Source organism: Macaca fascicularis, chromosome 9, assembly GCF_037993035.2.
Source record: "Macaca fascicularis isolate 582-1 chromosome 9, T2T-MFA8v1.1".
NCBI classification, from domain to species: Eukaryota; Metazoa; Chordata; class Mammalia; order Primates; family Cercopithecidae; genus Macaca; species Macaca fascicularis.
In genome coordinates this window covers 76,763,816-76,835,366 of record NC_088383.1, presented here as the reverse complement: position 1 = coordinate 76,835,366, position 71,551 = coordinate 76,763,816, and the positions used below count along the sequence as shown (strand labels likewise).

Below are 71,551 nucleotides of genomic sequence, written 5' to 3'. Positions count from 1 at the left end.
GCTAGTTTAGCATGGTGCCTGTCTTACCCTGTTTTGTGCTTCTATAACAGAGTACCTGAGATGGATAATTTGTAAAAAGCAGAAATTTATTCTTTCACAGTTCTGAAGGCTGAGAAGTCTAAGATCAAGGCACCAGCAGTTTAGGGCCCAGTCTCTCTGCTTCTAAGATGGCACCTTGAGTGCTGTTTCGTCCAGAGGAGAAGAATGGCATTCCCTCACATGGCAGAAGAGCAGAAGAGAGAACCCACGCTCACAAGCTCTTTTTATAGCAGCATTAATTCATTCCTGAGGGTAGAGCCCTCATGACCTAAGCACTTCCCAAAGGCCATACCTCCCAATACCATTGCGTTGGAGATCAAGTTTCAACATGACATTTGGAGGGGACAAAAGCATTCAAACCATAGCAGTGGCTTCTCCAGCTCTGTAGTCCTGCAGTATGTGACAGCCAGCTGGGTATAGCAGACTGGGTACCTTCTCAGGTGGCTTCACAGTAAAATGCTGCAGATGAGGCACCTCCCATGAATGGCCACCCCATCAACCCATTTAGCAACTCTGCAGCAAGATCTGAGGCACAGCACCTCACTGTGGACTTAGCATCCTAAAGGGCATATTTCCATTAAGTCACACCAGCATGGCATCTCAGGCACCCCAGTGACCCATACCATGCCCTCTTCAATGAGTTCTGAATCTCAGTCCAGGAAGGAGGAATCTTTTTTGGTTACTCTTAGCTCAGCCCTAGGGATAGTGGCTGCTACTTATATTTGCTACCCCTATCTTCTTTAGGGACCTCTTTAACTCTTACTCTAAAATTCCCTGTTATTCCAATCTCCAGTTAGTATTTCTTTATATTGGGCCAGAGGCAGTGGCTCTCGCCTGTAATCCCAGCATTTTGGGAGGCTGAGGTGGGAGGATTGCTTGAACCCAGGAGTTCAAGACCAACCTGGGCAACAAAGAGGGACCCCATCTTTATAGAAAATTTAAAAAATTAGCCAGGCATGGTGGCTCACACCTGTAGCCCCAGCTACTTGGCAGGCTGAGGTCGGAGGATTGCTTGTACCCAGGAGGTCGGGGCTGCAGTGAGAAATAATCATGCCATTGCACTCCAGCCTGGGTGACAGAGCAAAACCTGACCTTTTTTGGTTTGATATGAATTTTTTAAAAAGTTTTTTTCTAGTTCTGCGAAGAAGGTCATTGGTAGTTTTATAGGAATAACATTGAATCTGTAAATTGCTTTGGCAGTATGACCATTTTAATGATATTGATTCTTCCAATACATAAGCATGAAACGTTTTACCATTTGTTTGTGTCATCTCTGATTTCTTTGAGCAATGTTTTGTAATTCTGATTGTAGAGATCTTTCACTTCCCTGGTTAGCTGTATTCCTAGGTATTTTAGCCTTTTTGTGGCAATTGTGAATGGTATTGCATTCTTGATTCGGCTTTTGGCTTGGTTGTTGTTGGTGTATAGGAATACTAGTGATTTTTGTACATTGACTTTGTATACTGAAACTTTGCTAAAGTTGTTTATCAGCTGAAGAAGCTTTTGGGCTGAGACCATGTGGTTTTCTAGATATGGAATCACGTCATCTGCAAACAGGGATAGTTTGACTTCCTCTCTTCCTTTTTGGATACCTTTACTTTTCTCTCTTGCCTGATTGCTCTGGCCAGAACTTCCAATCCTATGTTGAACAAGAGTGGTGAGAGGGGGCATCTTTGTCTTGTGCTGGTTTTCAAAAGGAATGCTTCCAGCTTTTGACCATGCAGTATGATATTGGCTGTGGGTTTGTTATAGCTGGCTCTGGTTATTTTGAGGTATGTCCCTTCAAAACCTAGTTTATTGGGAGTTTTTAACATGAAGAAATGTTGAATTTTGTCAAAAGCCTTTTCTATGTCAATTAATATAATAATGTGATTTTTTGTTTTTTCTTTTTTGAGACAGAGTTTCACTCTTGTCACCCATACTGGAGTGCAGTGGCGCAGTCTTGGCTCACTGCAACCTCTACTTCCCGGGTTCAAGTGATTCTCCTGCCTCAGCCTCCCTAGTAGCTGGAATTACAGGTGCCTGCCACAAAGCTCAGCTAATTTTTGTATTTTTTAGTAGAGACGGGGTTGCACCATGTTGACCAGGCTGGTCTCGAACTCCTGACCTCAGGTGATCCGCCCACCTTAGCCTCCCAAAGTGCTGGGATTACAGGTGTGAGCCACCACTTCTGGCCTAATCATGTGATTTTTGTCTTTGGTTCTGTTTATGTGATGAATCACATTTATTGATTTGCATGTGTTGAACCAACCTTGCATCCCAGGGATAAAGCCTACTTGAACATGGTGAATTAGCTTTTTGATGTGCTGCTGGATTCTGTTTGCAAGTTTTTTTTTTTTTTTTTTTTTTTGAGTATTTTTGCAGCAATGTTCATCAAGGATATTAGCCTGAAGTTTTCTTTTTTTTGTTGTGTCTCCACCAGATTTTGGTATCAGGATAATGCTGGCCTCACAGAATGAGTTGGAGAGGAGTTCCTCCTCGTCAACTTTTTTGAATAATTTCTGTAGGAATGATGCCAGCTTTTCTTTATACATCCCGTAGAATTTGGCTGTGAATGTATCTGATCCTGAGCTTTTTTTGGTTGGTAGGCTATTTAGTACTGATTCAATTTTGGTGCTCATTATTGGTCTGTTCAGGGAATTAATTTCTTCCTGATTCAGTCTTGGGAGGGTGTATATGTCCAAGAATTTATCAATTTCTTCTAGGTTTTCTAGTTTGTGTGCATAGTGGTGTTCACAGTAATCTCTGATGGATATTTGTATTTCTGCGGGATCAGTGGAAATATCCCCTTTGTCGTTTATGATTGTTTATTTGGAACATCTCTCTTCTTTATTAGTCTAGCTAGCAGCCTATCTATCTTATTAATTGTTTCAAAAAGCCAACTCCTGGATTTATTGATGTTTTTGAATGATTTTTCGTGTCTCAATCTCCTTCAGTTCACCTCTGATTTTGGTTATTTCCTGTCTTCTGCTAGTTTTGGGGTTGGTTTGCTCTTGCTTCTCTAGTTCTTTTAGTTGTGATACTAGGTTGTTAATTTGAGGTCTTTCTAATATTTTATTGTAGGCATTTAATGCTATAAATTTCCATCTTAAAACTGCCTTAGTTGTGTCACAGAGATTCAGGTATGTTGTATCTTTGTTCTCATCAGTTTTAAAGAATTTCATTTCTGCCTCAATTTTATTATTTATCCCAAAGTCATTCAGGAACAGGTTGTTTAATTTTCATGTAATTGCATGGTTTTGAGTGATTTTGTTGTTTTAGTCTTGATTTCTACTTTTATTGAGCTGTGGTGTGAGAGTGTATTTGATATGATTTTGGTTCTTTTGCATTTGCTGAGGATTGTTTTATGTCTGGTTGTGCAGTCAATTTTAGAGTATGTGTCATATAGTAATGAGAAGAATGCATATTCTGTTGTTTTGCAGTGGAGGGTTCTGTAGAGGTCTATCAGATCCGTTTGGTCCAATGTTGAATTCAGGTCCTGAATATTTTTGTTAATTTTCTGCCTCAATAATCTGTCTAATACTGTCAGTGGAGTGTTGAAGTCTGCCACTACTATTGTGTGGGAGTCTAAGTGTTTCGTAAGTCTCTAAGAACTTGCTTTATGAATCTGAGTGTTCCTGTATTGGGCACATATTACTCACATTTTCGATTCTTTCTTGGGATAGTTTAGTTAATTGCGTTTTTAAGTTTCCATTTTATCTAAGTTATCAAGTTTGTTGGTATAAAGTTGTTCACAACATTTTCTTATTATTTCTTTAAAGTGTGTAGGATCTCTAGTGATACCACCCACCTATTTCATTTCAGATATTGGTAAATTGTACTATCTCTCTTCTTGGTAAGTCTAGCTAGGAGTTTACTAATTTTATTAATCTTTTCAAGGAACGAATGTTTGGCCTTATTCATTTTCCCTTCTGTTTGTCTCTTTCCATTTAATCAAATTCTGCTCTTAATTATTACTTTCTCTTCTACTTACTTTGGGTTGTTCTTCTATTTACTTACTTCTCTAGCTTGCTAGGGCAGAAACCTAGATAATTGATTATTTTATGATTTAGGCATCAAATGCGTACATTTCCTTCTAAGCTCTGTTTTATCTGCATACTACAAATTTAGATATGTTGTGTTTCATCATTTATTTCAAATTTTTTTTCTCATTTCTTTGATGATTTTTTTCTGTGACTCATGGGTTATATAAAAGCATGTTATTTAAATCCAAATTACTTGTCTTTCCCCCTAGACATCTTATTGTTACTAGTTTCTAATTCAATTCCTTTGTGACCAGGGAACGTAACTCTGTACATTTGTAACTTTTTGAAAACTTAAAATGTAAAGCCTAAAATATAGTATTTCTTGAATATTTCATATGCACTAGAAATTAATCTATATTTTGTGAAGTGTAGCATTCTGCAAATGTCAGCTGGGTCAAATTGGTTGATACTGTTGTTCAGATCTTCTATATCCTTATTTTTGGGGAGTCTACTTCTATCAATTACTGAGAAAGGGGTGTTAAGATCTCCAGCGATAATTGTGAACTTGTCTATTTCTTTGTTTAGTTCTGTCGGTTTGACTTCATAAATGTTGAAGTTATAGTATTAGATTCATACATCTTAGGAATATTTTTTTTTGAGACAGGGCCTTGCTCTGTAACCCAGGCTGGAGTGCAGCGGCACAGTCACAGCTCACTGCAGCCACAACCTCCCAGGCTCAAGTGATCTTCCCACTTCGGCCTCTCCAGCAGCTGGGACTCAGGTGTGTGCCATCATGCCTGGCTAATTTTTGTATTTTTTGTAGAGATGGTGTTTCACCATGTTGTCCAGGCTGGTCTCCCCAACTCCTGGACTCAAGCAATCCACTTGCCTCAGCCTCCCAAACTGCTGGGATTACAAGTGTGAGCCACTGTGCCTGGCCCATTTTAGGAACTGTTATAATTTATTAATAAATTGTTCCTTTTGGTCTTATAAAATGGCACCCTTTATCTCATCTCTTGAGAGCTCTGTCTTAAAGTTTACATTGTCTCACATTAATATAGTCACACCACATTTCTTACATTTAGTGTTTACATTGTATATCTTTTTCCATCATTTTATTTCCCACCTATTTTGTGTTTTTGTATTTAAATTATCTTTTTTTTTTTTTTTTTAAAGACCGAGTCTTTCTCTGTAACCCAGGCTAGAGTGCAGTGGTGCGATCTCGGTTCATTGCAACCTCTGCCTCCCAGGTTCAAGCGATTCTTCTGCCTCAGCCTCCCTAGTAGGTGGTACTACAGGTGGGTGCCACCATGCTCAGCTAATTTTTTTATTTTTAGTAGAGACAGGGTTGTACCATGTTGGCCAGGATGGTCTCTATCTCCTGACCTTGTGATCTGCCCGCCTCAGCCTCCCAAAGTGCTGGGATTACAGGCGTGAGCCACTGCGCCCGGCCTAAATTATCTTTCTTATAGATAACATAGAGTTGGGCTTTGCTTTTTAAATTTACTGTCTTATGACAATATCTGCCTTTTAATTAGAGTGTATAATATACTTATGTAAACTAATTATTGCATGATGATTAGATGTAAGTTTACCATGTTGCTATTTGTTTTTCATTTATTTCTTCAATTTTTGTTTCTCGGTTGCTCCTATTCTGCCTTCTTTTAGGTAAATGAAATATTTTTTAGTATTCCATCTCATTTTCTCTGTTGGTTTCTTAACTCTATGCCTTTTGCATTATTTTTATTACTTTCTTTAAAAGTATGCCCTTTTCCTGAGCTCTTCACCCATTGTGTTATGTTTGTGGCTATATTTTACTTCTACATGTGTTATAAACCAACTTTAAATTATTATCATTTTTATTAACTTACTTTTTGTTTAAACAGCCTATTTTTTAAGGAAGTTATAAAAATAGTATGATTTTAAATATTTGCCTACTTATTTACCCTTTTTGGGTCTCTTGATTTTTTTCAATAGATCTGAGTTCTCATCTGGCATCATTTTGCTTTAGTCTGAAGAACTTCCTTTAGCATTTCTTATAGTCCAGGTCCATCAGAGACATATGATCTCAGAATTCATTTATTTGACAATTGTTGTTATTTTACACTCAACTTAAAGAATGTGTTTGGTGAGTAGAGTATTTTTGGTTCACATTTTAATTTTTCTCTTTTAGCTCCTTTATGATGTCATTCCATTGTCTTCTGGCATCTATTGTTTCTGATGAAAAGTCACATACCATTCATATAATTGATTCTCTATATGTAATGTATCTTTTCTCTGGTCGCTTTTAGGATTTTTGCTTGATCTTTGATTGTGAGTAGTTTGACCATGATGTGCCCAGGTGTTTTTCTTTATATACCCTATTTGGATTCTTCTGAGCTTCTTTGATCAGCAAGTCAGTGTTATTCATTAAATTTTGGGAAAAATTTTGGTTTTTATTTCTTTAAATATTTTTTTCTGCCTCAACATCACTCTCTTCAGATTCAATAGGAATATGGGAAGAGATACCAGAGACCTCATTCCCTCTGCCATGTGAGAACACAATGAGAAGGCAGCCATCTGTAAGACGGGAAGAGAGCTTTCACCAGGAGGTGAACTGGCCAGAACATTGATTTTGCACTTCCCAGCCTCCAGAACTGTGAGAGAAGATTTATGTTTTCTAATCTACCCAGTTTGTTATATTTTGTTATAAAAGTCTGAGCAGACTAAGATAGGTTATAATCCAATACTGGATTATTTATTTTATTGCCCAAATTGTTTGAATCTGCCTATGACATGGAAGCTCCCAACTTCCAGTTGTCCCACATTTTGGGACTGAACCCATATACATCTTACATGTATTGACTGATATCTTATGCCTTCCCAAAATGTATAAAACCAAGCTGTAGCCCAACCATCTTGGGCACATGTTCTCAAGATCTCCTGGGGCTGTGTCACAGGACATAGGTCCCTCACATTTGACCCAGAATAAATCTCTTCAAATATTTTACAGAGTTTGACTCTTTTTATTGACACCAGTAGTAGCCCACTTCCCATTTTGACAACCAAAGATGTTTTCTTCTTCAAGGAAGCCTTGGCTCTGCTTTTGAGGTCTTTTAACTGACTGAGGCAGGGTCATCTATATTACCTAGGATAATCTCTCTTGCCTAAAGTCAACTGATTAAGAACTTTAATCACATCTACAAGACATCTTCACAATAGTATTTAGTGCTTGAATAATGTCTAGCCAGCTGACATATAAAATTGCCCATCACAAGAAGTGTTCATTTTTCTGACTCAAAGAAATGGTAGTACTAATCCCCTGTCAGTAATTTGTTTGGTCATGGCCATGTCATGAAAGTCTGGTCAATGATGTAGAGGGGGAATTTTGTTGAGGAAATTATGGAGCAGGTTTGCTCTTTTACAAGGAGACTCTAGGAAGAGATTGTTTCTTATTCTTCTGTTTGTTAATCTTCTGTTGGTTACTGTGTCTGGATGTTTAAAACAGGAATGACTGTGGCCAACTATAGCCTGAAACCATAACTGACACATTAAGGATGAAGAGTGGAAAGATACAAAGAATACAAGCCCTTGATGAAATCACTGAAGGCACCACCCCTGGAGCTTTCCTTACCTTTTTAGGTGAACAACACATTTTCGTTGTTGCTTAAGCTACTGTATAGTAGGTTCTCTGTCATTTGTAGCAGCAGAAATGATTTCTCCTGACACACAGGCTCTGCCCACATTGTGGAAAAGACGGCCACCACCAGTAGCACAAGCTTGTTTCTTTTAGTTTGTTTTCTTTTTACGTTAGATTAGCAACCCCAGTGGAAAAGGACACTTTTTCTCTTAAGTGTCAGCAACAGTCCCAGGAAGGCACCCATTGGCCCAGCTTAGGTCACATGTCCATCTCTGAACCAGCACCATAGCTGGAAGAATGGAGTACGCTGTTGGGTCAGACCTGGTCCACATGGCCACCTCTGGGGCTAGGCGTGGGATTAGCTCTACCAGGACTATATGGATCATCAGTGGAGGATGGCTTATTTCCTGAGGGAAAATTGGCATGCTGACATCAGAAAGGACAGGGGGAACGTATGCCTGGCAGGCTAAAGCAACAGGTGACCTCTCAAACATCCTTCACAGGCTGGCCTCAACTTGTCGCTTCATAGGGATTTCTTATTGTCCTCCGTAACTATTGCTCCAGAACAAACTCTTCTACCCACAGGCAGCTCAATTCAACAGATTTGGAAAAAAACTCCTGCCATGTAGTGGATAGATCCGAATATTCAAAGGGGAAGACAACACACCTCTTGATTTTGGTGAGCTCTCTGTCTTTTGACATCACCTCCCTGCATGGATGAGTTTCCCTCCTCCAAACACAGAAGTACTTCCTTGCCAGTGCTTTAAGTCCTACTGTAATCCCAGCTTCTTTCCGGACTCTGTGCTCATGAAGCCCTTCTTACAGCTTGCTTTGAGCCAGTCATTCATCACGTGTTGTGGACTGAATGTTTGTGTTCCTCTAAAATTTGTATCTTGAAGCCCAGCCCCTGGTGCGATGGTATTTGGAGATGGAGTCTTTGGGAGGTAATCAAGATTAGATTAGGCCATGAAGGTAGGGCCCTCATGATGACATTATTATCCTTATAAGAAGACACACTACAAAGCTCACTTTCTCTGCCTCCCACCTTGTGCACAAATAAGAGTTCATGTGAGCACACAGACAAATGGTGGCCACCTTCAAGCCAAGAGACGAAGACTCAGAATGAAGCCTACTTTGCCAGCTCTTGGTCTTGGACTTCCAGGCCTCCAGACTGTGAGGAATAATTTCTGTTGTTAAATCAACCTAGTCTATGGTATTTTGTTATGACAGCCTGAGAAGACTAAGACAGTTGGTCTTATTTTATGGGAGTATGAGACCCCAACGCTTGACTGAAAGCTCCCTTTGTATAATTCCATTAATTCTTCAGTTTCTGGCAGGGGGCCACTAACAGGGGCCAAACAGTTGTGAGAACCCTGGGGCCAGAGCTGAGATTTGAACCCATATTCTTTTTGTCCTAGCAGGCTGGTTATGCAGAATCAGTTCCGAAATCCCTTCCTCCTTATGAAGTCTTGTGTCACATAAGCAATTTGTTTGATACATTTATTGTTATGTAGAGAATGTGTAGATCACTTTATTCACTTGTATTTTGAAATACACACCCATACCTAAGAATGCATGGAATGTGGATGTATAGTTGAATAATAATAAAGCAAACATTTACATAGCTCCATTATGTTAAGACAGAACATCATCAGTACCTGTTGGTCCACTCCAATCACATTCCCTTCTTATGTGTTTTTATTTCTATTTTGATAGAATATATGTATTCTATATATAGATATAATTATATATTATATATTCATAAATAATGTGTCCTTTTCATCTGGAAAACTGAGTAGCAAGCACAAAACTAGCAGCACAAGAAAAGAACAATGCTATCACTCTTAGGTGAGAGCTCTGAGAATAAGATGGGCTGGGTCATGGTCTAATTTCAGCTTCATTGTGAATTTACCAAAGTCCTCCTGGGAGAGGTCAGTGGGCCAGGACATGGCGCATTCTTGGAAGTGCTGTGCTCTTCACAGTTGGGGTGTTTGGCAAGGCCCTAGTATTGGCTGAGTCTGTGCATCCGGCAGGAATGTGATCAAAGGAACTGTTCTGTGTTTTATGCTTCTCAGCTCCACATGCCCACCCCCGGCTCCCAAGAGTCTGTCCAATCAGGACACTTCGGAGGTTACCTCGAGGTCCTCAGCTGAACCAGGCATAGAGTGTGGAGGGGAGAAAGAAACTTCATCATGGTAGAGAAAAGCCATGTTTAAAAAGGAATTTGGGACAGATGCATCAGGGCATGTTCAAGTTAAAAAAAGAGTATGATGGCCGAAGGATCCTGGTAATGACATGTCCAACTTTTGAGACACATGACTTTGATCTGATCAGCTGCCTCCTCCACCTGGTGCACTGCAGTTATCCTAGCACCTCCCTCAACCATTGTCAAAGGGGTTATCTTTGTCTCTTTCCTCCGTTGGATCTCTTGCTTCCCACTTATACAATGTATAATCAATAAGGGGCAGCCAATGACAGTAACGGAGGACTATTGTTTCAGAATAATGTTCCCACTGAGGTAAAATATATGGACAATATATAAAAACAGTATGTAACTTCTAGTTGGAAAAGATGGGATACACTTATCTTTCCATGCTCCTCTTCACTAAGTACAACTGTCAGCCCTAGAAATAATGCAGGAGACAACCAAAGGGGAACTGCAAAAGGGAGAAGGAAGGCAAACTAGTTGGTATATTCGCTTCCTAGGGCTGCCAGAACAAAGCAACACAAACGGGGTGGCTTAAAACAACAGAAGTGTATTAACTCACAGTTTTGGAGACTAGAAGTCCAAAATCAAGGTGTCAGCAAGGTTAGTTCCTTCTGGAGGTTCTGAGGGAGAATCCGTTTCATGCCTCTCTCCTAGCTTCTGCTGGTAGTTGCCAGCAATGCTTGGCATTCCTTGGCTTCTAGATGCATCACTCTAATCTCTGCCTTTATGGTTACATGGTGTTCTCTCTCTCTCTCTCTCTCTCTCTCTCTGTGTGTGTGTGTGTGTGTGTATGTGTCTGTGTCCAGAAATATCCCTCTTATCAGGTCACTACTCACTGGATTAAAGCCCACCCTAATCCAGTACTATCTTATCTGAACTAGTTACATTTGAAAGACCTTTTGCTCCAAATAAACCACAAGCTAGCTGGTGTGGTGGTGCACACCTGTAGTCCCAGCTACCTGGGAGGCTGAGATTGGGAGGAATTTTTGAGCCCAGGAGTTCAAGTGTTCGAGTTCAGCCTGGGCAACATAGTGAGACCCTATATCTAAAAAAATTAAATTGAGTTCAAATAAGATAACATTTTGAGGTTCCAGATGGACATGAATTTTGGGGAGACATTATTCAACAGTCAGGGACCCAGGACTGGAGGAATGACATAACAGCAGTGTGCTTTACAAACCTCTACCTAACAGAAGAAGAAAGGAAAGACTCAGAGTCCTTTCTTTCCTGGTAGGACCTGAGAGTCTGTTCTCCCACCTAGAGATAATGGGTGGCCCAGAGTAATTGCAAGGAGAATCTGGCCCCACACAACAAATGCCAAGCTCAGGAAACTTTTCAGTACTGGGAACTTGAGATTCTCTTCCTTCATTCAGAGTCACCAGGCAATTAGGCAGCACCAGCAAGGGGTATCCTGCCACAACAGAGTCCATTCTGGAAGCAGTAACAGTGCCCCACAGAAAGGAGAAATCCTGACACAACAATGCCAAGCTCAGGAAGTGCTTTTTATAATCACAGGCCAGAGGCCTCCCTCCTTTACCTATAGGCAGTGGGTGGCCCAGCCTGGGGAATTTCCTTCACTCTCTGAATCAGCATCAACAGGGACACGTGGAGCCCTGTAGCACAAGATAAACCAAACAAGCAGACCAAATAGCACCACATAGGCTATTTGAGCCAGTGAAAATTAGATGGTTATTAAAAATACAGCCCACAAAAGTAGACCAGGACCTGCATGCTAAATCTAAACAGGATGACTGCATATTAAAATAAAAATTCAAACAGGAACCAAAGGCTCTTACCTAACAGTCAAAATGTCCAGTATAGAATTGGAAACCATCCACCACATCAAGAACCAGAAAAATTGTAGTTTAAATGAGAAAAGAAAATCAAATGATACTAACACCAAGATCAATCAGATGTTGGAATGATCTGATAAGAATTTTTAAACAACCATCATAAAAATGATTCAACAAGAATTTATAAATTCTCTTGAAATAAATCTCAGGAAAAATGTAGAAGCAAATGAATATTATAGAACTAAAAAATATTACAATTGAAATAAAAAGCTCACTGGATTTAAGAGTGGAGTGAGGAATACAAAGGATAAAATCAGTAATTTTAAGAACAGTTCAATAGAATTTACACAATCTGAGTGATAGAGGTAAAATAGAAGAAAAAAAGGAGGCCGGGTATGGTGGCTCACGCCTGTAATCCCAGCATTTTGGGAGGCCGAGGCGGGTGGATCACGAGGTCAGGAGATCGAGACCATCCTGGGTAACACGATGAAACCTCCTCTCTACTAAAAATACAAAAAATTAGCCGGGCATGGTGGTGGGCACCTGTAGTCCCAGCTACTCAGGAGACTGAGGCAGGACAATGGCATGAACCCAGGAGGCGGAGGTTGCAGTGAGCTGAGATGGTGCCACTGCACTCCAGCCTGGGTGACAGAGCGAGACTCCATCTCAAAAAGAAAAAAAAAAGTAAACATAACATTGTAAAACTTGTAGAAAAAATTATAAAATTTCTTCAGGATGTAAGGATAGAAAAAGAGCTTTTAGACCTGATGCCAAAAGCAAGGCCTATAAGAGAAAAAAATGGATAAATTGGACTTTACCAGAATTCAAAACCTGTTCTCTGTTAAAGACTCTGCTAAAAGGATGAAAAGACAAGATATGGAGTGGGGAAAGTATTTGCAAAGCATACATCCAACAGAGGACTAATATCTAGAATATATACAGAACTCTCAAAACTAAACAGTAAAAATCCAAACAATTCAATTAGAAAATGAAGACTTAGATTCACACAAAAACTTGTACATGAATCTTTTTAATAACTTTATTCCTAATAACCTAAACTGGAAACAGCACAGTTGTCATTTAATGGATAAATGGTTAAATAAACTGTGGTACATCCATACCATGAAATAATACTTAGCAGTGAAAAGGAATAAACTACTGATAGGCACAACAACCTAAATGAATTTGCATAGAATTATACTGGGTACAAAAGCCAATTCCAAATGGTTACATATTATACAATTCCATTTATATCATACTCTTGCAATAATAAAATAATAGAAATGGAAAACAGATTAGTGGTTGACAAGGATTAAAGATGAGCTATGACTGTAAAAAGGCAATATGAGAAGCACTGTGGTGATGAAAGTGTCCTTTATCCTGATGATGTCAATGTCAGTATTCCAGTGTGATATTGTACTGTAGTTCTGCAAAATGTTACCACTGGAAGAAACTGGGTAAAGAGTGTAATGGATTGCTATGTATTATTTCTTACAATAGAATATAAATTTAAAGTTGTCTTAAAAAGTAAAACTTAATTTAAAAACACAACATCTGCTTGAATTTACCAGGGAACCAGCAAGGTAGTTACAGTAAACTGTAAGATGACTACAAATTCATCCCATACATATCCTTCTACAGTGTGACATAGCTGTACCTGCCACTGAGAGATGCATCCCTTGAACTGGGATGAAGAGTTTATTTCTCCATCTCTTGAAATGAATGTGAGCCAGATGCAGTAGCTTGCACCGGTAATCCTAGCACTTTGGGAGGCTCAGGTGGGAGGATTGCTTGAGGCCAGGAGTTTGAGATCAGCCTGGGTGACAGAGAAAGGCCCCATCTCTACAAACATTTTTTTAAAATCGAAAAAAAGAAACTGATGTGTATTGACCAATGGGACATTAACAAATATGATTCAAGCAGAAATTTTAAAAGCACTTCTTCAGAAACAAGGAAAGGATGTCCCCTCTCACCACTGCTTTTCAATATCATACTGGAAGTCCTAGCTAAAGCCATAAAAAAAGGAAAAAAGGTATACAGATTATGAAGGAAGAAAGAAAACTCCTTGTTGCATATGACTTGATCATTTATGTGGAAAATCTGAAAGAACTGATCAAAAAACCCCTCCTGGAAATAATAAACCATTATAGCAAGGTTGTAGGATACAAGGTCAACATACAAAATTCAATCACTCTCCTATATACCAGCAATGAACAAGTAGAATTTAAAATTAAAAACACAACATCATGTACATTAGCATACCCCAAAATAAAATACTCAGGTGAAAATCTAACAAAATGTGTGTAAGATCTGTATGAGGAAAACTACAAAACTCTTGTGAAAGAAATCAAAGAACTAAATACATTGAGAGATATCCCATGTTCATAGATAGGAAGACTCAATATTTCAAGATATCAGCTTTCCCAATGTGATTCAACACAATCTCAATATAAATCCCAGCAAGTTGTTTTGTGGTTATTGACAAACTCATTCTAAAGTTTACATGGGGAGGCAAAAGACTCAGAATAGCCAACACAATATTGAAGGAGAATTAAAAAGTTCAAGGACTAACACCACCTGACTCCAAGACTTATTATAAAACTACAGTAATCAAGACAGTGTGGTATTGGTGAAAGAACAGACAAGTGGATCAATGAAACAGAATAAAGAGTGCAGAAATAGACCCACATAAATATAATCAACTGATCTTTGACAAAAGAGCAAAAGCAGTACAACAGAGAAAAGAGAGTCTTTTCAACAAATGGTGCTAGAACAACCAGACATTCACAGGCAAAAAAACCAAAAAACAAAACAAAACAAAACCTTGACACAAATCTTACAACGTTCGCAAAAATTAACTCAAAGTGGATCACAGACTTAAATGCAAAACACAATTTCATAAAAATACTAGAAGATAACATAGGAGAAAATCTAGATGACCTTGGATTTGAAGATGACTTTTTAGATGCAACACTAAGGCATGATCCATGAAAGAAAGAATTGATAAGCTTGACTTCTTTAAAATTAAAAAATTTTGCTCTGTGAAAGACGCTATCAAGAGAATGAAAAGATATGCCACAAACTGGGACCAAACATTTGCAAAAGATGTATTTGATGAAGGGCTGTTATCCAAAATATACAAAGAACTCTTGAAACTCCACAATAAGAAAACAAACAACTCAATTTAAAAATGGGCCAAACACTTTAACACATACCTCACCAAAGATATACAGATGGCAAAGAAGCACATGAAAACAAGCTCCACATCACATCATCAGTAACGTGCAAATTCAAATAGCAATGAGATACCACTATACATCTATTAGAATGCTCAAAATCCAGAAAACTGACAACTCTAAATACTGGCAAGGAAGATTTGGAACAACAGGGACTCTCATCCATTGCTGGTGAGAATGCAAGCTAGTACAGCCACTTCAGAAAACAGTTTGTCAGTTTCTCGCAAAACTAAATATACACTTAACATACAATCTAGCAAGCACACTCCTTGGTATTTATTTAAAAATGTCAAAAACTTGTGTCCACACAAAAACCTGCATGTGGATGTTTACAGCAGTTGTATTCATACTTGCCAAAATTTGGAAGCAACCAAGATGTACTTCAGTAGGTGAATGGAGTGAATGGATAAATAAACTGTGGTACATTCAGACAATCGATATTATTTAGTGCTAAAAAGAAATGAGTTATCAGCCAGATGTGGTGGCTTATGCCTTTAATTCCAGCAGTTTGGAAGGCTGAGGCAGGAGGATCACTTGAAGCCAGAAGTTCCAGACCAGCCTGGGCAATATAGTGAGACCTCCTCTACGAAAAAAGAAAGAAAGGGAAGGAAGGAAGGAAGGAAGGAAGGAAGGAAGGAAGGAAGGAAGGAAGGAAGGAAGGAAGGAAGGAAGGGCGGGAAGGGAGGGTATTATCAAGCCATGAAAAGACAAGGAGGAAATTTGAATGCATATTTCTAATAAAATATGAAAGAAGCCAAACTGAAAATGCTACATACTGTATGATTCCAATTATATGATATTCTGGAAAAGACAAAACTGTGGAGACATTAAAAAGATTACTGGTGGCCGGGCACAGTGGCTCATGCCTGTAATCCCAGCACTTTGGGAGGCTGAGGTGAGTGGATCACTTGAGGTCAGAAGTTTGAGACCAGCCTGGCCACCATGGTGAAACCCCATTTCTACTAAAAATACAAAAATTAGCCAGGCGTGGTGGTGGGCACCTTTAATCCCAGCTATCCAGGAGGCTGAGGCAGGAGAATTGCTTGAACCCAGGAGGCGGAGGTTGTGGTGAGCTGAGATCATGCCACTGCACTCACTGCACTCACTGCACTCACACTGCACTGCAACAGAGCGAGACTCCATCTCAAAAAAAAAAAAAAAAGTGAGAACAGTGAAACTACACTTGCGTGATACTTCAGTGATATGTACACGTCATTACATGTTTGTCCCTACCCATAGAATGTACTAAGTGAGGAGACCACCCCTCATATTGTCTTATGCCCAATTTCTGCCTCCAAAGAAAGAAAAAGTGAAAACTAAAAGGCAGAAAAGAAATCCACAAGCAGACAGTCCAGCGCCACACCCTGGGCCTGGTAGTTAAAGATCGACCCCTGACCTAATCCTTTATGTTATCTACAGGTTACAGATATTGAATAGAAAAGCATATGAATGTGAAAAGCACATGAATGTAAGTGAAAATCCCTATCCTGTTTTGTTCCAATCTAATTACAGGTGCATACAGCCCCTAGTCACGTACCCCCTGCTTGCTCAATTGATCACGACCCTCTCATGATCACCCCCTTAGAGTTGTGAGCCCTTAAAAGGGACAGGAATTACTCAATCGGGGAGCTTGGCTCTTGAGACAGGAGTCTTGCTGATGCCCCTGGCCGAATAATCCCCTTCCTTCTTTAACTCGGTGTCTGAGGAGTTTTGTCTGTGGCTCGTCCTGCTACATTTCTTGGTTCCCTGATCGGGAAGTGAGGTGAATGGCAGATGGTTGAGGCAGCTCCTTAGGTGGCTTAAGCCTGCCCTGTGGAACATCCCTGCAGGGGACTCCGACCAGCCTGAGTGATGTGGATCCTGAGAGCGCTCCTGGGTAGGCATTTGCCATAGTGGGACACCTCACCAGAGCAGTGTGTGGCAGACCCCCATGGAGGATCAACGCAGTGGCTGAACACCGGGAAGGAACTGGTACTTGGAGTCCAGACATCTGAAACTTGGTAAGACTAGTCTTGAGAACTTGCCAACTCCATTTGAGTGGAAGCGTGACCTGATCACCCACGGCATGCCTTGTTGGCACTTTAGATTGGTTTTGGTTTTGGTTTTGGTTTTGACTTGGTTTGAATTGCTTGACAAGACTGGTCTTGGGAACTTGCCCACTCCATTTGAGTGATCACCCATGGTGTGGCTTTATTGGCACTTTGGTTTTGGTTTTGACTTGGTTTAAAATGCTTGACAGGACTGGTCTTAAGAACTTGCCTACTCTGTTTGAGTGGAAGCGTGGCCTGATCACCCACGGTGTGCCTGTACCAGCACTTTGATTTTTGTTTTTGACTTGACTTGGATTGCTTGATACTTTGGTTTTGGTTTTGACCTGTCTTGGATTTCTGGATACTCTGATTTTGGTTTTGATTTTGGTTTGGTGTAAAATACAAAAGTGTGTGTGTGTATGCCCTTTTTACCCGTTCTTTGTTTTGTGGTGTGCGTGTGGTGTGAGCATGGTGTTTTGTCTCGAGGAAAAATGGGTGAGGCACAAAGTAAGCCCACCCACTAGGAACTATGTTGAAAAATTTCAAAAAAAGGATTTAAGGGAGACTATGGAGTATATGACACCAGGAAAACTTAAAACTTTGTGTAAGATAGACTGGCCAGCATTAGAGGTAGGTTGGCCATTAGAGGCAAGCCTGGACAGGTCCTCTGTTTCAAAGGTATGGCACAAGGTAACCTGTAAGCCAGGGCATCCAGACCAGCTCCTGTACCTAGACACTTGGTTACAGCTGGTTTTAGACTCCCTGGCCCCAACACACAGTGGTTGAGAGAACAGCAGCATAAGTGGCTGGCAGAGGCAAGGAAAGACCAGCAGAGAGAGAGAAAGGAAAGAGACAGAGAGGAAAAGAGGCAAAAAGAGAGAGGAAGAGATAGAGAGGAAGAGACACACAAAGAGGAAGTCAAGGAGAGACAGAGAGAGAGAAAAGAAGAGAGAGGCAGAGAAAGAGATAGAGGCAAAAGGAAAGTCAAAGAGAGAGAGGCAAAGTCAAAAAAGAAAGGAAGGAAGGAAAGAAGGAAAGAAAGAAAGAAAGAAAGAAAGAAAGAAAGAAAGAAAGAAAGAAAGAAAGAAAGAAAGAAAATTTAATATTAACCACTGAAAATTCCCTTAACCCAGCAGGTTTCCTAACAGGGGATCTAAATCTTAATTACCATATGAAGGTCTGACCAGACCTAGGAGAAACTCCCTTCAGGACAGGATGATCGATGTTTCCTCCCAGCTAATTGGAAAAAAAAAAGAAAAAAAAAGCCATCTATACCAATTCTAATTTAGACAAAAGAAGGTCTTAATAGCAAAGGATAATTAAAATCCCAAACTTACAATGTTTTCAAAAAGGTAAAGTTTGCTAAAAGTTAACAGTGTAACATATATTATATTAACTTTTATTCTTGTGGCCTTAGACAGTCTAGTCCACAGTTTGCTTTGGAAAAGAATGGTTATCATCTCGGAAAAAAAAAAGGCGGGGGGGAAACGGGGGGTGAAGGTGGAATTTATTTAAAAAGATTTATATGGTAAATTCTTGTCCAGAAATAAATTAACTGGTTGTTTAAAGAAAGAATGTTTGTAATAAGTCAGGAAGTTAAGGCTTGTCGAAAAATTGCCTGTAAAAGTCATGAAAGAAAAAAAGGTTATAAAAAAAGTGTGTTAAAAAAAGAATGTATGCAAAAAATGTTGTATAATTTAAAAGTAACTAGGCCTCCTGAATGTAAAACTATTGGGAAAAAAACAGTTTACGTGCAAGGTGTATAAGAAAAGTAAAATATACCTTTAGGAAAAGGATTATAAGGAGGCATAAGAATGTACATTTTTACCTACATTAAAAAGTTAAAAAAATTATTGTTTTGAAGGTTTAAGCAAGCTTTAAAACGTTAATTGTAAAGAAAATTCTGTGAGTAAACATATTTAGCTAAAGTTAAAGAAGTATCATCCAGTTTTTCTGTGAACTGGACATTAAAGTAAAAGCATAACAGGTTTTTCTTACAGCACCAACCTGCTCTTTAGCAAAAATTATAAAAGGTTAAAAAGAGTCTATAAAATCTTACCTTATAGCCAAATATTAAAAATCAGATAAACATGTCTACAAGGTTTTATTAAAATTAGGTTTAACATTAATAACACACTAATATAAAGATAAAATTTAGCTTATCTGGTATAAAAATCACACAAAAAGCATTATTAAATATAAAATAGTGCTTAGCTTTCTTTGGTCTAAAAACTAATAAAAATAGGTGCTAAAGGAAATTTCTCAGTAAAAAGTCACTAAGGACTATAAAGTCCACTGCCAAGGTCCTACATTTAAAACAAAAGGTCAATTTCTTAGAAATTATATACTTGGTTTACCTTCCACTTTCCTTTCTCTCAAAAACTAAAAGTCTTTTAGCACATGTACCACACCCCTAGAATTTCCGGTAAACCAGCACCAGCCTGAAGATCACGTTCTCATCAAAGGGTGGAAAGAAGGAAATCTCCAGCCAGCCTGGGAAGGACCCTACCTTGTGCTGCTAACCATCAAGGCTGCTGTTTGTACAGCAAAAAAGGATGGACACATCACACCCGAGTCAAGAAAGCACCACTCCCTCCAGAGTTGTGGGCCATAGTCCCAGAGGAAAACCCTATCAAACTAAAGCTAAGAAAAATCTAACTCTTTTCATCTATTCTCTTACTCTTACTTCTTTCCGTGCTCTGTTACTGACCATCTACTTATTAACATAACCAAGTCAATTTCGCCTCAAGCTATTGCATTTAATGCTTGCCTTGTTATATACCCTGTGGGGACTTGCCAAGTCAAAGACAGCTTTCTACTTCGGAAAAGTACTTCTCTCCCTCCTGACTCTCCTCAGACTGGGCATTAGTAAACTAGGACCATTTAATCCGGGGAGATTTCAATAAAGACCCCAGTGCCAACCAGGAGTCTTGCCCCCCGATGTAGAGCTTTTATACCATAATTGGTCCAGCGTTCTGTGGACCACTAAAGAGCAAGGATGAACTGCCCCAACCGGTTTTTGTAATTTCCTAAAATCGTACATTCATTTTACTAGAGGATCATAGAAGTTAAAGACTTAAAACAAACTTTAGCAATTAAGTCCGGATACCAAGATGCAAATGCCTGGATAAAATGGATCAAATATTCCATCTGCACGTTAAACAAAAGCAATTGTTATGCTTGTGCACATGGCAGACCAGAGGCCCAGATTGTCCCCTTTCCACTAAGGTGGTCCTCCAGTCGACCAGGCCTAGGCTGCTTGGTAGCTGTTTTCCAGGATTCTACAGCCTGGAGTAATAAGTCATGCCAAGCTCTCTCTGCTATATCCCAAAGTCTGGCACCTTGCGGGTCGGCCCCCGAGGGCCATCCAGCTTCCGTCTCCCAAGACTGAGTTCACTTCATGTCTCTCACAACAAGGAGGAAACTTAGCATTCCTTGGAGACCTGAAAGGGTGCAATGAGCTTAAGAATTTTTGAGAGCTTATCAGTCAGCCCTTGTTCATCTCTGAGCGGATGTGTGGTGGTATTGTGGTGGACCTTTACTAGGCACTCTGCTGAATAACTGGAGTGGCACTTGTGCTTTAGTCCATTGGCTGTCCCTTTCACCCCGGCATTTCATCACCCAGAAGGAAAAAAAACAAGACATCATAAAGCGAGAGAAGCCCCTTATAGGTCTTTCGACTCTCATATCTATTTAGACGCAACTGGAGTTCCACAAGGAATACCAGATCAATTTAAAGCTTGAAATAAAATAGGTGCAGAATTTAAGTCAATATTTTGGTAGGTGACAGTTAATAAAAATGTAGATTAGATAAACTACATCTATTACAACCAACAGCAATGAGCTTTTCATGAGTTAAAAGAAAAACTCATGTTGGTCCCAGCCCTGAGGCTACCTGACCTGACAAAACTCTTTACAGTCTATGTGTCAGAAAGAGAAAAAATGTCAGTTGGAGTTTTAACCCAGACTGTGAGGCCCTGGCCAAGGGCAGTGGCCTGTCTCTCAAAACAACTAGACAGGATTTCCAAAGGCTGACCCCCAGGTCTAAGGGCTCTAGCAGAACGGCCCTGTTAGCACAAGAAGCAGATAAACTAACCCTTAGGCAAAACCTGAATATAAAGGCCTCCCATACTGTGGTAATTTTAATGACCACCAAAGGACATCATTGGTTAACAAATGCTAGATTAACCAAGTACCAAAGCTTGCTATGTGCAAATCCCCACATAACCACTGAAGTTTACAACACCCTAAACCCTACCACCTTGCTCCCAGTATCAGAGAGCCCAGTTAAACATAACTGTGTAGAGGTGTTGGACTCAGTTTATTCTAGTAGGCCCGACCTCTGAGACCATCCTTAAACATCAGTAGACTGTGAGTGGTACGTGGACACAAGCAGCTTCGCCAGCCCCTGCAAAGTGACTCTGAAGAAGACGACAAGCCCTGCTCCAGTCACACCCGGAAGCTGACTGGTTCACGCACAGCTGAAGCATGAGAAAACTCATTTTCCTTAAAATTTGGACTTTTGCAGTGAGGACTTCAACTGACCTTCCTCAGACTGAGGACTGCTCCCAGTGTATACATCAAGTCACTGAGGTACGACAAAAGGTTGCTACAGTCCTATTATTTTATGGTTATTATAAGTGTACTGGAACTCTAAAAAGACCTTGTTTGTATAATGTTATTCTATACAAGGTACGTAGCCCAGGAAATGACCAACCTGATGTATGTTATGCCCCATCTGAGCCTCCCATGACCACAGTTTTTAAAATAAGATTAAGGACTGAGGACTGGTAGGGGCTCATAAACGATATGAGTAAAGTGTTAGCCAAAACGGAAGAAAAAGGAGTGCCGAAACAAGTCACCTTAAAATGTGATGCCTGTGCTGTCATTAATAGTAATAAGTTAAGAATAATGTGTGGTTCTCTTAGTTAGAAAAGAGGCTATATGGCAGAAAATAAGTACATCTGTACTTATAAATTAGGACTGTGTGGAAATAAATGTAAATACTGGTCTTGTGTCATTTAGGCCACTTAGATTTAAAAAAAAATGAAAAGGATCCAGTCCACCTTCCGAAAGGAAAAAATGGCCCTTCCTGTACTAAAGGACAATGTAACCCCTTAGAGATAGTAATAACCAATCCCTTTGATCCTCGCTGGAAAAAAGAGGAGTGTGTGACCTTACGAATTGACAGGGCCGGACTGGATCCTCAAGTAAATATCTTGGTTCGAGGAGAAGTTTACAAACATTCTCCTGAGCTAGTGTTTCAAACTTTCTATGATGAACTAAATGTGCCAGTGCCAGAAATTCCGGGAAAAGCAAGAAATTTGTTTTTGCAATTAGCCGAGCATGTAGCCCAGTCTCTCAATGTCACTTCATGTTATGTATGTGGAGGAACTGTAAAAGGAGATCAATGGCCATGGCAAGCCCGAGAATTAGTACCTACAGACCCAGTTTCTGATGAATTCCTGGCTCAAAAGAATCACCCTGATAATTTCTGGGTCCTAAAAGCCTCAATTATTGGACAATATTGCATAGCTAGAGATGGAAAAGAATTTACTCACCCCGTAGGATGACTTAGTTGTCTGAGACAGAAACTGTATAATGGTACCACAAAAACAGTCACTTGGTAGAGTTCAAATCACACAGAGAGGAATCCATTTAGTAAATTCCCAAAGGTGCAAACCATGTGGACCCACCTGGAGTTCCACCGGGACTGGACAGTCCCCACTGGATTATACTGGACATGTAGGCATAGAGTTTATGCCAAATTACCTGACCAGTAGGCAGGTAGTTGTGTTATTGGCACTATTAAACCATCTTTCTTCCTACTGCCCATAAAAACAGGCGAACTCCTGGGCTTCCCTGTGTATGCTTCCCGTGAAAACAGAAGCATAGCTATAGGATATTGAAAAAATGATAAATGCCCCCCTGAGAGAATCATACAATATTATAGGCCTGCTACTTAGGCACAAGACAGCTCGTGGGGATACTGGACCTATTTACATGATCAACTGAATCATACAGTTACAAGCTGTCTTAAAAATAATCACTAATAAAACCAGCAGAGCCTTGACTATTCTGGCCCGGCAGGAAACTCAGATGAGAAAAGCTATCTATCAAAATAGATTAGCTCTTGACTACTTGCTAGCAGCTGAAGGAAAGGGCTGTAGGAAATTTAACCTTACTAATTGCTGCCTACACATAGATAATCAAGGGCAAGTAGTTGAAGACATAGTTCGAGATATGACAAAACTGGCACATGTGCCCGTGCAAGTGTGGCATGGATTTGATCCTGGGGCCATGTTTAGAAAATGTTTTCCAGTGCTAGGAGGATTTAAAACTCTTATAATAAGAGTTATAATAGTAATAGGAACTTACTTACTCTTCCCTTGTTTGCGACCTGTACTTCTTCAAATGATAAAAAGCTTCATTGCTACCTTAGTTCACCAAAATGCTTCAGTACAAGTGTACTATATGAATCACTACCGATCTGTCTTGCAAGAAGACATGGGTAGTAAAAACGAAAGTGAGAACTCCCACTATTGAGTGAGAGTCTCAAAGAGGGGGGAATAAGGGCGGAGACCACTCCTCATACTGTCCTATGCCTAATTTCTGCCTCCAAAGAAAGAAAAAGTAAAAACTAAAAGACAGAAATGAAATCCACAAGCAGACAGCCTGGCGCCACACTCTGGGACTGGTAGTTAAAGATTGACCCCTGACCTAATCGATTATGTTATCTATAGATTACAGACATTGTGTAGAAAAGCACTGTGAAAACCCCTATCTTGTTTTGTTCCAATCTAATTACTGGTGCATGCAGCCCCCAGTCACGTACCCCCTGCTTGCTCAATTGATCACGACCCTCTCACGTTCACCCCCTTAGAGTTGTGAGCCCTTAAAAGGGACAGGAATTGCTCACTTGGGGAGCTCAGCTCTTGAGACAGGAGTCTTGCTGATGCACCCAGCCAAATAAACCCCTTCCTTCTTTAACTTGGTGTCTGAGGAGTTTTGTCTGCGGCTCATCCTGCTACAGTACAACCCTAAGAGTGAACCCTAATGTAACATATGGACTCTGGGTAATAGTGATGTGCCAATTTAGGCTCATCAACTGTAACAAATGCACCACTCTGGTGGGTGATGTTGGTAATGAGGGAGGCTGTGTATGTGTGGGGGAAGGGAGTATATGGGAAATCTCTGGACCTTCTGCTCAATTTTGCTAGGCAATTAAAGCTGCTCTAAAAAATAAAGTCTATTTTGAAAAAAGCATTTATTCTTTAGGAGTTGCTGTTTTGGCTGAACTTAGAAATCTGAGACTATGATGTTCACAGGCCTGAACTAGTCTGCTGGAGTTCATGTGGAGGAGAAACAAAGCACCCTGGCCAACTGCCTGCAAACTTCCAGAGATGTCCGTGAGTTAACTTCAATTGGTGGATTACCCTGAAATAAAGTCTGTGGGAAAGGCAGGTTAAATGCTCAACTTATTTATTTACCAGTGCTCAGAAAAATGAATTATTACCCTAGTATGGGGTATGTGTATTGGGTTAACTTAGCTAAGCTGGAACTATGTTTTCCAGAATTTCCTTCCCTGCAGAGTTCCAGGTTATTGTCCATCATGGTAGATATTTCGCACAAGACTTGGAATGCAGAAGTGAAGCAGCAGCCATATATAATTGTGTATGCTCAGAAGGTCAAGGCCAGGCACTGTGCAGCTTATGCACATTGTTGATATCTGCTGGCTAATTGTCCATGTGGGATAGAAGTCAGGCCTGCAGGTACTTCAGCTTCTCTGACTTCATGGTTAGACTGTGTTTAATTCCACAATGAAGGGTGCATGTCATCAACATCATTGGTGTTGATGGAGGCTTAGAGTTGGTGAGAGATTGATGTAGGCTTCTGCTCCTTTTCACAGGTTCCGATTTGTCTTTGCTCCCCCAACCTCATGTCCGTCTTACATTCCTGCCTGTCTTTGTCTTCAGGCGCCAGCAGCTGACTTAGAAGCAACAGCTTCACACAGATGGCATAACCAGCTCCCACAGTTGAGTAAGGTCAAAACCCTATGACAAATCTTTTATTTCAAATATCTCCTGGTGGTTATGCCTCTCTGATGACTCTAGAAGATACACCTAGCAACTTCCAAAGTAATCAGCGATTTACTTTAAAAAAATAATAACTTATTTACTTATAGATGAGACTTCCGATTTCAGCATTAACGTGCGAAGGACTTGGAAGTCAATGCTGTATACTTAAAACAAGAAAAAAGCTAAACTGAAAAATCAGTGGCTTTTCTTAGATCCATCAGAGAATTGAGGTCACAGGGCAAACCACCACCCTGGAGAGACAGGTACATAGAGAGGAACAAGCAGAATTGGCTTATCTGAGCAGAAACTCCTGGAGCAATGGTAGGTACACTTACATGGTAGTTTTGATGAATTGCTGGAGACTGAATGTGTATTAGTTTGAGAGTGAGACACTCCTGGGGGCCCAGGCCTAGGGGAGTCTCCACACTTTCATGGTTTTACTTTCAGTAACCTCACCAGGTTCTCAAGGTGAAGATCTAAGAGAAATCCCCTTCTGTCCAGTGTTCTTCACAACTAAGGCCTGCTCTTTAGGGGAGAGCCTTATATACCTCAGGGCAACTCCGGCCTCCTCCAGCCTTCCTGTCTCACCTAAGGGGAGAAAAAACAAAAAGCTAAGGAGCACTTCTGGCAGTCACAGGCCAGTGACTTATGCCCAGTAGAAGAGATTTGCATGAGGTTACAGATTGCTTCCTCTCCTCTCACTTTACATCAACAGGACTCTAGTAACAGTGGATTGTAACTGCCAGAGCTATAAGACAGAGACTGTATTTAAGAAGGAGTTCTTAGGGAAACCCAAAGATAACAGGAGAGGGGGAAAAATCCAACAAAGACACTACAGGGAATGGAAGCTTAAGGCGCCTACAGGTAGAGCAAACAGTAAACTTAGTTCAGCTCCTAGCTAAATTAACATAACATAACTCCTCACTCCAAAGGCCTATTTCCCTCCCTTCCTATGACTTGATACATCACATTGGCTTTCAAAAAAAAAAAAATAATAATAATAACAAAGCATACTAAAAGGCAAGAAAAAAAAGCAATTTGAAAAGACAAGGCAATCATCAGAACCAGATTCAGATATGTACTCACAGATGAGTTTCAACCCAATGCAGTCATTATTGTTTCTAATGTCCACATTTTTCCATTTTTGGCCAGTGGAAGTCCTTTCAGGTTGGTTTCTCTGTTCTTTTGGCAGAGTCCTCACGGTAGCTTCCCTGCTACTCAGATTCACTTTGTATATTTCTTGTCCATGTATACAGCTAGATTTTTCTCTACAGAGCCCTCATTCCTCTTAGGAGGCAATGGTAATTAGAGTTCACAATCTGAGGGTTCAGGGTGTTTGTTGCCACTGAGTTGATTGTTACTTGTAGGCCTTTTCAGTTAGTATAAGAACAGAGGCTGCTTTTTATAATTATTTATTTTTATAGTTTTTTAAAGGGAGAATACATCATGAGTCTCTACTGATAATTCCATTTTAATTTAGCATTCCATGCATTTTAGTTAAATTCTTTGAATTTATATTTGTACTTCTTTTCTCTTCTGCAAAAATCTTGACTACTAACTATATTAGCACAGTTACTTATTTGCTTTATCTCACTATGCATAATAATAATAATAATTTCAAACTAACAAATCAATATTATTATTAAATAGACTTACTAAATACAATTTAAGATATTTTTGAAGTTTTAAAAATCCTTATGACAAATTACTGTGTTTTAAAATCACTTGAACTAATTCTCTGTGGTTAAGCCCCAACCTTGATATGCAGTAGTCTCAGTCTGTTTTCTGTAGCTTATAACAGAATATCTAAACTGGGTAATTTATAAAGTAAAGGAATTTATTTCTTACAGCTCTGGAGGCCAAGAAGTCTAAGGTCAAGGAGAGGCATCTGCTGAGGTTCTTCTTGCTGGCAGGGACTCTCTGCAGAGTCACAAGGCAGCATAGGGTGTTACATGGCAATGGGCTGAGTGTGCCATCTCAGGTCTTTCTCTTATAAAGCCACCAGTTCCACTTCCACAATAACCCATTAATTCATTAACCTACTAATCCATTAATCCATGAACTGATTAATTCCATTGATGAAAACAGAACCTTCAAGACCCAATCACTTCTTAAGGGCCCCACTGCTCAATACTGCCACATTGGAGATTAAATTTCAACATGAGTTTTGGAGGACACAAATATTCAAACCATAGCAGTAAAGTTTATAGGATTCATTGGGTCTTTTATTTTTGATGTTACTTTTAATTTGAACATTTAATTTTGTTTTATAATTATGTAGGATGGCTCCAAAGTCAAAACTACAACAAGGTATTTTCAGAGAAGATTAATTTCCAATACTGTTTCCTCTGTCCTGTTATTGGAAACCATTTTCATTAGTTTTTGTTTTATCCTTTCTTTGTTAAAAATATAAGCAAATTTATTCATTTATTTCTTCTTGTTTGTACTTAAATTCTCCCTCCCTTTCTTAGATAAAAGGCACCATGCTATACACTGTTCTGTATTTTGCTTTTTTTCCCTTGTCGACCCTCATTCCATAGTTGTGTATCTATAACTGGATTCTGGGTGAACTGCACTTACCAAGACGCAAATAGGAAGCAGCTATATTGGTTCTCCCCACTTCCCCTCCAAACCAGCTCTTCTTTTATTCTTTGTTGCCCCTGGGTGAAATCTCCAGCTGTTCTCAGGTTATCCCAGTCACCAACAGGTAACAAGTGAATAGCATCTTTCCCCAAACATTAGAATGTTGAGTCCAGTGTGATATTAAAACTCCAACTTTATTTAGAGCTTTCCCTCTCCCTCAGCTCAGACCGACAGCAGATTGAGTACCCCGCCGTGGGACAAGTGTGTGGGTGGGAGGCATTATCAACTGCTCTCTTTTCCTTCCCCTGCCCGCCCTCCCAGCTGCTGGTTTATTCTTCAGAGTGGGAAGACACAGGATAGTTCTTGCTTAGCTGCTCTAGTTGTCACCGGGTGCTGGTGTTCTCTGGGTGTGGCCATTCCAAATGCTGATTGTCTCACTGTAGAGGTAGCTTTCTGGGGTCTTTGGAGACCATCTTATCACTAAGGATCACTTACCTATAGTTCCTTAGGCACAGATATTATCTCACTTGCTATTCCCATATAAGTCATCACTTAGCCCTTGGTATCTGGGGAGACACCTGGTCCCTTCACACTCTCAAGGTGACCCAGCCTCGTTTCCTTCTTCAGCCTCCACATATAAGCTAGGAACTTAGGGATCCTTTGCCCATCCAGATTCTGGAAGCAGTAGCTGTTCCCAGGGTAGCTGCATCTCTTCACTCCGCCAAACTAGGGCAGCTGCAATGCAGACTCTCTTAGACTTTTCAAATGTGAATTGGACACATCCAATTCACACATCTACATCCTTCAAATGCTAAGGAACATGTGTCAAAAACTCTCTATGTGGTTTTCCTGAAACTCCTTAACTTGGCTGGAGGTGCCAGAATGCCCAGCACGCTGCCAAATCTCTCCAAAAATTCTTCTTCACTGGACTCTTCCACATCTTCAAACATTTTTTTTGTCTTTGTTTTTATGGCATGGAGGTGGGTGATGGACCAGTGTTGGCAGACCCAGTTTTGGCATTACAACCACACATATCCTGTAGAGGTTGTCTAGCATCCCACTTTAGAACTGGGGAATATGAGCTTCTGTCACTTTGTTCTGGGCCTTTGGGGCTGCTGCCAAAATTCTGAGGCTTAAGAAAAGCTGTCATTTCATTTTATTTTTTAATTTTTATTTTTCGCGATGAAGCCTCGCTTTGTTGCCCAGGCTGGAGTGCAGTAGCGTGGTCTTGGCTCACTGCAACCTCTGCCTTCTGGGTTCAAGCTATTTTCCTGCCTCAGCCTGCCAAGTAGCTGAGACTATAGGGGTGTGCCACCACGGCTGGCTGATTTTTGTATTTTCAGTAGAGATGGGGGTTTCACCATGTTGGCCAGGCTGGTCTTTAACTCCTGACCTCAAGTAATCCGCCCACCTAGGCCTTCCAAAGGGCTGGGATTTCATATTCTGTTGTCTTTCTAATGAGTTGTGTTCTGAATGTAGCATTTGAGTTATTTTCTCATATTGCTGGTGGGAAAGACAAAGTGGCTCATTCCACAGCCCATAGTAATTGTTAAAACAGAGATTCTTAGCTCTGGTGTGTTTATCAGCCACCAAGACCCGGAACTGTGGGCTGCTCTGTTGCAAAAACTGTTTCTAAGCATTTACTGTGGCCCAACATTTTCCTATTGGAAAGATTCCGGTTCTTCTCTTCCTCCTGACTCCTGGGGCTGACAGGCAGCCTTCCCCTGCTGCAGGCAGCATCCCGTGCTCCCAACTGGACACTCAACTTCTTCAAGCACAATGTGTGGTTAAGGGCATGTGTTTAGAGACAAACACCCTGGCTCTGCCTCTTTCTAGCTGTTACAGTTTCTGGGCAAGTCACTTAATTTTGTACTTTGAACCTTGTCATAAAATGGGTATATTAACACCATCCATTTTGCAGAATATGGTAAGGATTGGAGAGAGGTGTGTGTGTGATGCTTCGTCTGGGGCCTAGCACATAATAAATGCTCAGTGAATGGTAACATATCAGTCCAGCTAGCTAGGCCATGCTGCTGCAGCAAACACAAAAATGCTTAACCTGAGGGATTTGACACACAAGGCTATTTTTCATGCCGTGCTGTCTGATGTGAGCTGGGTGGGCCTTTCTTCTTTGGGCTCTATCATCTAGAACACATGACCTCCATGGTCACTATATAAGGAAAAGAGAGAGCAGGGATCATAGGGGATGTTTTTAAAGACAAAGTCTGGAAGTGGCTTATGCATCTGCCATCCTTTTTCTATTGGACAGAACTCAGTCACATGGCCCTGATCTTATTTTAAGGTAAATATGGTTTTCCTTTGTGCCCAGGAATAAGAAATGGTGTGGTGAACACATAGCATTGCCCACTTGCTATTCAGCAGGGAGACCCTTTTGGCCATTGGTTGTGGCAGACAGAAAGGGTTCTGGAAACACAAGATGATTGATTGACTTAGCTTTGGAGGGAGGGAGAGGCCACCTTCTCCCACCCTGACTCATGGTGGCACTCAGACCACCTGGAAGGCAGAAGTCTGGGCAGGTGGCAGCATTTTGGGGAACGGTCAGGCTCAGAAGGGCAGAGGTTCCCTGGGGGGCACATGGTGCCTACCACCTGGCCTGAGGCCTCATTTGACCCCCAGAGCTGGCTTCACTTCTGTGGCTTCCCAGGCAGGGCCAAGGTGGGACCTTGTGCTGTTGGAGATTCACATACTTGTTTCTGCAGTCAGCCTTGGTGTCACAGGCATCGTGCAGGCATGGGACTTCGCACTGTTGAGGATTCCACACTTGTTTCTGTGATCAGTGCCTTGTCACAGGCCTCCATCCTCCCTGAGGTTCCTCCATCCTAAGCCTCAGAGGCAGATCCTGTGTAGCTTAGGTCACTGGCTGGAGTCCTGCTGTCCCCACAGTGCCTGCAGGCTCCAAAACTTCCATGGCTTCCTATGGCCTACTGTTCAAGTCACAGACTGAGAATGTAAGAGCTGGGGTGATCTTGGAAATCCCTGAGTCCAGGGGTGTCTTTGGGTAGCTGAGGAAAGAAGTGCCCAGAGTCCTGGCTTTATTATGTATTTATGTTTCATATTCTGAAGAATGTTTTAGTCCATTCAGCTGCTATAATACAACACAATAAATTGGGTAGTATATAAACAACAGAAATTTATTTCTCACAGTTCTAGAGGCTGGGAAATCCACGAGGAAAGCACCAGCAGGTTGGGTGTCTAGTGAGAGCCCTCTTCCTGTCTTATACAGGACACCTTCCGGCTGCATCCTCACATGGTGGAAGGGGTAAATGAGCTCCCTTGTGTCTCTCTTATAAAGGCACTTATTCCATTCATAAAAGTTTCACCCTAATGACCTAATCACCTCCCAAAGTCTCCAGCTCCAAATACCATTGTCTTGGGGATTAGGTTTTAATGTACACATTTTCGGGGACACAAACATTGAAACCATAGCACCCAAATAGTTCTCCAAACCTCCTCTTCTAACACTCCCCAAGATGATCTCCATCTTGCCAGGTCAACCTCTGTCATGGAACATGTCGTTTAGAGTCCCAGCCTCACACCTCTGCCAATGCTAATTTCATTGCCTGCAAGGGCACCCTGCCCTTGACTTACTTGGGTTTTGCAAGACTTTCTCATCTCCAGAGCTCACTCTTCATCTTGAGCTCCTGCAGCCTAGATGGGCCTGTGCTGTGGTCCTCTCTGATCGTCTAAATTTTCACTTGACTTTGAATGTCCTTATGGAATTGTGTTTCTGTCCTTGCACCATCAGGGCTCCAGGAGGGGAAGGGTCACTAGTAATAACAATGGGTTGAAGGTAACAGCAAACCACATCAGGCTTCATGTGCTTGATACTGTCGTCCTCATCAATTCCCATTGCAAACACAGAGGATGGGAATCATCACCCCCATGTTATAGATGAGGAAACAGGCTCAGAGGGATTGAGTTACTTGTACGAGGTGACCCAGTTGGTGAGCCGCAGAGCAAGCATCTGTATGGCAGTGTGACTGACCTTGAACTCACGCCCTTAATATTGGGCTGTCTGGTCTTATGGGTGGCTCCTCTTATGGTGGTGGCAGGTACTAGTGACTGTCTACTGTCCCAGACAGCCCCATCTGAATAGCATGCATGGGGAAACTGAGGCCCACTGAAGGTCACACTGCCTAAGCACCGAGCTGGGAGATAGAGGTAGCTCTGTCCTATCCCATGGACTTGCCTCACACTGGGGTGGGGGCTTTGCTACCTTTCCTGGTCATTTTATTTCCTGCTCCAGCAGAAGGTGACCTGGGAGAGGCTGGGCTGGAGACACTATTGGTTCCTGTATGGCTTATGAACTGTCGACCCCCTTCTCCTGCCTTTCCCCTACAGACCATAGGTCCCAGCACCATTGAAATTTCATTCCCAAACCTCAGCCAGGCCCTAAACATATGTTCCACCCTGAAAGGAACAATAAAGCAAGCCTCCAGGCTTAATTAAGACCCCACAAAAAGCCCTTCTGGGCTGGCCTTATTCTCTGCTTTTGGTTGCTTTTTCACCAACACCACCCCCACTCTTCTGTTTCTGCCACTTCCTCTGTGGAAAGGATGAAAGGCGTTCGAGACACCTGGGCTCTTCCACACTCCCTGGTCCTCTTTTCTTCCAGTCTGCCCTCCCTCCACTCTTCTAAGCCCTGAAGTAGGAGAGGAGGCTGCCTGGGTTCTGGTGCCAGGCTGCCCTATACCCTCAGGCCCAGCTGCAGAAACAGGCAGGCAGTGAGAGCCTGCCTGGCTTCCAGTGCTTGCAGGGCTGCCCTCCCTGGGCTGGGACTCTCTGGCTAAGTTGTGGGGTCAGCCTGGCCCAGGTCTGCAATCTGATCTGGATTTTGGAGGAAGATTCTGCAACAGGTGGCTGCACTGACTTTAAGGTGGAGCCCCAGTTTTGAGGGCTCTGTAGCTGCACCCTTGGGTCCAGGTCTATTGGCCTGTGAAGGGTTGTCAAAAGGCCAAGCATGGCACAGGGATGCAAGGAATTTTTATGTTGAATAAATATATGAAGTTTTACTTATTTAACAAAGCTCATGTACTGTGTACTGGATGCCTAAGACCTATTAATCCTCACATTAGGTATTGTCATCCCTGTTTTGCACATGAGACCATCAAGGGACAGAGAGATTAAGCAAACTGCACAAGATCACACAGCAAGTAGAGGATTTGAATACAAGTGAACTGGCCTCAGAGGCCATACACTTAATACCTGCCTAGGCTGCTTCTAATGGAAGAACAGACCCATCTGACCACCACCAGATAAACTGACTCCTTCCTCAATTCTGTTCCACTGAATTCTTTGTGCAATTCAACAAATTATTATAAAGTGAAAGTCTGTGAAACCACTAGCCAGGTCAAGAAATTGAGCACCGCCAGCACTTCATAGTCTCCCTGCCCATCGTGTGCAAGCCCTTTTCTGGGCACAGCTTCTCCTGTCTGCTAGAGTTAACCATTACGTTTTCAGTAATAATTTCATTGCTTTTCTTTGTACTTTTACCACCCCAGTGTGCATCCTTAGACAATATAATTTAATTTTACTTTCTTTTGATCTTTATATAAATGAAACCATGCAATAAAATTTATTTTGCTTTTGGCTTCTTTTGTTGAATATAATATTTTTCTATTCAACTATGGTATTGCATATAGTTGGTGTTCATAGCCTTTATTACTGTGTAGTATTATATTGTATACTATAACTTATCGATTTTACTCTGATAGACATTTGAATTGTTTTCTAGCTTCTATTATGAAAAATGCTTGTATACATGACATGGTGCACATGAGCATTCACTTTTGTGTCCTGGGTCATGAAGAATGCAAATATTCCCCCTTCGTAGGCAATTCCAAATGATTTTTCAAAGTGGTTGTACCAACTTACACATCCACTGGCAGCGTATGGAAACTCTCATTGCTATACCTCAGCACCAATACTTGGTGTTGTCAGACTTGGTAATTAGAGTCTATCTATCTGATGAGTGTGTGAAAGTATCTCATGAAGGTTTTAATTTGTATTTCTCTGATTGTTAATGATGCTGGGCACTTTTTCAAAACTTTATTGGCCATTTGGGTTTCTTCTTTTGTAATGTGTCTGATCAAATCTTTTGCCCACTATTTTACTGATTGTCTATTTTCTTATTCATTTTAGAGGCTCTCTGTATATTCTGGATATGAATCATTTGTGTCTATATGCATTGCAAAAAACCTTTTCTTGGATACGAAGCTTGCCTTTTTACTTAAAAAAGTCTTTTTTTTTTTTTTTTGAGACGGAGTCTCGCTCTGTCACCCAGGCTGGAGTGCAGTGGCGGGATCTCAGCTCACTGCAAGCTCCGCCTCCCGGGTTCACGCCATTCTCCTGCCTCAGCCTCCCGAGTAGCTGAGACTACAGGCGCCTGCCACCTCGCCTGGCTAGCTTTTTGTATTTTTTAGTAGAGATGGGGTTTCACCCTGTTAGCCAGGATGGTCTCGATCTCCTGACCTCGTGATCCGCCCATCTCGGCCTCCCAAAGTGCTGGGATTACAGGCTTGAGCCACCGGGCCCGGCCCAAAAGTCTTGATCAATGAGTTCTTAATGTAAATTTAATGTTATACAATTTATCAATCATTTTCTTTATAGTTGGCATTTCTTACAATGTGTTCAGAAAATGTCTCCTATTCTGAGGTCTAGAATATCTATATATTTATACATATGATTTATATTCTAAATTCTTTATTGTTTTGCCTTCTGTATTTAGGCCAATGATCCAAGAATTTATTTTTGGTATACGTACAAATATACTAGGTAGGGGTCCAATTTCATTTTATTTTCTTATAGGAATACACAATTATCACAGCACCATTTAGTTAAAAGATTCCTTTTTCTATGCTCTGAAATTCCACTTTGCCATAAATCTCAGTTTATGGGTTTGTTTCTAGACTCTACTGATTGGTCATTTTGTTATTCCTGTACCTAGGTCACCATGTCTTATTCTCTTAATTTCTATAACCTTAAAATTGAATGTATGCTTCCAGGAAGATGGAGAAAATATACTTTTTTATATTCCTCCTCAGTACAACTAAAAACCCTGAACATTAGGTGTAAAACAAACATAAGAAGACTTTGAAAGATGGAGAGAAGAAGGCAGGCAGTTTGAGGGCCTTGGAATCTGAAGAATGACACAACATGGGGTGAATTCCGTGAGTTTCCCTTCTGGCTCATATGTTCCAGATTAGCAGCTGAAGAAGCTAGCAACCTGGAAGCAGCCAAGAGTGTAGACAACAAAAGCCCCCTAAAAGCCACCTCTTTCTAGCCAAAGTACTAGGAAAGTACCTAGCAAGACTGAAAGCTTTCAGCCAATAGCTGCTTTACTCTAGCCAAACACCGCAGGAAAAACTCAAACCTGCAAAGACCAAGTGGCAAGCCTAGACTTACCCCCTTTTAAGGCCATTACAAGCCCTCCAGCACCCCTGCTGGAATGGTATCAGAGGCTGAATAGGAAGTCAGTACCTTTGTCTTCCTTATCTGGTAGTGCACCTCTCCCCCACCATGATGTCAGTGGAGACAGTTTGGGGAGTAGGAACCCCATACCACTTAGCAGTAATGAGGAGCACTCCCTCCCCATAACTTGGGTGCCAATGAGGCTGAGTGGGAAACCTGGGCTTCTACCTCCACAGATCATGAATGATGCAGTGTCTCTCCTTCCCCTGATGGAGCACTGACAGAAAAAGCTAGCTAAAACAGAAAGTTTAATAAGAGCCAGAGTCTCATAATATAATGCAAAAATGTCCAGATTTCATTAGAAAATCACTTGTCAAAACTAAGAACTAGGAAGACATCAAATTGAATGAAAAATACATTAATAGATGGCAACACTGAAAGACAAAGGTGTTAAAATTATCTGACAAAGATTTTAAAGCAACCAAAATATAAATGTTTTATTGGGCAATTATCAACATGCTTGAAGTAGTGACAAAATAGAAAGCCTCAACAATAGAGCAGAAGATATAAAAAAGAACTAATGGAAAGGAGAAATGGAAAAGTATAATAATTCAAATAAAAGGCTGAGCAGATGATCTCAACAGCAGAATAGAATCAGTGGGCTGGAAGATATTTAATAGAACAATACAAATTGCCCAATCTGAACAAATAGAAAATAGACTAAAACCAACCAACCAACCAACCAAACAGAAAAACCCAGAGCCTCAGGGACCTGTAGGACTACAACAAAAGATTTAACATTTGTGTCATTGAAGACTCAGAAGGAGAGGAGGAGAGTGAGGCTAAAAAAGTAGTCGAAGAAAGAATGGCTGAAAACTTTCCAAATTTGGCAACAGATATAAATCTACTGATTCAAGAACAGAGTGAGTCCCAAATAGGAAAACTCCAAGGAAATCCATCTGAAACACATCATAATTAAACTTCTGAAAAATCAAAGACAAATAAAATATCTTGAAAGCAGCCAGGGGAAAAAATGACACCTTATCCTTAGGGGAAAACAATTCAAATAACAGCAGATTTTTCATTAGACACCATGGAGGCTAGAGGGAAATGGTACAATATTTTTCAGGGGTTGAAAGAAAGAACTGTCAACACTAGTGAAAATATCTAGTCAACACTAGAACTCTCACTCTAGTGAAAATATTCTTCATGAATGCAGAGTATATCAAGACAATCTCAGATGAAAGAAAATGAAAGTAATTTGTTACCAGACCTACCCTAAAACAAAAAGGCTAGAGGAAGTTCTCCAAATAGAAAGGAAACAATACGAGAAAGAACCTTAGAATAGTAGGAAGAAAAAAATAACATGGTAAGCAAAAATATGAGGAAGTACAATAAGTTTTCCTTTTCCTCTTGAATTTTAAAAATTATATTTGTCAGTTAAAGCAAAAACTATAACACTGATGTGGCTCAAAGCACATGTAGAGAGAATCTTTCAGTCAATTACAGTATAGCGGGGAGAGCAAAGGAACATAAAGGGAAGCAGGTTCTTATATTTTACCCAAATGAATAAAATCTTGACCCCAGTGGACTGTGATAAGTTGTGCATATATTATACCCAGAGCAACTACTAAATAAGCTATACAAAGAGATATACTTAATAAAATACTATCGATAAATCAAGATGGAATTTTAAAAAGTGTTCAAGTAACCCACAGGAGCACAGGAATGAAAAACAAAACAAAACAAAAACAAAAACAGAGAAATGACAAACAGAACAAACAGAAACAATAAATTGGCAACTTAAGCCCTAATGTATCACTAATTACATTAAATGTAATGGTCTAAATAATCCAAATAAAAAGCAATCTGGCAGAGTGGATTAAAAACATGATCCACCTATATTCTGTGTATAAGAAATTCTCTTCAAATATAACAATTTAGGCAAGTTGAAAGTAAAATGATGGAAAAAGGTATATTATGCAAACATGAATTAAAGAAAAGCAGGAGTTCAGAGCAAGAAAAATTACCGGAGATGGAAAGAGACATTATGTATGATGAAACAATCAATCTACCAAGAAGACATATCAAAACTAAATGTGTATGTACCAAACAACAGAGCTGCAAAACATGTGAAGCAAAAACTGACAGGAGAAATAGACAAATGTATAATTATTGTTAGATATATCAATATGTCTCTTTCAACAACTGACAGAGCAATTAGTCAGAAAATCATAAAAAATATACAACACCATCAAACAATAGCACATAAACAAGATTTATGGGCTGGACATAGCAACTCACACTTATGATCCCAGCACTTTGGGAGGCTGAGGCAAGAGGATTGCTTCAGCCCAGGAGTTCAAGACCAGCTTGTGCAACATAACAAGAACCCATCTATATAAAAATTTTAAAAAATTAGCTGGGCATGGTGGCACGTACCTGTAGTCCCAGCTAACTGGGAAACTAAGGCAGGAGGTCGAGGCTGCAGAGAGCTGTGATTGTGCCACTGCACTCCAGCCTTGATGACAGAGTCAGAACCTGAAAAAAAAAAAAAAAGAAAAGAAAAGAAAAGAAAAAGAAAGATTTATGGAACATTCCATCCAAAACCAGCAGAATGGATATCCTTTTCAACCTTCTATGAAACATTCATCAAGATAGACCATATCCTGGGCCCTAAAACAAACCTCAACAAACTTAAAAGAATTGAACTCATACAAAGTGTGTTCTCTGACCACAATGGAATTAAACTAGAATCAACAATGGAGAGATAACAGGAAATCTCCAACAGTTGTAGACTAAACGACATCCTTTAACATAATCCATGGATCAAAGGGGAAGTAGCAAAAGAAATTTAAAAATACATTTAGCTAAATGAAAACGAAAATACATGTCAAAATGTGTGAGGCACAGCTAAGAGTGCTAACAGGGAAATTTATAGCACTAAATGTTTACATTGAAAAATCTCAAATCAATAATCTAAACTCCCAACTCAAGAACTTAGAAGAGGCCGGGCGCGGTGGCTCAAGCCTGTAATCCCAGCACTTTGGGAGGCCGAGACGGGCGGATCACGAGGTCAGGAGATCGAGACCATCCTGGCTAACACGGTGAAACCCCGTCTCTACTTAAAAAAATACAAAAAACTAGCCGGGCGAGGTGGCGGGCGCCTGTAGTCCCAGCTACTTGGGAGGCTGAGGCAGGAGAATGGCGTAAACCTGGGAGGCGGAGCTTGCAGTGAGCTGAGATCCGGCCACTGCACTCCAGCTCAGGTGACAGAGCGAGACTCCGTCTCAAAAAAAAAAAAAAAAAAAAAAGAACTTAGAAGAGCAAAATAAGCCCAAAGCAAGCAGAAGGAAAGAAATAATAAAGGTAAGAGCAGCAATCAATGAAATTGAAAACAGGAAAATAAAAACAGAAGAATCAGTGAAGCAGCACTGGTTCTTTGAAAATATCAGTCAATAAGATTGACAAACCTCTAGCAAAAGTGAAAGACAAAAGATAGAAGACACAAGTACCAATATCTGGAATGACATAGGGCTATCACTGCAGACTCTGCAGCCTTCCTGCCCTGTAGCCATGTGACTCGTTCTTCAAAATGGAATGTGAGGGAAGTAATATGTGCTACATCTATCATACTTTCTTTAAAAGAAATCACTAGCCCTCCATTTCTTCTTTCTCACCTTTCCATGAGCTGCATATGGCGAAGAAGTTGGTGAGGCAGTTTTGACCATGCAAATAAGGATGGCATCCTAGGGTGTAGGGGAGCAATAAGCTATAAAGAGTGGGTGTCCTTGGATAGCCTTGTGAAGCAGAGCTGCCCATCTACTTGACTGAGTCACTGTATATTTAATTCTTTTTGTTCTAGCAGCATAGTCTGTACTCAAGCTAATATATTATACCTAAGTGGGTTTATGTATTAGGGGACTTACATACTTACATATAACCAAGATATTGTGAGGCCACTCCAGTCTTCTGACCATGCAAGGTGTTTTCTGAGGCCTCTATCAATCCTCTGGTCCCCCATCATCTGTCCATGGATGAAGGCCATCACTGCACCACCCTTCATACCTGTCTACCTGACCCTTTCAAGTCTGGCAATTTTCCCACTATTCCCTTGTCACTGCTGGAGCACAAGAATCCTTTCACCACACCTCAGCCACAATGGACCCAAGGATTTCCACAAGGCCATATAAGGCCCTACCTGTCATACTCACTATCTGGCCATTCCCTTTCCCAAGCCTCATGCCCACCTTTGAGATCTAGCACACAACACCTATGCTCCTATCATTTCTTCATCTCCCAGTGTTTCTCTGAAGAGGCCCCTGACATACTGTCTTCACAGGCCTATGGAGGTACCAACAGTGGGCACTGGCAGGCTAGTGCTGCTTTTCTCCCACACCATTATCTGAGTAATAAACACAGGCATAGTGTCTGCCAGAGTCGGGGAAAGAGACAAGGGGAAATAGCAGGAGAAAGAGATAGATAAATATATTTAATATGACATCACCATTATCAACATGCCGTTCTTTTTTCAAGGCAGAAAGAGTTGTTTTCACCTGCAGAGTCAGACAAGGGGCCAGAGCACCTGACTTAAAAATTATGAATTCTGCTATGACCACATGTTGGGGTTAAGGCATGACCCAAAGCCCAATCTTGTGCTGATGGCATGGGGGAGGCGGGGGCACAATTGTAAAGAGGCTGCAGAGCTGAGATGAACTCAGGGCAGTCTGTTTGGTGGATGCACAAGCCTGGAATGCAGAGCCCAGGGACCTGCTTTCATTTGAACCCTGGCTCTGTTAGTGACCTTGGGATGGTCATCTACATTGTCTCTGAGCCTCAATTTTGCCTCGGTAAAAGGGGAACAATAATACCTACTCTTTCTATTTCATAATCCAAAAAAGAATGAAGTGGTCTCTGGGAAAACACTTCAGAAGTAAGGACTCTGCACACATTGGGTTTATTATTATTATTATTACATGAAACTATCACATTTGTGGATGAAGGGATTTAGATGTGGTGGAGCTGGCCTTCCAGCAGATATTCAGGCCCAAGCAAAGCAGGCCTTTGGGTGATCTACTCTGGGGAAAGCAAAGAGACCAGGTGGGCAGAGCTGAGGGAGGGAGGTGCTGAGAGTGTGCTGGGGCTAGAGATGGAGGGTTGTCAAAGCCTTGCCAATGAGTTGGGGGCTTGTTGGAGCAGACAGTAGGGACCATTGCAGGTTCTTGAGCAGTGGAGACATCTGAAGAAGGTGGAGAGATAGCAAAAGTGGCAGGTTACCTCCTTAGGCTGTTTTAGTTGGTAATAATAGGCTGTTTCTAAGTTCAGTCAAACACTATCACTCCCCATCCCAAAGCTGTTCTTGACTTCTCTGGAGGCACTTGCTTCTTCCTCTGGACTCTTATGGTTCTTTCCAGCTGGAGTGTATCTCTTTGGCAGCAGTTATACCAGCTCAAATCTTCTTGAAAACATCCATGATTTTCTGCCTGTATTCCCTGGTTGCTCAGCCCACAGAGGTTACCTCCTTCTTGGGGCTCCTGAGTTCTGTGACCTACTTATGGGGCTCTGTTCATGGAAGGCAGTGTCTCTTGGCCCTAGCTGCTCATTAGAAGACTGGGTTTTTAAAATGTCTCCATGCCCAGATTGTAACCCAGATCAACGACATTGTGATCTCTGGGGTGGGACCTAGGTATTGGGATGGTTTCTAAACATCTCAGGTAATTCCAATGTGCACATTGTGACTTGGGATCACAAGCCACCTGTGATAATCGGGCATCCTGCTTTATGATTACGGCTTTCATTCATGCACTTGGCATACCTGGAACACATTGGGATGCAGGGAGAAAGCACTAGGATTATAAATATAAGCCAAAATCCTATGCTTTTAAAATGTGCATGCTTTACAATTGACTTAATAGTAGAAGAGGTAATGATCATAACAGTCGGCAGCCCTTGAGCACTTACTGCGGCCAGGCTCTCATCCAAGCACTTGACACGAAAGTGCCAGAAAGCAGTCACACCAACATTTAAACACAGGATGACTCCAGCAGCCACCTTTTATCCATCATGCCAATCTGTTCTCAAAGTACGCATGTGTAATTTAGAAACAAACAAAAATCATAACATATAAAAAAGATACAGATACCAGGGTGACCCGTAAAACGTTTTTTTGCTGATAAGGTTTCATGATCAAATAATCAGACTACGGTGGCCGACTATGAGTCCTCCAGACCAGGTCTAAATCTCTCTCTTATTTTTGTTCCTTCTGCCCAGCAGCTAGCAGAATCGGGGTTCTAATAAATGCTCAATAAATATCTGCCCACTCCCAGAAACATTTATTAAATGATAATCACAGTTAACGTTTATCAACATTACCAGTGTGCCGGAGACATCATACTTAATCTTCACAGAGGTCCTGTAAGGCTATGATTACACCTGTTTTGCAACACTGAGCAGCTAAGTAACTTGCCAGAGTTCAGAACCTGAACCGAGACTGTGGGAGTGCACAGTTCATTCTCCCTCACTGGTGAGCAGGTCCACAGGGAACAGCTTATGAAGGTGGTGGGGGAGGGGTGGATTTTAAAACATCAGGAAAGAGGCAGAGGTAGATCATTCACTCCCCGCAGGTGGCTCCTTCTGCCAAGAGTGACCTTACCTATCCTTACCTACCCTCCTGTCCCAGCTCAAACGCATCTTCTCCTGGAAGGCTATAGAGGGGTCTGCCCCGTTCCTGCCTCATCTTCCCCGCTGAACTTGGAACTCCTCGAGGGCAGGGTTGGGTCCTACTCAAGGGGCATCCACAGAGCTGGCTCAGCAAGCGTACACTGGTCATCTGAGACTGCGCCCGCCCTTCCTCCCAGGCCAGTGCGCCTCCACCCCTTGGGTTTTTCCTCCGTGAACTCTGCTTCCTTTTCTTTCTTTTATCCCTCCTCCTTCTTCTCCTTCTTTTCCATGTGTCTTCTCCTCTCATCCTCTCTTCTCTCCATCCCAACCTCCCACTCCTTCCCACGCCCCACCTCCCCCAACCCCACCACCCCGCGCCGCCCCCAACCCTGGGCCGAGCAGGTGCAATTCCTCAGGCGGCCTACAGAGGGCGATGCGCGCCACCACTGGGCCGCGCCCCTCTGGCGCGCGCTTCCTGTGAGGTCAGGTGGGAGGAAACCGCCTGGAGCAGCCGGGAGTGGACGCCGCCGAGGCCGGGAGTCGCGCCTGCAGGTGAGTCGCCGCGCCGGGGAGGGAGCGCATCCCTCGCCGCAGCCTGGACCGGGACTTGGAGCCGGTGTCGGACTCCAGAGGCTGGGGTGGCGGCCTGGGCAGCGTCCCTCCCGCCCCCGGCCTGGAATGTCAGGTGCGCCGCGGCCCGGGCCCGCGGGTGGCCCACCCTGCGGGCCGCGCGATGACAAAGCACAAAGGGACTGCGTGCGACCACCATCTGCTCGGCTTGCGCCAGGGTCAGCGGGCTTCAGGAGGGGGACGCGCCTGGCCCGGGCTCCGGACTACGGGCGAGACAACAGGGGCTCCTGACCTTTTTTGGCATATATGTCACCAGTGCTATCTAGAACGTAGATGGACACTGAGGCTTATCTCCTGAGAACGAATGGCGTTTACCCAGACTCAAGGGGAGGAGTGGAGGGGCCCGCAGACCAGGCGTCCGCGGAGTGGAGCCTTTCGAGAGTCACCGCAGCAACCCCCCTCCCATATTTTGGGAAGGCTGGGCGCTGGGCCCATTAGCCAAGGTTGGACTGGTGTTTCCTGCGAAGTGAGGGACAGGTGAGGGGCGTGCCCTCTGCAGCAAAGGTATGCTTTTCTGAGCCAGCCCAGAGGTGCATGGTGGCTAGTGTGGTCTGCCGCTACCAGGCAGTGGTTGTAAAGTAACCCCGAAGTGACCCCCATCTCCCTGGGTGTTCCTGGGGAAGGCCCAGGTGGTGACATTGACTCCCTGGGGGAGCAACACACTCGACCCATTTTTTAGTGGAAGGGAAGTGGAACCCCATTGGGGATCCTGGTGCCCTGGACTCCCAGTTTAGTACCCAGAGAGGGCCCTAGAACCAGAGCTTCTGGCCTCCTGTTCTTTCTCTGCTGCCCATAGGTGTGATCCCGGGCAGGCCACTTAAGTCTCCCTGTGCCTCTGCCTGTGACACAGTGGCCGCGCTAGTACCCTCCACGGGGGAGTGTTGTGAGGCTTGAGTGAGGTGAGCCTTGCAGGATGAACTTTCCACGGGGCGTGGGCCACAGCAGGGGCTCAGTCCCAGTTGTGCTGTTGGCAGTGTAGTGATTGGCAATAAAACTTCCTTTGCCAAGGATCCTTTTGATAGTTTTCCTGGTGGACTCCATGTCTGAAATCTTTTTGCCTGGCAAACACCTTGCCTTTATTTCTCCCCTTTTTGTGAATCAGACATAGCATCTGCTCAGTGTGGGTCACCGCTGTGAGCATCACTGACCGCAAGCCTCCCTCAATTTCTGGTAAATTTTTTCCTTCAGGCTTTTTGAGGTCAGGGGAAGAATCCTCCACGGATCTTCATGAGTCTGGTCCCAGATCACTAACAGTTAAAGGTTTTGTGGTGGGGAGAACTTCTGCGCCACTTGGCTTCCATTAGCCTACCCACCCTGACCACACAATGCAGGTGCAGCCCATCAGGGACCCAGAGCGCCTGGGAGGATGGTGCGGATCTTGGCCAATGGGGAAATCGTGCAGGATGACGACCCCCGAGTGAGGACCACTACCCAGCCACCAAGAGGTAGCACTCCTCGACAGGTAGGTACTCATTTCCTGTGGAGTGGGACAGATGACCTCCTGTGTACTGGCTTACTCCTAGCTTCCAGGAGTCTCTCTTGCTGGTCACTAACCTTTTCTAGCCTGAAACCCTTTTTGCAGAGCCCTGGGTAAGACTTCGGGAAGATGCAGTGGCTTATTGTCTACCTCCCCAGATCTCCTTTCTCCAGGCAGCCTCCCCAGACTTCACACCCAAGAGCTCTCTCTCCTTTAACTTGGTTAGCAAATCTCACTGGAGCTGGCGTCTTTCTTTTAAGAGTGAGTTACATGACAGAGAAGCTGGAGAGGAAGTAGAGGAGATGAGCCCTGGGCACAGAATAATTATTTTAAAGGAGTGGCTGGGCGCGGTGGCTCACACCTGTAATCCTAGCAGTTTGGGAGGCTGAGGTGGGCGGATCACGAGGTCAGGAGTTTGAGACCAGCCTGACCAACATGGTGAAACCCCGTCTCTACTAAAAATACAAAATTAGCCAGGTGTGGTCATGCATGCCTGTAATCCCAGCTACTCAGGAGGCTGAGGCAGAAGAATTGCTTCAACCCGGGAGGCAGAGGTTGCAGTGAGTCGAGATCGTGCCATTGCGCTCCAGCCTGGGCGACAGAGCGAGACTCCATCTCAAAAAAAAGAAAGGAGTGATGATAAATATTAAAAATGCCGGCCCTAGAGCCATGCCCTGTAGTCCAACCTGCCTCAACCATTTCCTCTCTCCTTTGTCCTGGGCCTGATGTAAGGAATATAGACTGGCATGTTTTGTGCTCTGAAAGCTTGTGACTTGGTTGTTGGGATTCTTATGAGTGGCATGGGGGATTGCTGAGAAAGGAGGGTGTGACCCTGGGTGGCTGTAGGAAGGGCAGGACGCAGCCTAGAGAGGTTGCCTCTTGGCTGGTGCCTCAACCCAAGGATTCATTCATCTGTCTCTGTCTTCATGTTCTAGAGCTTCCTCAACAGGGGCCATGGTGCTCCCCCAGGAGGTCCTGGCCCCCGCCAGCAGCAGGCAGGTGCCAGGCTGGGTGCTGCTCAGTCCCCCTTCAATGACCTCAACCGGCAGCTGGTGAACATGGGCTTTCCGCAGTGGCATCTCGGCAACCATGCTGTGGAGCCGGTGACCTCCATCCTGCTCCTCTTCCTGCTCATGATGCTTGGTGTTCGTGGCCTCCTCCTGGTGGGCCTTGTCTACCTGGTGTCCCACCTGAGTCAGCGGTGACCTCTGGGGGCTGATGCGGGTGGGCCTGTTGAGAGGGACTTGCTGGGCCTTGGTGTGAGAGCAGGCATATTGGGAGGGGATCTGGTGGTGCCTCGAAAGTGTGATCAGAGAGGGGACCACAGGTGTGTGTAACCCCTTGTGGTAAGCATGAGGCAGAGGGAGACGTTAGTCCAGCATTTCCAAAGTGTGGGTAGATCCCTTGGCTCCCCTGACATATTCTGAGGTGGAATGGGGCTTGCATTAAGTAGCACAAAATCAGAGCAAGAACGTGATGCCCTTCCCAGTTGTCTCAATCCCTTTATGCCGAGAAGATCTCAGCTGGATGCCAACATGTTCCGATGCCTGTGGAAGACTTGCCGACGTCTCCTCTGCCTAGGGAGCAGGACTTAGGCTTAGGGCAGGTGGGGAAAATTCCAGACTTTTATAGCACTGTTTTTGTTTTAATGGTATATTTTTATTGGCTACCTATTGTTTAGGACAGGTGGTACTGGCATTCTATTTATTGTGACATTTTCAATAAATAGATTTAAGTAAAAATGACTCCATATAAAGAAATGTATAAATAACTGTACACCTGCACGCAGATCTGGAAAACATGGTAAAGAGGGATTGGGTTTGGGGAACAGGCAGCAGCAAGCATTTGACCTCAGAGGGTGGTTTCTAAGATTTTCTCAGTAGGATCGTAGAACTAGGAGAGAAAGTCTAGATGAGATCTGGCTTGGACCCCTTGCCTGATGTGTGGATAACTTCCAGCCTCACTCTGAGATGCCAGACATCATGGTCAGCTTTGTGGGGAGGGTTCCTGTGGCCAGAATGACTGGTGAGGCTGCAGGGTCGGGAGAGCCGGGGTGCAGGTCCGAGGTCTCCCTTGCTTAAGGAGACCTTCCTGACCAGAGGCTACTCAGCCTCTTTCACCCTCCAGAGGCTCCCATTACCCCTGGCTGCAGCGCATTCTCCTTAGAAAACAGTGCATATGGAACGAGGATGCCCTGCTTCTCTGGAGAGGAGGCCTTGAGTTTTGACATGTGAGCCCTGGGTCTGTGTGGAAGCCCTGCCTGGAGAGGCACTGGGTGGCTGAGGCTCCTGGCCACTGAGGGAGGAGGGTTATTTATAGGTTGGAGGGAGGCTGGTTGAGCCAAGGACTCCTGGCACCAGGTTTCTTACCCTTTCCTTGGGATCCGCTGGGTTTGGTTGTTTGCAGGGAGGAAGGCATGTTTTGGAGTTGCTGGGTCTGCGGGGGAGGATGGGAGCAAGAAGGAGCTTGAGGCCACCCCTCCATCTGAGAGCCTGCCATGCTGTCTGGAACAGAAGCTCCTCACCTGGTGAGGAGCTGCTGGTGTCTCAGCTGGTCCCCATGGCATCTCCTTCTGTCCTGATACTTCGGCCCACCCACTCGCCTGGCTCCAAGCCCCTGCAACTCCAACCTGCCAGCCACAGGGAAGTTTCTGGCCATACCCCACTCTCCTAACTCCCTTCTCCCTCAGCTTCTCTTAGGGGTGGGTTTTCCCTTTCATTTTCCCCTTGCAAAGCTGCAGGACTCTGAAAAAATAAATGATGAGTGGAAAACCCCAATATATAAAATACCTTGAGGGGATATGAATCTGAGTCCTCACATTCAGGGCTGAGAACAATACCTTTTTCTAGAACTCAGTTTCCTTTCCCAAAGTCCAAGCCCGTTGAGAATTAGGGTCCGTTAGAGAAGGTAGGGGTGAGCAGGGCTTCCCTCTGCACCTGACTAGAAAGAGCGGGAGGAGAGGGGCCTCCCTGGCTTTAGGCAGCATGGTGGAGATGGGCAGGGGCCACAGTGGGCAGAGATGGCTTCTCCTGAGGCTTGCTTGGTGCTTAGCCGGCCTAAGGGGCAGGGCTGGGGGCTGGAAGTCAGTTGGTGGGGACCAAGAGGCGGTGAAGTCTTGCCCTGTTTGTTGACTGAGCTCCAGGCCCCATAGAGCTGCTCTGGTTGGATTGGCCTCTTGGCCCTTCTCTGAGCCACCTGTCTTCTCTGCCTCACTTCCTAAGCCCAGTGTCTGAAGGTACGCAGACAGAGGCAGCTTAGTGTGGGGAGGCGCCCCCCGGGGTCATGCAGCTTGCAGCTGGGAGTGGCCTGGGGCTGCGTACTTCCGGCCTGCCTGAAAGCGCTCAACGGGTCTCTCCCCTGCACCGACTGACTGAGGCCTCACAGGGGGTGGCTGTGCCCTGCACAGGCAGAGGCTAGGTCCTCTGGGAGGCCAGGTCAGAGCTGAGGGGCCTGAGTGAGCCTCTGCCTCGGTCTACTCAGCATCCTAATCAGAAGTTCACTGAGGGGGTGGGCTCTTCCTTGTCTGCCCACCGCCAGCTCTGCCCGCTGTGTGACAGGACCCCCACACTGAGCTGCCTGTCTTGTTCCAATCCTGCCCAAGAGGGCAGATTTCCAGGGAGGTTTCTGCTGATCCTCGAAGCCCTGCGTCTCCGTGGCAGGCTGGATTTCCAGCCCTGCTCCTGGGGAGAGCTGCTCCTACTCCCACCCATGTGAGCCAGCAGCTCAGATCCACTGGGCCTCCACAGCCTCTGTGGGGCTGAAGAGCGGAGTGCCCCACTGTGGGGAGTTGCTTTGACTCCTTGGTTGGGGCCACCCGGTGAGTAGAGCTGCTGGGGTCCGACTCGTCTGTTCTGCTCAATCTCGGGACCAGCCAGCCTCCTGGTCCCCTCCACACATTCCAAGCCCTTGGCTCCCTAAGCTCCTCCCTCTCCACCCTCCAGCTAGTCCTGGAAGTGGGGACCATCGTCTCCCTGAAGGGGACACCAAGCCTGAGATCAGGTGAAACAGTGGCTCTGGTTTTGCCAGTTCCCCCAAGCAACTGTCTCCCAGCTCCTGCCTCCCTCTGACTGGGGCCAGGATGGGGCCTTTTAGCATAGGTGGGGGCCGGGGATGTCGGGCTCCCTCTCTGGGGCCTTTCTAGCTCTATGGGTCTGAGGGGAAGCCCTGAGGCAGTGGCCAGGGCCTCTGTCCACTTGGATGCCTGAACTTGAGGACGGGAGGAAAGCTGCCCCTGCACTCTATGGCTCACCTGGTGGTACAGGAGGCCTGTTTGCAGGCCTGGCTCTGCTCTTTGTGGACAGTTCACATAGCGTCTTGAGCCTTGGTTTCCTCATCCCTGTGAAGGGATGACGATCTGGGCCCTGCCCACCTCTCAGAGCCTTTCAGGGGATCACCCAAAGCATGGTGGGTGAGAGGTGGGCAGAGGACCATGGAGAGGGGGACTGCGCCCACCCCCGAGCTGCCTCCACAGGTGCTGCACCATGGCCCACAGCTTCTGTACTGGCAACTTTGGCTCCAGAGTGGCCGCCTTGTCCCAGGCACCTGGGAGCCCTGACTGGGGCAGTGCTGGGCTTCTGAGAGCAGGGTTGCCCCTCCTGCAGCTGTTAGAGAAGAAACAGAGCCACTTCGCTGTGCTCCTAGAAGCTGAGGGGCTTGTTGCTGGTGTTGAGTGTCAGGACTGGATGATGTTTGTTGAGAGTGTATGGAGTGCCTGGCCCTGTGCTAAGCATTTATGTCATTTAATTGTCACTAGCACCTTATGACATAAGTACTGTCACTGTCATCTTTATTTCATGGCAGAGGACATGGCAGAGGGTTTATAACTTGCTGTAGGACCCAAAGCGAGCTGGGTGGAGCTAGGATTCAAACAGAGGCCCACAGCCCATGCTCTTGACCACTCCTCTGTTTTACCTCTGGCTGTACCCGCATCAGCGTCGTCTGGAAACCTGCTGCAGATGCAGATGCCCAGCTGCACTATCTGCTGAGACCTGCCTGCAGCCCCATGGGATCAGCTGTGTGGGGGCAGAGGGCACAGAGGTGGGTGCGAGGATACTGACTGCAGCTGCCCAGCTGGGTGGCCTCAGTGGCTTCCCAGCCGTGGGCCGCAGTCATGAAGATTTAGCTCTCTTCCCTGCATTCCCGAATGCATATTTTAATTGCAAAGTGACAAATCCAGTTATCTCTCAAAGGGTTGAGTGGGGGCAGGGGAGGGAGGCAGCAGAGCTCTGCTGCCAAAACTAGATAGAGAATCTGCAGCCTGTCCAGACAGTAGGACAAGCAAGCCTACCCCACCTGGTGCTGCCACCCAGTGCACAAAAGAGCAGCAAGAGAAAGTTCAAGAAGCAGGTAGAGGGAGAGCTTCAAAGAATTACAAAGGGGGTGTGTATGGAGGGGTGTGTGTGTGCCTCTGAGCCTCTGCTTTGAGACTGGGGGCAGAGCCGAAAGCAGATGGCTTTAGGGACTCAGAACTTGGAAGGAGAAGGGTGGAGCTGCTTGAGATGAAGCCGGAGGGCCACTGCCTCAAGTGCCCAGGCAGGTGGGGCACAGGGCTGGTTTGCATTGGCCCTGTGGCCAGCTTCAGTCCCTCTGGTGGGCAGGGGCCCTGCTGGGGGCTGAATGCCTGCTTCCCATTCCTGGCTTCAGCTCTATTAACCAGAGATCTTGGCACGACCCAGCATCTCCCTAAACCTCCTTGTCCTCATCTGTACTTCCCAGGGTGAGAGAATCAAGTACATTAATTCATGGGAAGCACTTAGCCGTTTCTGGCACAGGTTAGTACTCAATGTTACTGTATTCACAGAGCAATGGTATTAGGACTCACTTAACATTTTTTTTTTTAATGGCGGCTCACATCTTAAATTACTGTTTTAAAAGGAAGCTTCATGTTACTATTGTAAATGGAAAGCCAGCACTACTTGCCGTTCACAGTAGGTATTCGTACACATGAATTCAGGACAGAAAAACGAATGATATTCCATTTTAGCTAGTCACTGCTGTTGTCCAAGCCCTTAGCCTGATGCCTGCTTTCTTTGTTAAAACAAAAGTCAGTTTATGAAGATTGGGAGTGGTACTGAAGCCTCACTGGCCCCTCACTGAGACATTCTCCTCAATGGATTCAGAGGACGGAAGAGAAACGAAAGAAGAATGACTTCCTCACCGTATGATTCGGTGCTGTGTTTGTAAATTGTTTATAATCGTCGTGTGCACCACTCCAAATTGTTTCACACCCTGGCAGGTAACAGTACCCCACAACTGTAGGAAACATGGTATGATCTTGAGCAAGCTATTTTAAAAGTCTCACTCTTTGTAAAGTAATGCATTTGTGTGGTTCAAAGATGATATAATATACAAATGTATATAGAGAAAAGCCTTTCTCCCTCCTCTGTCCCCATCCATCCACCCTTCCTCCACTCCACTATAACTACTGTTCTTAGTGTCTTCTAAATACTTCCAGAATTTAGTTATGTAAATATGAGCAAACATGAATATACTATTTTTTCTTTTTTTTAAAAATACAAATAATAGAAAATTTGGCACGGTTTTCTCTGCCTTTTGCATTTTTCATTCAGCAATAATATATCCTGGAATGTTTTGTATGAGTACATGAAGAGTGTTTTCATCCTGCAGTATTTTGGTGTTTGAGTTGTCGACCCTCTCTTGGGCTCACCTGTACCATAGGGGATTGACTCAGTTGACCCTCAGGGCCTTGCAGCTCTGACCCTGAACCAACCCACGGGGTTTTTCTCTGAAATGTGGGGATCTTGACAGAACTGTCTCCCCTTTTCCAGGGCCCGAGGGGGGCTGTCACAACCTGATAGGGTTTCTCAGTCTCCTTTGCAGTTGGATAGGGTGCAATTTCTGCCCTCAACTGGCTCCCTGCAGTGGCCTCACCTGAACACTGCCTCCTGGCTCACACTGCACTCTGAGATGAGCTGAGAGGGCCTCTCCACAACCTCTGACAGGCAGGGAGTGACCCCCTTCTGGCCTCCTCCATTCTGGAAAAACAAACAGGCTGGGCTAGACTTCCACGAAGGCCGCTTTCAGCTCTGAGACTGACCCCTACCATGGAGGGCCTTGCCCTTAGTAGACACTTGATGGACTTTGCTGCTGCCTGGCTTGGCATTGCCAACGTCGCTGTCCCCATTTCCTCTAATACCCTATTTTCTTTCTTTTTTGAAATTCAATTTTTCAGTTCAGGGGTACGTGTGCAGGTTTATTGTATAGGTAAACTGGTATCATGGGGGTTTGTTGTACAGATTATTTCATCACCCAGGTATTCAGCCTAGTACCCATTCATTATTTTTCCTGATCCTCTCCCTCCTCTCACACTCCACCCTCTGAAAGACCCCAGTGTATGTTGTTCCCTTTTATGTGTCCATGTAACAACCCATTTTCATGAACATCTGGATTAAGGAGGTTAAGAAAAGCCTTGAAGAGCGACCAGGACCACAGCTTTCCTTAGCTCTGAACTGGCTGATGAGCTCCCAATGCCCTTTTGCAGGGACCCCACCGCCTTGGTGTGCAGACCCGAAAGGCTGTGGAAGTTGTCTCGTGGCGCCATCTGGTGGAATTTCTGGACAGGAGCAGGAACTCCCTCCGGCAAATAACACTACAAATGGATTCATCTGCCCTCCTGCTCCCGGCGAGTGCTCACCTCAGTCAGCCTGGGCTTGGGATTACCTTGTATTTTGGAAAGCTTTCTGGTGGAGAGCATGCACAACTCCATTATAATTTCTCATTCACTGTGGTTTCGTCCTGGGCTGAGCCTAGTGCCAGGAACATTCATAAGTTTTGTTTCATTTCATCTTCTCCCAAGCAAAGAAAAATAGATGTCCTTCCTAAAGTAATTTATATGTGGCCACACAGTTGGCAGGCAGCAGATCTGCAGCCTGCCTCACCAGCCTCCAGCAAACTGAATCTGGGAGCCCTAGGGAGGGCGGAAGATGGCTGTGGAACCCCAGGGAGAGGGTTTGTCACTGGGGTCCAGTCTTGAACCAGACCTTCCAGGATTTGAGTTTTCAGCCTAGGAGACAGAGTGAGAAGTTTTAGACTTGGTTATTTTGTAGCTCAGGGTTGCTGTGATCATGTTAGGTGACCCCAGTGGGAGGGGCTTGCTCACTGTTTAAGGCTGCACTCTCTCTAGGTGGGGGTGGCTACATCTAGCCCGGCCTCACCCAGTGCAGCACCCACCAACACCTCACAGTTGCCTGTCCTTACTCAGGGCCTCGTGCCGGGTGGTTCCTCTCGATGAACGTGATATTTGTGGCATGGGGTCCATTGCCTAGCTCTTGTCTTTTTCATTCGCGCAAGAAGCACGTGAATCAGACAGGCTCCCCACTTGGTAGCTGTGTGCCTTTGGGCAAGTTCCTTACTGTGCCTCATCTGTGAAATGGGGATGATGTGTCATCTAGGGTGGTGTTGAACTCCAAATGGAAGACGCATATGCAGTTCCTGTCGGGTAGCAGCATGTCATGGATGAGGGTTTGTATCAGATCACCTCCTGCAGGGCCCATTAGTGAAAATTGTCTGCCCTCAGTCAAGAAAACGTAAAATGCAATTTGCTTTTGAAATTCTGGGAGGAAAAAAAAGGAAAAATTTCCCAATATGTCTGCTTACCAGTATCATGCAGTTAAGACATCTGCCTCTGAGGCATGGGTCTGTGTGAGCGTGCTCGTCGGTCTATGAGAAGGTGTGTTTGTTTTTTCTTTTTTGCAGCTTTGAGCCCAACGAATCCTGAGAAATCACTTCCTTCTGATGAACTGGCTAAAATCTGGACGCTGTCAGCAAGAGAACATACAAGCCAACCACAAGCGCCTGTGACAGGGTGTTCCTCTTCCTCTGATAGTGGTTCTCAACCCAGCCACACCACCAGTTCATCTGGGCAGCTTTAAAACATGCAGCCTGGGTTCCAGTTCCAGAGCCATGAGCCAGCCTTCCTCCAGGTGAGAGCCGCCCTGTCCCCGGGGAGCAGGGTTTGTGGCTCCTTCCCTCTCACATGCCAGACTGAGTTTCCGAGGGCGGGGATCATGCTCCGTTCTTTTTTGTATTCCCAGTCCCAGACAGAGGCCCTGGCCCTTTGTCAAAACTTGGGAACTGCTCTGCAAACTGCATGAGAAGGCATGAGTAGGCATGAGTCACCAGCCCAACTAAAGAGAGGAGGGGACCCCAAAAGCAGAGCCCATTCTTCCTGCCTTGACTGGGTTGGATCCTGGCGACTTCTCTGTCACCTGTGCACTCAGGAACATTATTCTCAAGTTGTAAGTGCAGGCAGCTCTACCCCGCAGCATGTGTGGGATAAAGAAGGAGGGAAGAAAGAAAGGAGGGAGGAGGCGGGGAGGGAGGGAGGAATGAAAGAACCTAGGTCAGTAGTATAAATGTAGCCCTGAGCCGGGCGTCCCAAGGCTCCCCGTGACATCTGCCTGTATCCCAGCATCTCTTTTAAATGAAGAAGCAGCCTTCCTTGAAGACCCACCAGCTGGGAACTGCTGCCCACTCCCGAAGCCTGGGGAGGGCTTCTCTCTTCCTCCTCTGCTCCACTTGCTTCTCCTTGGAGTCAGGTGACAGGGCAGGCCCAGCCCAGGGTGCAAAGGGTGCAGTGACCCTGGGACACAGGGATGTCATGGGAGTGACTCATTGTGGCCTCGCAGCTCAGGAAGGGGATGCATGTGCTGTCTCCTTGCCTCTGCCTTATTCCAGGGGAGTTAGACTCTTGCCTTTTGCTCCCAAGCCCTTGAGAAACCAGGGCCGGATCTACTTGGGCTGTAACTACCAGTGCCCTGGTTATGCTGGAGTTAGAAACTCAAATGCCCTCAGGGACCAGATAGGTGCCAGAGAACCGTGTGAAGCAGCTGGGTCCCAGGCACCAGGGAGGGGTGTGGTCTGTGGAGGACTGGACGGGGCAGACCCTCCTAAAGGCTTCGTGGAGCTGCACAACACCTTGCGGGGTAAGGCCGCTGCCACTGCAGCAGGGATATTGGCGCTCCTCCTGGCTCAGAGCAGGCCCTGGGGTCTATGTACTGGCTCCTCCTCCCCCAGGAGCTGCGTGGCCTCAGGGAATTTAGCCCCTCCCCTAAGCCTCAGTTTTCTCTATAAATGGGGAAAATAATGCCCTCTCGTGGGGTTGACATGCAGGAAAAGGGGAAGTTTTATATTCCTTACATATTTCATACTGATATGTTCTTGATATAGCACCTCTATTTGTTTTCTGTGCTGTGTCACAAATCACCAAAAATTTAGCAGCTTAAAACAACACACATTTAATATCTCACAGTTTCTGGGCATGGCTTAGCAAGTCCTCTGCAGAGCTGGCGACAGTGCCAGTCAGAGCTAGATTCTCATCTGGAGGCTTAACGGGGGAGGGTCCACTTCCAAGCCCCCTAGATTACTTATTGAAAGAATAAGCTGCACTTTCTTGCGGGTATAGGACTCATTGCAACTTGTTTCTTCACAGCTAGCAATGGAGAGAGACTCCAGAGCTAGCTCTAGGCATCGCCTCCCCTTTGCCGCATTCTGTTGGTTGGAAGCCATTCACAGGCCCCACTCACCTGGGGAGGGGATCACAGAAACGCATGAACACCAGAGGCTGGGATCATGGGGTCACGTTAAGTCCATCCACCATAGCTCCTGATAGCTTGATGGCCACGATTACAATTGATTGGGTGCCTACCATGTACCAGGCAGGGTGTAGAGGATTTCACATTTATTATCCCGTCTATTTAAGTTGTTGTATTGATAACCTAGACTCAGAAAGGCCAGGCAACTTACCTGAACTCACTCAGCTATTAAGTGGCGGGATTTAAACCCAGGTCCCTCTGCTCCCCGTGTCTTGGGTCTTCCTTGGACATTACACTCAAGGCCACGGTCAGCATCAAGCTGTCCCCGAGGAGTCCTCCAATACCTTAAGGTACTTGTTTCAGAAGTCACTTATCTCCCAGGGCCTGTTCAGTCAGGCCCTGTCCTTGGCTGCTGAGTCTCTGTCTCACCTTCCTTCGGCTCTGTCCTCAGATGTCTCAGAAATGGTTCAAGCTTCTTGTCCCTTGATTTGTCTGTCCAATGATTCTTCTGTCTCCTCTCAACTCCTTCCTGCTTAATCAGCTAATTCCACAAATAGCCACTGATACTCCCTTCTATAGGAAGACCCTGTGCTGGGTGCTGCCCTCCATCTTCCCCCAGGGTTCTTACAGTCTAATGAAGAGGCGGTGTGTGCAACACTAACTCCAGTTCAGCAGTTCAACGAAAACAACACCATCTTTAGACAATATAAAAGTCATTTTCTCTCTGTAAGTTAGGAATAGAGAATACAGAGGGGGCTTAGGTACCTTCACAAGGTTATCAGGAATGCAGGCCCCTCATCCAGCAGCTGTGCCTCATCGTTCAAGATGGCTGCAAAGCTCCAGCCATTGTGCTGTCATTCCCATCAGCAGGAAGAAGAAAGAGGCAAAGACAAATCATCCCTGACCACCCAGACGAGGTCAGCTTCCTATTCATATGCTCTCTTGGCACCTTTGCTTCCCCATCACAATGCAGAGAAACTCATTCTTTGTGTCCTTGTTTGATGTTTATTCACCACTCTCCCTTGCCTCCCACCAGGTTAGAAGCTCCAAGAAATCTGGCATCGTGTCTCTCTTCTTTGCTGTTCTAGTCCTGCGGTCCACCGCAGTGCTTGGCATGTGATAGGTGCTCAATAAGTAGTTATTGATGGAAGGAACACTCAAGATTGCACTTTAAACGTGCTCTTAATATTGGGATGAGTCAGAGTTGGCCTGGCCCAAATCTGGAATCTTCTGAATTGAGTCTATGATGATGAGTGCTGCTAAGGGTTGTACATACATGACCTTGCTTAATCCTCAGCAGAACCCTCAGGGGAAGATTCTGCCATTTTCTTCAACTAGCAAATGAGAAGACGTCATGAGGTTATGGAACACTAAACAGGAAAGCTGTGATTTGAACTTGGCTCTCCAACTCAGAACCTCTATTTACTTACCTAGTGACTGTCCAGGACACCAGGGTGACCACAGTCCCCTCCAGGACCCCTCCTGCAGCCCTGGCTAGCTCCCTCGATTGCCAGCAGGCAGCTCAGTAGCCGTGTGTTCAGTCACAGTGCTGAGGAAGCATCATACACTTGGCCCCTTGTCCTGAAGTGGGGCTTCACCTGCAGAAAATGGAGGAAGGGCAGGAGGTGCCAGCATCAACTGGGAGAATGCCAGTTCTCCAGCGCTCCTCCTCCTCGAGCAGATTTCTAGGAGCCTTGTGGTCCAGGGGTTCTTTCAGACTACAGATGAAGGCTGGTGGGGCTGCCGTGCTCTCGGAGGAGGGTTGGAGCATGACTTGCAGTGGGTGCTGTGTGTGCTGTGGTTTCCATTTCTGCCCACTTCTTGGCGGGCCCGCCTAATAAGGGGAAGGTGATGGGAAACTGATACCTGTCTGTGCTGGGCCCCCTTGAACCATGTGGGGCTTATAGAGACCCTGGGCCATGGAGAGGTTCTGAGGGCCACTGGAGGAGGGGTCCTAGCTTCTCCCCTCAGACTCCACAGAATACCCCAGGTAGGGACTAGATTCTGGCTGGAGTCAAGGTGCTCAGAGCTTTGCTGGGCAATTTGGTCTAAGCCTCTGTTGCACAGATGGGACACTGAAGGCCAGTGAGGCAACGGGCTTGCCAAGATCACACAGCCCGTCAGTGTCAGAGCTGGCGCTGGCTCTCTAAACTGGATGCGCTCTGTGGCTCCTTTGACTGAACAGTTCATCCGGCCCACAGGCCATTGGAGGGGCATTTGGTGGAGGGTCCTAGTTTGATGCCTGGCTTGAAGATCGGGTTCCTGGCTCTGCTGTGGAGGTCCTGCTGGGACCAGCCAGTTCTGATCATGGCTGCCAGAAGGTGGTGCTAGGCACCCAGTTGCCACTTAAGTTCAAGAAAAAGAGAATGGCAACCCGGGGTCTGGGTATAATTAGGGGAAGAGGCCGGTTTTGGAGCTCAGCTTCCAATCACCCTCCCGCCCTGGCACGCTTGTGTGTGGGCACCCAGGGGCAGGGGAGCAACTGGAGACTGCACATTGGGTTCCTCTAGTCCCAGATCCTTTGACAGGTTGCAGTATGGGCAGTGAATGGGCGCCCAGATGTGCTCCATTTACTCATCTTGACTAGATGATAACCAGAGATGGAATAAAAGCAGCCAGGATGGGTGGGTGCCTATCTCCAACAGCGAGACTCAGCCTGGGCTCCAGCTCAGGCCTTTCCACCTGGCTCAGCTCCCAGGTGCACCCCTTGCATGGCACAGAGCACTTCGTCCCCTGCTGGGGAAGGGCCAGAGAGCTCAGGGTGCCCCTGAGAGAGGCTGTCTCATTCTTGGGAACTTCCCCTCCTCCCTTCACATTTCCTGCTCTCTCTCCACCTCTCCTTCCTGTCCTCTCACCTCGCTCATCTCTCCTGCCCCTTCTTTTTCCTCATGCTCACCTCGTCCCAGTTCCCCCAGGGACCCTGCGGGTCTAGTCCCCACCCCCAACACTTCATCTGCAGAGGCAAACAGGGACCAATATCAGTGAATTTCTAGGATGTGGTTTCCATGGTGACGGTACATCTCCTGCCTCCTTGGTGCTCAGCCCTGGACAGGTTGCCGTGGAGACTCTCACCTCATTGAGGAGTGATTTGTGGGACTGTTTTTCTTCTTTACTTCATCTTCTTCTGTCCAGAAATTCTGCCAGCCCAGACAGCATTTTCCCCACTCCTGGCAAACCTGGGAGCCTTCTCCAAAGGGCTTCCCACCCAGGGTCACTGAGGCCTGGAAAGAATTTTATTTATATGAGGTATTCCTGATAACCTTCTCCGCCTTTCATAGGGTGCGTGAGTGGTCACCACAGAGAAACAGGCCAAAGCTGACCCGATGCCCACCTTTTCTGCCCACAGTGTCCTTCCACGCCCCTGACTTGTTCCATGCAGTCAATGCACGCCAACCCTGAGAGCTTCTGCTCGGTGGCCATTTTCCTTAAGCGTCTTTGGAGAAACAGTGACAGTGAGAGGGTAAGGTGGAAATAATGAGCACAGTGAATCCAGGCAAAAGAGGTAGGTTAGAAGGGGGAGAAGTACCAGAAAGGGAGGAATGAGAGGTGGGCAGACTGGGGGAGCTCGAAGGGAGAGGGAGAGGTGGAGGGTGAAAGTTGGTCACCAGAGAAAGCCAACCCGTGAGTCCGCAGCAGGAGTATTCCTCTGGTGTTAATGCCCTTTATAAATCACTCCGGAGCTCCAAACCCAAAACAGGCCTCTTCTTTCTCTGCCAAGTAGAAAATGTGTTCGCCGACATAAAAACATATTAAGTACATTGTGGCCCTCATTCCCCCCAAGTTGAAAGCCATTACAATAATTAATTAAGGCAGGAGATTAATTAAAGAGTCGTTTCCCCCCATTCTCTCCGAATAGATCAATCAGGAGGCGGGAGAACATGTGCTACTCGGCAGACAGAGAAGGGGGGCCGGAGGGGAGGCCGAGGGGCAGCAAGGCAGTTACAGACACAGCCAGAGACAAAGGACTTCCGTGCTGGGGGCTGGGGGCCGGGGCTGAGAGGAGCTGGCAAGGAGGCCCCCAGGAGGGAGAGCTTGCTCTGCTTCCAAGGACCTGTGATCTGACTTCCCTTCTTGGTGTTTGCAGCCTGAGGGTCGCTGTCACCATGGAAACAGGCCTGGGGGCAGGAGGAATATCAGCCCTCTGCTCCTGGACTCCTGGATTCCCCTCTGGGAGTGAGAGTTCCCAGTGAGCAGAGTTAAGGCCCCAGGAGGCGTTTCTGTGGAGTGGCATGAGGGGTGGTGGCCTCCCCACTCCAGTGCCAAGCCCAAAACCAACTCCACACGAGCATTGTCAGGCTGATGACAAGCCTGAAAGATTTGTTCCTCACATGTGCCACACTGCAGACAGGACAGGCTAGTATTAGCTCAGGCTGAGAATCATTAGTCTTTTAGGTAACTTTTCTCATTTTGCTAAATTTTGAGTTCTTAATGATTGCTTTCTCCCTTTCTCTCTCCCTCTCTTTCACTCTCTTTCTTATGCCTTTGGCTGATCTTTTTTCTAGCTGAATTTCATATTTCTAAGAAATGTTCATATCATGTAGTGTGTTTCATGTGTGCATAGTGGGTTTAACCCATTCCACCCTGTGTCTCTGTCTTGCTTACTTTTGAGCCTTCCAGAACTTTCCGATTGTTCAAAAGCACCGCTCTTGTGTTTCTATACTTTTTATGATCTTTTTCATATTTCTAATACACATTAGAAAGGGGTGGTGCTCCATAGATGATTCCCCATGATATCCCTGGTATCGTTTCCTCCTTTCTGTTGTTTTATTTTGGGTTTTTATATCTTTGTGCATGTGTGGACTTAGCAGGCGGTTAGCTCTTCTGTTGAGAGGAGATGGTTCAGCAGAGTTGGGTGATGAGGGAGCAGCTCATCCAGCATCTGCTCTGCCGCTTACAAAGTGTAACTCAGAATCACAAAGCAGCACACCTTTTACTCACTCTGTCATTATGAATGGGGGCTTAGTAGGCACCAGGCTTTGGAAACGCTTGGTGGACAAGACAGATGTGGTCCCTGCCTTCTGGGGAATGACAGTCTGGTGGGAGAGATAGACATCAAACAATAAATACACAAGAATATAGCCACAAATTGTGAAAAATACGCAGGCAAAACCTAGGTTCTTTGATAGAGAATAGCACATGCCTACTTTAGGCTGGGGGTCAGGAGGAGGTGACATTTACACTGCAGCAGAAGCCAGCCAGACAAAGTGAGCAGTGAAGAGTGACGGTCCCCAGCAGGAGTGGAGCCATCAGAAGCTGATGAAGCTTCAGCCTCGGGGCCCTTCAGTGCACTAGAGCCTCACAAGCCTTTGGGGGTGGCCCTAGCAATAATGGGTCCACATGGTCATATGTTTTTGTAAAAATTGCAAAAAGTTCTTTAACTGAAATCAGTTAAGAGCACTGACAAGTGGCTGGGTAGGGAACCACTGGGACCTGGCTGAGGAAATGCTGAGCTGGGGAGTCTATTTGGGTTTAGGGAGATGTATTTACATGCTTGTGGCACTTCCATGTATGGTCAAGGTCAAGGTCAAGGCCATCGTGGGGTGGGAAGGGCTCCCAGGCACATTCTTCCTGCCCACTGTGCTGGGCAAGAAGGTGCAGTGTTTGGGGTTGACCAGAGCAGGCCCTTTTGCTGGCGGGGAGTGTGGCAGGTGGGGCATGGAGCAGCATGTGGCTGGGAAGGTGCAGAGGCAGCTTCAGGGTCTGGAATATTGTTTTGAATTTAGTGAAGTTTGTGGAATTTGTCAGCTTTTTAAAACTTGTAATTTGTTTGGACTTTTCTCATTCTAAACAAGTTTTCACTTGTATGCCTAATTTTGCTTTTGAGTTTCTGAATTTCTGAATTCTGAATTCTGAGTTCCTTTTTTTTTTTTTTTTTTTTGGAGACAGGTCTCTCTCTGTCACCCAGACTGGAGTGCAGTGGTGTGATCTCAGCTCACTGCAGCCTTGACATCCTGGGCTCAAGTGATCCTCCTACCTCAGCCTCTTGAGTAGCTGGGACCACAGGCATATGCCACCACACCCAGCTAATTTTTGCATTTTTTGTAGGGATGGCACTTTGCCATGTTGCCCAGGCTGGTCTTGAACTCCTGAGCTCAAGCAGTCCCCCGTCTTGGCCTCCCAAAGTGCTAGGATTATAGGTGTGAGCCACTGTGCTGGGCCCTGCATTTCATTTTTATGGAACCCGTGCCCTCCACCCTTCAGCAGGCATCTGGGCTCTGCCGCTGTCTGCTGAGCCTGTCTTCTCCTTTGTGGCTGAATGGTGCTCAAGGGGATGTCCTCAGGGCGGGATTGGCTGAGTCCCCAACCTGGAGGCTTCTGGGGCTGCTTCTAGGCATCACCATTTCCCTCACCTAGGGGAGGTGGGGCCAGGAGGCAGATAGAACAGGCCCTAGGCCCAGGACCAGGGCCAGCTGTTTCTCCTCGGACACTTAGAACTTTTCAGAACTGGCATTTTCAACCCTCTCTTCTCTTCCTCTATCCCCTGTCCTCAGGCTGCAGTGCCTTGAAGAATCCCATTTAAGAATCATTTGGGATTAAAGGATCACCTTCTCCAGTTGCTTTCTTTTTCTTTCTTTTTTTTTTTTTTTTGAGACGGAGTCTTCTCTGTTGCCAGGTTGGAGTGCAATGGCGCTATCTCAGCTCACTGCAACCTCCACCTCCCAGGTTCAAGTGATTCTCCTGCCACAGCCTCCCGAGCAGCTGGGACTACAGGCGCCCGTCACCATGCCCAGCTAATTTTTGTATTTTTAGTAGAGATGAGGTTTCCCCATGTTGGCCAGGATGGTGTTGATCTCCTGACCTCGTGATCCGCCTGCCTTGGCCTCCCAAAGTGCTGGGATTACAGGCATGAGCCACTGTGCCCGCCGAGGTTTTCTTTTTTAAAATAGCCAGTGCTATCACTCAGTGTTTACACATAAAAATATGTAGGTGATATATCAGGTGGACAGAGCAAGATAAAAATACACACATACTTTTTATCCACAATACGTAAAATTATCCCAAAGGAATGTGTGTACACTGAGAAGCATGGGTGGGAATCCACAGTAGCATAGAAAGGCCTTGTGTGTGTGTGTTTAGAGTTGCTTGTGTTTTATGAGTACGTGTGTGTTTGTGTGTGTGTTGAGGGAAGCAGTCTATGGGGATAAATGCAAAGTAGCCTAAAGAATTTTCCAAAGAAAAATGAAAGCCCTGACAGGCCTGGCTGTGGTGGCTTCTGAAGGGAGACCCAGGCCTGCTTGGACGAGGGGCTCAGCGGGAAACCTGACCCCACCAGGTGCCTTCAGCTGCCTCCCCTCAGGCCAAAGCCCCGACACACCACAAACCCACAGGACAAAGCCTGGAACTGAAACTGGTTTTGAAAAGTGGGGTTTGTACACAGTCCCGTGGAATGCAGCTTAGTCTCTCTCTGTCGCCCAGACTGGAGTGCAGCCCACACCCTTCACTGTCATTGGCTGTTGCCCAGTGCCGTGCTCTCCTATGAGTGAGGACAGGGTTGACGGGGGGATGTCCCTCTGCAGTTCTTGAAGTTCTGCCTGGCTGCCCCCACTGCCCTCCAATGACTCCTCTCCAGCCTGAGTTTCCTTTCCAGCCACGGTTGGAGCCCTGGAGCCCCAGAGATGCTCATCAAAAGCATGTGCAGTAGACCCCTTTGATTCTCCCTCGCCTTCTTGTTCAGAAGCCCCGTGTGTAAAGCAGACAGAAGCCGAGCTGCTGCAGCTTAGCTAAGTCTTTGAGGGATGAGGGTGGCTCTGGGGCAGTGGGTGTCTCAGTGTCACTCCTCTGCCCCACCCTCCACTCGAAGTCAGGAACACAGACCTTACTCCTGCTCACTGTGCTTTGCCCTGAACCCTGCCTGGAGTGCAAAATGTTTCCCTCTCCTTCCACATCTCCCTGTGGCTCTTGCCCTTGGAAAGGCCTAGAAGGTGCAGAGGAGTGAGGCCACTTGCCAGGCATCCTGCAACTTTCTCCTCAAACTCCAGCTGCCTGGCTCCTAGGACACCAGTGCTAGCTTGCGGCCCCTTCCTTGGGGCTGTGACTGCCGTGTCCCTCCTTGTTTACGCTTTTCAAGTGGCAAGACAAAGATTGGTTGAAGAGTAAGTGGTGTCTACAGCTGCCTTGAAGAAGAGCAGGAGTGTGTCTCAGGGCTGCATGCTACTCAATTCTTAACAAGTTCTTGTGTTCTGGCCCTATTTCTACCGACCAGCCCTGGGGGTGGGGTGCAGTGGGGAGGGGAGGTTGAGGAATAGGAGCAGGAGGTTACACAGCTGGTCTGTGCAGGGAGGTCTTGGGAGTGGCCCCCTACAGTCTCTAGGTCCCTTTGGGCATGTGACTGAGCACTTCCTTGGTTGATGGGCTGGCTGAGGCCTAGGAGCCAGTCTAGGGTCCTTTCTGCCCTCACCACCCTAGAACAGGCCTGGTGAGGCTGGTGGGGTAGGGGCGAAGCTGTGGATCTCCGGCCACTATTGGAACCCTGTGGACTAGACAAAGAATGTAGCAAAGGAGACAGTGACATTTGGCCAACCCCCATCTGGAGAGTATGTGATGAGCTCATGCCCCCTGGGGTTTCTTCCACGGTGGGAAGAACTCTTTGATCCTTGCCTGAGGCTGTTTTTAGCCCCAGAGTCCAAGCTTGGGATGTGCCTAACTCCGGGCTTCCTGGGGCTGCCCCAGTGTCTCTGCTGCGTGGATGCCGTGATTGGGCTTGGGAGGAACCACATTTATGTCATCCGTCACCCCGGGGGAAGTGGGCATCTGGAGGAAGTTGCGAACCGCCGTCCCACCTCTGCCCAGAGCAGGAAGCACAGGCAGTGAGGCACCTACAAACCCGCTTCCTGGAGTCATACTTCATTTCCCAAATTAGGAAATCACGCAAGGAAAAGAATAAGCATCCATGTTTTAAAACAAACAGGAAGTTGTTATGGCCACTTTGGGCAGAGGGACGTCTATGTCATGGGAGTCCTGCGTGAGCAGCTTTGTCTGGGTTTTGCCATTGAACAAGCATTGACCGAATGCCTGTCAAGTACAGGGCCTGAGAAAAGTCCTGAGACTGGGGCATATAGTGGTCAATAAGTGGTGGTTCTTGCCGTCACCACGTTCATGGTCTAATGCGAGTGTGACAACAGTGCAGGGAAAGCAGGAAACAGGGCCCTTGGGGGCTCAGAGTCAGGGTGAGCAGCCCACCTGCTGGGGGCCGGGGAAGGTACAGTGGGCTTTTCTGGCTGCCACCACCTGCCCCTCTGCTTTCCTCCCAGAGCACTGTTATTCCCTGAGGATCCACCTGTCCTGCACAGAGCCCTTATGCTGCGGAGGCAGCAAACTCTGCTCCAGCTTCCGGTAGAAATGGATCCCACTGGGTTCACACCAGCCAGCATATTCCATTCCTGGCCTCGGCCACTGGCTCCTGGGTAGATGTGTGGCTCAATCAGAGTGAATCTCGGGACATCTGCTTTGCCTGCTGAGAGGTTCTCCCTCTCGTCTCTTGTCTGTCTCTGATGTGAGAGATGAGCGTGTAGTCAAGGGAGATTCTAAAAGTCACCTTGAGACCACACAGGAAGCCAGCCTTATGATAAAGATAAAACTATGAAAAGCAGAGGTGAAACAATGAAACTACGTCCTTGGTGACATTTTTGAGCCACTGGGTCAAGCTGATAGCAGCGGTGGGCTGTTCGGAGTGGCTGCTACCATTGCGCTGGCTACAGCAGGGGGGTGCAGGTGGTGGCCGCGGGAGCAGATGTGGTAGTGGCAGTGGTGGCAGTGGGACTCCTGTGCCCTGCAACCCCTGTGTCCCCCATACCCGAGGCACATGGCTGCACCTTTCTCACAGTTGCGTGGCTGGGCAGGACCCACTGCCAGGCCTGGAGCCTCTGCTGCTCCGGACTCTGGCTCTACCTCACCACTCTCACCCACCACTGCTGCAGGGAGGGTGCAGGGAGGAGGCAGACAGTCCCTGGAGCCCACTCCTGGGAGCCTCCCAGAGTCCACTGCCCTGGGGTCCACTGCGAGGAGGCCGGGCAGAGTCACCCGATGGTGGGGGAACAGCACAGTTAGAGGCAGAGGGGCCAGGAGAGAGGGGCCCTGAGGCAGAGCTGGGCCCAGGGTAGAGCTGGCAATTGCTCATTGTTCCATCGCTCCTTGGCCTCCCCGTGCTTTTGGGGGCCAGGAGCAGGCAAGAGTCCTGCCCTCCTGGGCATGGCTGCAGTCGCCCAACTGTGACTGCAGACCCAGACATCTCTGCACTCTCCGGGGCCTGGGAAGGCCCCCCTTACCCCTGCAGGTTTGAAGGTGTCTGCTTCCACTGCCTGGCCTCTCCCCACTACCAGCACCCACTGTGATCTCAGAGTAAGGATGGGACCAAGCCTGGTGCCATCACAGCCCAGCTGGGTGTGCACACGCTCAGGGTAGTGCTGACATGCCAGCCCCCTGCCTCCTCAGCCCCCTCTGGACTTTGGGCACTGACAAGCATGAGAAGGAGGCTAAGGGGGTGTGAGGACAGCTCAGCACTGGCCTGCAGGCACCCCTTGGTATGAACAGCCTGGGTGCCCTGAACAGTGGCAGGAGGCAGACAGGCTCCTGGATGGAAGAGGGTAGGTCCCCAGTGAAGCCCCACGTTCAAGCTGGGGAGGGCCTGAAGCCGGGGGGCTGAGCCACCAGTCCTAAGAACCAGAGGGGCAAACTTGTGGTGCTTTTCCTTGGGCCCACCCATGGCTGCCCATGGATCTATCAGCACACATTTCCTCCCTTCTCAAGCTCATAAAAACCCCAGACTCAGTGAGACTCAACTAGAGGATGGAGAAAGGATGGGACAATCAGCTGCAGAGAGGAGCTACCCTTTCTGCTGAGAGTTGAAGAGATGATGGGACAGCCAGCGTTACAGCTATAGAGATAAGCTACCCTCTCTGCTGAGAGCTGAACACTTATGTGGACACCCTGGCTACAGAGGGGAGTTGCTCACTGGGGGTCTCCTCTGAGCTATTCCGTTGCTCAATAAAGCTCCTCTTCATCTTGCTCACCTTCCACTTGTCTGTGTACCTCATTCTTCCTGGACACGGGACAAGAACTGAGGAGCTCTCAAGTGGCAAGGCTAAAAGACCTGTAACACAAACAGGGCTGAAACATGCCCCTTGCTCTCCAAGTTGTGGATGAAGAGAAGGAGAGAAGGGCTGTGGCCCTTTGGGGACCCCAAGCCTGGGAGCTCCCTGAGCCAGGGCTGTGGCTTCCTCTTTGGGGCCCCACGGTTCCTGGCATCTCCAAGCTTCTAGGCACCACCACGTTCTGCAGTGTCATCTGGGGAAGCGGCTTGTGGTGCACCTGGTCCAGCCACAGCCTCCCAGAGAGCCGGCACCTGTGCCTGCTGGCACCTGGAACTGCCCACCCCACAGCAGCAGCTCATGTGTTTGACTGTGCACAGTGGCTGGACCCCACCCACACTCGCTCACACACCCCTCACTGCTCCACACCTGACTTGCAGTCTCCCTGGGAGGTGTGGGATCCAGGCTGGTAGTGCAAACTGTGCGAACTGAGTGCAGACTGCCAGGCTGAGTGGGCAGAACAAGCCCAAAGGGCCTGAGTAAAACTGGGGCAAAGGCACCACCGGCCACAGAAGTTTCCAGCCAGAAAAGCAACACCCCAAGGATCCTGTAACAAAACCAGTCCTAACATTCACTTTACCTCTGAATTTTCCTGCTTATGTGAATAATACATTCCTTTTTTAATTTAAACCACTTTGAGATAGCTTTTGTTGTTGCTGCTGTTGTTATTTTGAACACAGACTCCTAAACGAAGTGGGCTCCTGCTCCGTGACCAAGCTGGCACTCGAGATGGATCTTGAAGCATATGCTCTATGCTTATGCAGCCCTCTGATTTAAGCCCTCATCCAATACATCTTCGCTGAGCAGTGACCGTATGCCCTGTCCTCAGCAGAATGCTGGGATACACAGATCAATGAGATGGTGTCCTATGATCCCTGCTGGAGAAGCTCATGCCTTACAGGGAATCCAGATGGGTATGCCCGTCACTGCTACAGGGACGCATGGAAGGCTCTGTGGCCCAGAGAGGAGGGGGCAGCCCCTCTGTGGGGAAGTCAGTGAGGACAGCCTGGGCCATATTGACTCCCCTCCCCTGACTTTCCTCCAAGAGCTGTCCCTCCCCCACTGCCAACTCTCACTCGGGGGAACCAGGCCTGGGCAATCAGAGCATTCCTCTCGTCTGGCACAGGGACTGACTCCAGGATTGCCCCTGACCCCAAGCCAGACGAATGAAAGTGTCGTCTGGGCCTTGGCTGGAATCTTGGGGTTGGTGGGATGATAGGATGTTCGTAGCTGCTGGGGTCATCTTAGGGCTTCCTCCCAACCAGAGGAACTCAGGTCTTTGTGTGGTGGCTCTAAAAGAAACAAAAAAATTTGCTGCTGGAGGTTGTGATGTGCCCATCTCCATGAGTCCCAGAACTGTTGTATCTGGGAGCAAGAAGGGACCTCCAACTCTTCGGGTCTGGCCCACTCATGTTACTGGTGAGAAAGCAGAGGCCCAGGTGGGCTGGGTGGCATGCTCAGGTCCTCTTGGAAGCAGGGCAGAGGTGGGAAGGAATGCCAGCACCCACCTGCCCCACTCCCCACTCACCATACCCAGCACCTGTTCTTGTCCCTTCCAGCATCTCAGCATGAAGTTGTCCTCCTCTCTGAGGGGAGAGGTCTGCCTTTCTGGGCCTGCTGGAACTGTGGTGAAGACTGCCCAGAGCCTAGCGTGCCAGGCCCTGACCCTGCTGATCACTTTCCACAGACAGCGGGGTGGGGACGGGGGAACTCCTGAAGGGGGCGAGCTTAGCACACTGCTTGGCTCTGAGCAGGTGGGGTTCTGCAACTGAGCTCAAGGTTGCAGCTGTGCAGGCTGCTTCAGGTTGGGAGGGTCATGTATATACACATCCATCACCAGGAGGTGAGGGAGGAAGGGCTCCAGAAGCCTCACCTCCCTGCCGCGCTGGCCAGGGCCTTGGCACCGGGCAGGGGGATGGAAGTGTTCCGCGTTTCTCATGTGGTACTGTTGCAAGAAAGACACAAATTTAGATGTGTCTTTCTTAGTAGATGCCCAAACAGAGCTGGAGAAAGACCAGGCAGAGACTAGTGAATGGAAAGTAGAGGGCAGACGGGTGAGCAGCCGGCTTTCCCTCCCGAGAATGACCTTGTCTGCCACGCCTTTGGCTCCCAGCACTGACTGTGTGATCCGCAGGGCCCAGTGCAAATGCAAGATGCGGCCCCACTTGTCAAAAATTGTTCGGAATTTCAAAATGGCAATGGCAGAGCATTAAACCCAGAATGGGGCCAGGGCAACCGCAGTCACACCCATGAAACCTGCCCTGTCTGTGCCGTCTCTATGTGGGGAAGGGCTCTGGCTGCTTATCGGACTCTTCAGGAGCTGGCTCGGGGAAGTGCTTACGAGCCCAAGTCTCTGCAGCCAGACTGGGTTAGAACCACAAGACCTCAGGATTCCTTTGTCTGTAAGATGGAGATAAAAACAGGGTCATCGTGGGTATTTGGTGAGTCAGCATGTAAATTGCTCAGCCGAGTGCCTGGCCCATAGTCAGATTATGCCAAGGTTTGTTATTGTTATGGAGGTGAATATTTGTCTCCACCTTCCTGGCTCACATCTGGGCCTCCTCACCTGCCCCCTGCAGGCTCCAACTGCCTGCTAGGCACAGGAGAGTGGTCATGTTTAGAGGCCAAGCTGGGTCCTGGGACCCAGGCCCACCCAGCGCCCTCTCACCTTGTCTTCTGTCAAGAGCAGGCCAGCGTGAGCCAGGGCTGGCACAGCAGAATCCACTCCCCTGCTCCAGGAGTGCACAGCTGTGGTTGCTGGGAAGCCTGGCCTCGTGAACCCGATGGTCTGACCCCTCAGCCACTCTCCCTGGAGTGTGGAGGTGGGAAGGCCACCAGGGTCATCTGAGGGCCTGGATAGGGGAGCGGAGGGGAAGGCTGGGGCTGCCCTCTTCCCTGGGGCAGTGGCGCTAGGAGGGACAGTGTGCCAGGTTGAGCTGTGAGAGGGAGAGGTGGGGAGTGGAGGCCACCAGGTGGACTCCAAACCCTGGACTCCTAGCCCTGCTCTGCCCACTGGCTGATCCCCGGCCAGTCCTCAGTCATCCCTCTGGGGTGCTGTTGCCCCTCTGCCAAATGGGATGAAGACTCCTGAATGCAACAGAGATTCTCTGATGAGCAAAAATAGGAGAGAGAGCAAGAGTGGCGGGGTGGGGGTGGGGGGGTGGTGGGGAGAGAGAGGGAGAGAGAGAGAGAGAAACAAAAAAAGAGAGACGGGGAGGGAGGGGCATGAATACAGGCAAGCAGGGACCAGCGCAGATGTGCGTCTACTCAGGTTATTTATCCCATCCTCACAGGCATGCTGGCTTTAGGAGGGGAAGCTCTGGACCTGGTGCCTAGAAGTGCCTCCTATCCCTGGGTCTGGTCCCCCCAGGCCAGCAAGCATTGTTTTTAGGCTGGTTAGCTCACATTGAGATGAGGGAGGGTGTCTGGCACCTGCTGGGGGTCTCCGAGCTAGACACATCTACTGAGCTTGCCCTCAAAGGCCCACTTGGTGCTGACAAGCCATCTGGGTCTCAGCTGACCAGGATGACCTAATGTTCCACTGGGTCTGCTTCTCTGCCATCTTTCCAGGGATGGCCCTCAGCTGACCCTGGCTTCTGGGCCCCCAGACCCAGGCACCTTGAGGAAGAATAGCAAACAAGCCGGATTTCAGGAGGCACAGGGCCAGTGTATGACCTTGTAGTGTTTGCTTTTTTAAACTTAAAAATATACAATTTTAATTTTCATCATGAAGACAATTGTGTTCTTGGAACTTCCAGGCAGCCCCTGTCTTGGCCAGTTCCTCAATTAGGTGCCTCTCAAGAGGGAAAAAGCCAAAATACAATTACTTGAGGAACAATGGGCTGGGGCTATATTTAACACGGGGCCAGCCTGGGGGACCACATGCTCACCTCCTCCCTGGCTCCTCTCCCTCCTGTCTTAGCCTTCACCTTCCTGTCCCTCTGTCTGGGTTCCCTGGTCTCCCAGCTGCCCCACCTCACTGTCTCCAGCTGTCTGCACCCTGAAGCTGTTACTGATGGACAATCAGACAAGCCTCTCCCAGGACGGCTGCAAACTCCTTCCTCCCCAGATCCGCTGAGCAGCCTCGCGCCTCTGAGGTAGGTCACTTCTGAGTCAGAGATAGAAAAGTCAGTGTCACTGAGCAGAACCAGCGACTCTGGGGGTGGAGTTGTCTGAAAGAAAACCTTCCCAGCCTCCATCGGCCACCTTTGGATCTTAGAAACACTCTATCCCCAATACCCAGCTCCCTAACTCACAAGGGACACTCCCTGCCTTTGTCTTGGCTGATCCTCATTGTAATCGTGTGAGACAGGCCCATTTTACAGTGGAAAGCACTGAGGCTCTGAGAAGTTACATTAGTAGCAGAGTTACCACAATGCCAGGAGCTTTTCTGCCTGGACAAGTCAGTGCCTGGGGGTTTTGGTGCCAGGTGTGCATCACAGGCAGGTGGCCACTGAGGTCTCAGTTGTCAGGTCTAATAAGTGTGATGTCCAGATGCTGGGGCAGGGGACAGCTTCTTCATTTGTGGGCTTTTTATTAGCATGTGGTACCCATAGGAGTACCCTCCATGGAGAAGGGATGTGGTGCAACTCATTCAGACAAGGGTCATGCAAGGAGGATGGGAGAGGAGGGCTGGAGCAGGCAGCTCGGACGCCTCCTCAGAGAAGCCTCCCGGGACCACCCGGTGAGGTCAGAATATGCTCCTCTGGGTCTCCCACAGCACCACGGACCTTTCCTTCATTGCACTTATCATGGGCCCAACCTTATCCTTATGCCCATGGGTTTTCATTTTGTCTTGTTTTTTTACTCCCTGTGTCTTCAAACATACTGTGAGCGCCTTGAGGACAGGGATATGTCCTGTACACACCAGAACAATTTCAAAGCTCTTCCTCTCAGATGACAAGGACTACTCTAAATCCAGAGACACTTCAAATGGGTGTTCATTGATCAACCACGCCAGCCTTTGTGGTCCTTTGGGCTGCCAGGGACATGTAGCATGAGGCACAAGGTTCTAGCCATAGGCCAGGCTTGCTACAAGCCTAGTGTCCTTTGTATATCCCATTGGAACTCCTGATTTCTTAGGGATCCTCTCTGCTCACAGATTGTGATTCTGGTTTGTGCATTTATTATTTTATTTTATTTTTTGAGTTGGAGTTTCACTCTTTTCGCTCAGGCTGGAGTGCAATGGCGTGATCTTGGCTCACTGCAACCTCCGCCTCCCGGATTCAAGCAATCCTCCTGACTCAGTCTCCCGAGTAGCTGGGATTACAGGCACCCAGCACTACACTAGGCTAATTTTTTTTTTCTGTATTTTTGATAGAGACCAGGTTTCGCCATGTTGGCCAGGCTGGTCTCGAACTCCTGACCTCAGGTGATCTGCCCACCTCAGCCTCTCAAAGTGCTGGAATTACAGGCATAAGCCACTGTGCCCAGCCGTGATCCTGTTTTAAATGGCCCTTCCTTAAAGTGTTCCTGTCAAGGGCCTCCTTTTGACTGCATTAGCATCTTAAGTATTCCTTGAGGGTGGGAGATTAGGGGGAGGGTGTTGAGGGGAGGGTGGGTGGCGGACAAAGTGATGGGGAGGTTGTGGTGGGGTGGGAGGTTAATGGCAGCAATAGGGTGGACGGAAGTGTGGCTGCATCAGTGATGCTCTGCTAAAGAGAGATCAATTGGGAGATCCACCAGGTCAGACTAGGATCTATCGGTGATCAGCTGGTGAGATCTCCTGGCCAACGTGTTCATCTAAAGACCAAAGATGGGTTAAATGCCTAGCTTATGTCCTGTTCCCATGTGCTGTGTATCCCATAGTGGGTAAACCAGACCAGCAGGAATTAAAACCTGCAGTTAATATTCAACAGCTGGTAAAGGGAGAGGAGGATGCTGAGGCTTGCAGCTACCATTACCTCCCAGGGAGAAGTCATCAAAGGAGGGAACGGGGTGAGAAATGCACTCAAGAGCATCCAGAGATCCTATACTGCCCGGCACTGGGGCTCCAATTCCAGCTTGTGGTGCCAACACATCCCAGTTCCTCCTCAGGGACAGCAGGAAGGGGCTCTGAGAACAGGCCACCATCGGTGCAAACAACTGAGAACCAGGAGAATCCCCCAGCCCTTAAATTCACATAGGCCAAAAGATAAATTTTAAGAGATTCAGCTGAACTT

The 71,551-nt window shown here is 46.2% G+C and overlaps 1 protein-coding gene and 1 long non-coding RNA gene across 2 annotated transcripts; both read left to right on the top strand.

Moving 5' to 3' along the window:
• The first annotated feature begins 42,128 nt into the window (after positions 1-42,128).
• Positions 42,129-45,492, top strand: FAM241B (family with sequence similarity 241 member B). The gene is made up of 3 exons (XM_005565663.4): positions 42,129-42,195; positions 43,605-43,735; positions 44,686-45,492. Exons 2-3 carry the CDS (start codon positions 43,640-43,642, stop codon positions 44,953-44,955), a joined length of 366 nt encoding a protein of 121 aa, XP_005565720.1. The 5' UTR covers positions 42,129-42,195; positions 43,605-43,639; the 3' UTR covers positions 44,956-45,492.
• A 4,302-nt stretch (positions 45,493-49,794) lies between these two features.
• LOC141407694 (uncharacterized) lies at positions 49,795-65,316 on the top strand. Its single transcript, XR_012417847.1, has 4 exons — positions 49,795-49,985; positions 51,252-51,392; positions 52,466-52,692; positions 65,050-65,316. It is a non-coding gene; the product is annotated as an uncharacterized lncRNA (long non-coding RNA).
• Positions 65,317-71,551: the final 6,235 nt, after the last annotated feature.

What these genes read in the sequence shown, in the direction of transcription:
- FAM241B (XM_005565663.4), top strand. Translation starts at nt 43,640, where the DNA reads ATGGTGCGGATCTTGGCCAATGGGGAAATCGTGCAGGATGACGACCCC. An exon ending in GAGGTAGCACTCCTCGACAG is followed by an intron (nt 43,736 to 44,685) that starts GTAGGTACTCAT and finishes TTCATGTTCTAG; the next exon opens with AGCTTCCTCAACAGGGGCCA.